Here is a 55,439-nt window from a genome sequence, read left to right as displayed (position 1 = left end):
TAGTACAACAAAAGAAAATTTTGCACTCCAGGTAAAAAAGCACCTTTCTCTGAGTTCACTAAAATCCTGGCAGGTATGTTTAAACATATTATTGCTGTTAAATGGAGCATTACTAAACATATAAATAAATAAGTAAAAGTGAAAGAAAAAGTTAAAGGAAGAACAAAACAGCACCAGGCACCAGGTATTGTTTACAAAATGGATTATTTCCTCAAAATGGATTTTTAAGCTCTAGGTTAACTGTCATATTTTGAGCCATCTTCCAAATATGTCCAAGCCACCCCAAAAAGACAGGTAATAAAATATTTATAAAGCATACCATTACCCAATAAAGGGAAATAAATATAATTCCCTCTTTCTGGAATGCCCGTCTTTTAGGGCCCAGCTTGAGTACGGACGGCAGCCTTCATCAGCCACCACCCTGTCTTCCCAGGGTAAAAACAGTAAGATAGTAAAACACACCACTCTTTGGGCACATATTTATTCATTTATGCATCAACAAATTATTGTTAACACCTACTAAGTACCAGGCCATATACTTTATACTTGGAATTCAAAGATCAGTGGAATACAGTCCAGGATCTCTAGCAGCCTACAATCTAGTAGGGAGAGACTACAGCAAAGCCACAGCAAAGAATATTTCAGGGTCTTCATAGAGAAACAAAACCACGAAGGGTGATTAGGTTTTCTGGAGGGCCAGGACCCTTTTCTGAAGGTGGCCCTTGGGCTGAGTTGAAAGAAGAGTAGTTGTGTATTGTGGGACGTTCAAGAAGCACACTTTGGACAGAGGAAGCAACGAAGCATGACTCCAGAAGGAAGAAATAGCTTGATCTATTCAGGAAACGACAAGCTATGCAGTGTGATTTGATTGGCCTTGAATGCCAAGTCCAGTGTTTGATGTACATTATGGACAGTGATATGTGGAAGCTAGCTTGTACTGGCTCACAAAATCTGATTGATAAATTTTCAGGGATTTTGGGAGAACTGGTTGACATCATATCCACAGCTTTAAAATCTGTTATGGTATTTACACCACAGAAATCATCATTCACTGAAAATGAGCTTCCCTTTTCTCACCTCCTACTGATCCCGGAGAGAGTTGAGAGCTTTTGAAATCTTTTGTTTAGTTTCTATCAGAGTGACATCATGAAAGTGCTACTTACAGCTAATCTGCAAAAAATGCACAAGACAGTTTAGAGAGGGAAAGCTGAGAAATCAGTTGGAAGACGAGAGTTCAGGCAACTGATAAGGGCTTGAAAAAATGGAAAGAAATGTTTTCAAGAGCCCCTGGAAGGGTAGACAAAATTCAACAATAAATGGCTGAGTGAGAACACAGGACACTGAGGGGTGGGTCAAGTTCCCTGGTTGGCAGTACTTTGCTGCATGTGTTGTGCCTGGTCCCTCCTGGACTTGGCCCATTTGCCTTCTTCCCTTTGCTGACTCTAATATGTATTCTTTCATTGTAACAAACTGTAACCATGAGTATAAAACCTGTTTTGAGTCCTACAAATAATTCTAACAACATATTTGGCCTGAGGGAGTCCTGGAGGCTGATTACATAGTAAGGTGGTGATCAAATTTTATCTTTTTTCTATGGATAACCAATCATGTAAGCATCATTTATTTAATAGCCAATACTTTTTGAACTGAGTCGTCTGCAATGTCCATACCCATGCCAATACCACTCTATTAATACACTGTATCACTATAGCTTTATAATAACCCTTGGTAATAAGGTCTGTTCTTCTACCTCCTTATTCTTGGGCCTTTGCTCTTCCATATACCACGTAGGGTCTACTTAACAACTTCCAAGAAAAACCATGAGAGATTTTGTTCTGAATTTATAGAATAATTTGGGGAGAAGTTTTAAGGTAGTCATCCTTCCTATCACGGAGTAACAGGATTACTCTCTATTTACTCAAGATGTACAATTCATCTTTCAGTAATATTTTGTAGTTTCCAATTTATTGCACATTTTTTGATAGATTCCCCATCTGCTCTTTAAGTACCTTGTACATTGTTGTTACATAAGGTTATTTTGATTATATCTTCGAATTGGTTATTACAGTGGTATAGGGATGCTACTCATTTGTATATTGACCTTGTAGTCATAATCTCTTGAATGTTTATTAAATGTAGATTTTAAAAAACGTAGACATACACACCATCTGACAATAAAGTTTTATTTTTATTTTTTTGTTTCCAGTTTTCATTTATATTATTTATTAAAATGGCGAGATCTCCAGTAAAGTGAGGGCACTTGTGTTATTTCTATGAAATGCTTCTAAAATTTCACCATTAAATGTGGTAATTTACATAGTTTTTAATAGGAAAAATTTTTAGACTTACTAACAGAACCTGGTTCTATTTGGGGCAGCAACATGCCCAGCTAAAAACTGCATTTTCAGGTTCCCTGTAACACTGGGAAGCCTTATTAGTTGCCCTATGACAGTGTGAGATATAAAGTGGAAATTATGCGGGACTTCCAGGAAAACTTCTTAAAGTGGGACAAACTTGCTGCCCTTTTATCATTTCCACTTTCCTGTCTTCCCTACCTGGAACTCACATGTAAGGTTGGATGTGAAAAAGTCCATCTTGTGACCACAAATTGACTGTGTGAGTCTAAGAAAGCAGAGACTTGGAGCCCATCTTTAAATCACCAAGTCAATGCTGACCAATGAAATTCATGTTTCAAGTAAAAAGACTGATTTGGGTCTTTGTAACACACAGCTGAAGTGAAATTCTGAACTCATACAGAAAGTAGGGTGCTGCAAATAACAAAACCTAGTATAAAGAACTGACTTGTTATTTGAGGGAGGATTTTGGGGAGTGGGGACACAAATATCACTGGCTGAAAAGCTGATGACTTATTTGGCAGTGACAAAGTACTGGGTCAAATTGTCAACTGCTGCTCTTTGAAGAGCAGACCAAATGCAAACTGAAGCTGTAGCATTAGGAGGAATATTAGGAGAAAAACTCAAAATGTTGGTGTAGGATGGCTCTTTTTTGCTGTGTTCAGCAAAGTCCTAGAAGAGAGAAATGTACTTTTTTCTCTACTGATGCTAGTAGACTGTAAAGATGGAGAAAATATCTTGCTAAGCAAAGCAGTTTCTGCCATTTTTTCTTTTTACTTTTTATTGTGATATAGGTCACATATGAACAAGGGTAAATAAAATATATTTGTAGAGCTTGAGTATACCTGCAATCACTACCCAAGATAAGAAAAAACATTGCCAGCATCCCAGGAGATCCATGTGCCATTCCCTGATCACACTCCCCTACCATTCCTCAGAAGACATTATTATTTTAACTATTGGGACAATTAACACAATTGCTTTTCTTTATAGTTTGATCTCATATGGATACATCTTTAAAAGAAAGGCTAGCTTTATCTGTTTGAATTTTATATAAATGGAGATACGCTGACTGCATCCTCCTATGACTTGCTTCTTTTGCTCATTATCTTTGTGATATTCACCCACATTCTGATTAGCTATATCCTTCATTTTCACCACTGTGTAGAACTGTTGTTTGACTATACAGTGACAGAATTTAACCATTCCACCATTGCTGAATATTTGTTTTATTTCCAATTCTTGGCTCTTACAGTGCTTCCATGAGCATTCTTATACGTGCTACTTAGGAAACATGTTCAATAGTTTCCCCAAGACAATGTATTGCAGTTCTGGCAGAATATTTTGTAATTTGAGATGAGTTTAAGAAAGGGACCATCTACACAGGTGCAGGCAGGATATGGGGAAATCATAAAGGATAGTGCAGCACCCGGGGGGCTAATAAGAGCAAGGCTCTCTTGCCACTCCTAGGAGGAAGAGGTGAGGAAGGAAAGGATTATCAGAACCTGGAGAGCAGATAATGCAGTATGATTGTGGCCACCTACAAGAAGTTGTGACCTTTGGTCAAGGGACTTAACGAAAGGTACATGAAGGAAAAAATACCCAACTTCATCTTTCTTCCTCCCCCACATCTTCTGCAGCGGCTGCCCCGTTGCCATGGCACCTTGCTGGACATAAAGCAGGGTACTGAAGGGCGAAGGGTGATGTGGAGGGCAGTAGAGAATAACCAGCAAGGGTGTATATTTAGGAGTGCAGTCATTGGGTTATCGAGTGTATACATCTTCAAACTTACTAAAGAAGGGCAGAGTGTTTTCCAAAGCGATTATTTTCAAAGTAAGTTCACATTGCTCCACATCATGACCAGAAGTTAATTATCAATGGACCTTTTCATTTTTGTGAATCTGGTAGGAATGTAATAACACCTCTTTGTGTTTTTACTTTTCATTTCCATATTACTAAAATGGCTGAGAATGTTTACATGTTTCTTGGCCATTTAGATTTACTTTTATGTCAAGTACCATTTAAAGTCTTTTATCCAAATTTCTATTATTCTTACTGATTCACTGAAGTTGTTTATATATTCTGGATTATATACTCTGTGCTTTTTTCTTTCTTTTTTTCCCCCCAGTTATTGGGTTACAAATATATTCTCCCAGGTGCTTCCTAATATTCTGACCCTATAAGTAGGTAAGATTCTTTATAGCTTTGCTACATTTCCTTAAAATGCCCCAAAGGAAAATTATAATAAAAAGAAAAAAAAATGTGTTGATATTAGATAAAACAGATAGAAAATAATGTGAAGAGAATTCTGGGCAAAGAAAATAAATAAAAGCACTGAGGTAGGAAAAGAGTGAAAAGGAAGGAAACCATTCCTATTGGCTAAAAATCAACTAAATATTTTACATTTTATTTTGAATTATTATTAAATATATCTAAATGATAACATTCAATTAAATAAGTCATCTAAATGAAAATAATTTAGTACTTAATGTTGAAAACAATAAAAATAAACTTAAGGCAAGACAGAAAACATATATGGTGCTATCTACTTTTCAATACATTAAATCAGCATTTCATGGAACTTAGTTTTTTATAGAATTTACATAAGTAAATCATATAATCAAGAACAACAGCACAACAACTCTGTTTTCACCTTTGTATATAAAAATAATAATAGGCATGAGATTGGCATGCTAATAAACAGTAAGCCTAATTTAAGCTATTCTAACATGATTTCCTTATAAGTTTAAATGAGGTAAATTTAGATAAAAGTAGATATACTTTAAATATTTGTAATATTTAATACAAATATTAAATCAATGTTATAACCTGCAACTAAGGTATGTCAATTAAAAAGAAAGTAGGAAAAAGGTAAACAAAAATCTAAGAGGACAAGATTTGGTTCTTCAAAGCAGTCACAAAATGGCTACTGTGTTCACGTTTTGATTAAATAATTGTTTCTGATAAAAACCCTTACTGATAGCACAAAATCATCTGGAGCAACTACTTAAGCTAACTACTTACTGTTAAGCTCTCTTCTTTCATAAATATTAATAAAAACATGACAAATATAACTAAGGTAGATGAGCTACTGTAATACACATTAATCTTTTGAATTGTACATTTTTCTTTAGAAGGTTTTATAAAAATAAAGTATATAATTTATTCTTTATAGATTTTCAAAGAATACAAACTGCCAAGAAATGAAATACTACCATTTAAAAGTACTAAATAAGAAAATAATTACCTTATATCCTAGACTAAATTTTTTAAAAAGTGGACCAAGTGCTTAAGCATAAAAATAAATTTTAAATTAAAAAATCAAATGAATAATCATATTTAAGCAAAATTCTTTCAACACAGAAAATAATACTGTGATATTAATACCCTGAAAGGAATAGAACCACTTATGCTAGTTCTCCTAAGTTAATATTTTTCATAGAATGTATGATAAATATTAATTATGAATGTTCATGAGGCATCTGAAGATACTAGAAGCTAAAGTACAAGTACACTAAGTTGTAGAAGATACTAAGATCAAATATGGCAGACCAGTGCGAACAAAATGGTTAAGTACTGAAAAGTTTTTATGCTAATAAAGGTTTCTGTGAACATCAGAGCCCTTATAAATACAAGGTTTTACATTCATTATAAAACTCAGTAAAGAAAGAAATCACCTTTTGATCCCATTCATAATTTCTAATTTTAAAAGTATCTCTAACGGAAGTGCAATTAGTATATACTCCAAATTCATGTTCAGGGAAATATCATTGGGGAGGAATTACTGCATTGACCTTTCACTAAGTGAATCTGTAAACTTGAAATGAGGAAGAATAGCTTCAGTGATTATAAAAAACAAGTTTCAATTAAAAATTAATGATAAAATATTGAATGTTCATTTAAAAAATACATCAAGAGTGTGTCTAGGATTATTTGGTTTTGTTTTCTTTGATGCTGAGTACTTTGTCATCGATCCTGATCTGAAATTTAAAAAAAAAAAAGCAATTAAAATGCAAGAAGAGATTTTTAAGAATAATTTAGCAAATAATTGTTTTTTAAAAAATTTTACTTGATATAGAAGGAAATTTTAACTTCTAAAAATTCATCCTCAAAATATGAATTTTTTAGGTAGCTTTACTAAAGCTCAAATTAGCCATACCTTTTTGTTTTTGTTACAGTCTTCCATGCTCTGCCTGAGTTACCTTTAGTGGGAAGAAAAATGAAGAAATTCCATAATGAATAATAAGAAATAATTAAAGGACTGTATCAAAATTTAAAAAGTTAAAGCTGACTGATATGAAGATAACAAAAAGTTTCTTAGCACTACATAGTTCATATTTATACATACCAGAACCTAACTTTACAGCATAATTTATTTGTAACTGTTTTATTAGTATTACACTTAATTTTCTTTCTGAAATTTGGCCAGAACTACCAAAACCCAAGTTTGGCTTTCCGGCTATGTAATTATCATTAATTTACTGCTGTGCCTTGGCAAATGTTCTCTAAAGGAATTTGTTTTTTAATTATATCACTCAGCTCTCTACATCTTTTAGGTCATTCTGTGCTAAATCAAGCCCACACTAAAGTTTTCACAAAAATGTAACATCTGATCGCTTCACTTAATTCTAACTTATGGTAAGGTAGCTAACATTTACCTAAATGGCAGCATACATAAACAGTCCCTTTAATAGTATGTCTTTCATATTTAATAATGATCTCAATTTTAATAAAACATTCCTAGAAAATCAAGTTCTTTAAAAATGACTGCAAACTCACCAATACTTTTGGTGCTTTCTTTGGGTTGGTTTACTGAATTAACTTCATCATTTTTCAGTTCCTGGATAATGCCTTTATTTAAGCAAATATCCACATGCACATTGAACAGGGTGAGATCTGAAGTGTTTTGCTCTCGGTTACAAACAGGACAAATTAGAGCCTGGTCTGTTATCACTTCATATAAATAAGGCTGGAGGGGTTCTTGCCTTCTCGGTGACCTGGCATCTTCATTTTCCAATGCAACAGCACAAGAAGAATTCTGATGACAGTGTTCAATATTAAATGATGTGCTTAGAAGACTAGCACACTCCTCTTTGCTGTGCTTATTACTTAAAGCCACTATACTTTCTGCTTCAGATGGATTACCTATAGTCTCTACCAAGTCAGCACGGTCTTCTGAATTGATTTCTGTATTCTTTTGATCGGTTTCATAATCTTGCTTCTCACAGAGTGAAGGAGAATGATGTACATTTTCTCTCTTGTTAACTTTTGTAGAGGAAGCATGTGAACATGAGAACATTTCACTCATCGAAGGTTCATTAAGACATTCATCTATATGTTCATTAAAGGCTTCCAAACTGATGCTTCCTTGCTCCCTAAAGCAAACAGGACAGGTAAATATCTGATTGTTATCTGAATTTTCTGATGTTTCTAAATTCTCATTCTTCCTCTTCTTTAAAACTTGGAATGATTGTGATGTCTGTACACCTTGTCTAGTCACAGTTTCACACTTAAATGTGTCTTGGTTCCATTTACTTTCTGACCGTTTTTTATCAAAGAAACTCTTCTTATTGGACATTTCTACAGGTTTTAAAAACTGATCTTTGTCAGTTTTCTCTATACACCCAGTGCCTGATAGGGTTTGGTCTCCAGCCTGTAAGAAACGAACAATACTCCTTTGTTGGTGTTTCTTATCTTCTTCATTGAGAAAACTAGATAGCCGCACACCTAAATGAAACCAACCACAATTAATCAACTTCAAATTCAACAAAGCCAAGTCACTCATAATTCATAAAAGCATTTTCCAAATACTGTTGTGACACATGTAAAAAAGGCTGTTTCGAGAAAAATAACTAGCAACACTGTATATTTTCTGAATTAAAGGATGTTTTTCCAAAGCTGGTATTTTGAGTTGAAATTTATACTTTTAAAAATAAAACTGAGTATCACTAATGTGTAAGTACCTATTTGGAGTTAGCATGACTATATAGGTCTTTCGATTAATATCTTAACACGATACCATTTAATAAATACTAAGTAACTAATTGGAGTCAACTACATAGATACTTTAGCTCCCTTTTTACATTTTACTTTTTAGAGCAATTTTAGGTTGACAGCAAAATTGAGCAATAAGAACAGACTTCCCATATATCCCCTGCCCCCACACATATAGAACCTCCTCCATAGTCTCCTCCCCCACCAGAGAGGGACATATATTATAACCAATCAACCTATGCTGACACAACATTATCACTCAAAGTCCATAGTTTATATTAGGATTCACTCTGGGTGTTAGATTCACTTTGGGTGTTACATATCCTATACATTTTGACAAATGAATAATGACATGTATCTACTGTCATAGCATCGTACAGAATAGTTTCACTGCCCTAAAAATCCTCTCTGCTCTGCCTATTCATTCCTCCCTCTTCAAAAGCCCTTGATAACTACTGATATTTTTAGTGTCTCCATAATCTTTTCCAGAATGCTATATGGTTGTAATAATACAGTATGTAGGCTTTTCAGATCGGCTTTTTTCAGTTAATAATACACTTAAGATTCCTCCATGTCTTTTCATGGCTTGACAATTCATTTCTTTTATGGCTAAATATATTCTACTATCTGGATGTACCCCAGTTTCTAATGACCTATTATTGAAGGACAATTTAATTGCTTCCAAGTTTTAGTAATAATAAATAAAGCTGCTATTAACATCTACCCTTTAGTTCTTTTTAGGTAACATATTTTACTCAATTGATCTTGGTGTGTGCTGTGTTTCATATATGAAAGCATGGCTAATGACCAACTCTTAGTATACTAAGTTGGCATTTGGAATGCTTATCCATAAATATTGTCTTACATAGTTCACAGTCGAAATTTTTTTTTTTTTTTTTTTTTTACCACGCAGTGGCTAAAGATGTGGTTTTATTAGTGTCATAGTCCCTCACTGGCAATTCTGAAATCCAAAAAGACCTGAAAATTTCAAGCCACATAAGGTAATTGACAGCTGAATTGATGGAAAGCTCTTAGAGTCTTAACAACTCAGTGTGAATATTTTTACTGTTTTGCTACACAAATATTAATGTATTTGATCATGAAGTGCTTCGTCATATCCCAAAGGAGTATTATAAAATATACTCAGTATGCTTTCTAAAATCTGAAAAAATAAAAATTTTGAAACAAATCTAGTCCCAAAGATTTCAGTAAGTATTGATAGTAAGGAAAAGAGCAACTTTAGTTGGTTCTTACTGGAATTAAACTAATAATCATAGCTTCTCATGCATCAGGTTCTAAGTATGAAGAAAAATGGCAGCAGGCTAAGTACAAATTCCTAAACAGTTTAAAGAAATAAAATGGAGGTGAGAATAACTACCATATATTTCCAAAGTTGATTCCTTTTGAAAGTCTAGCAGATTTAAGGAAAAGTCAGAAAAGAAAAGTCATACCCATAAGTCTTAATCTCAAGGGATGTGGAAAATCAGCATCAATTTCTATTCTTAGCAATTCTTTAGCAATAGCAAATATTTCTTCTGCAGTAGACACAACAGATGAAACTGTAGATGCACGAGTTTTTACTTCAAAATTCACATTCTTCAGCTTAATGGTAACAGTTCTACCCTATAATTAACAGAATACAATATTAAATATGGCTTTCTAACTTCTAGAAAAGTTATTTTACAGGTTAAAAAACTCATAAAGCTCATTTAGGTATATGTAATATGGAAGTATAATCAATTATTTTTAAAACACAGTAATAAAATTGTCATAAAGAATAACTGGAATCCAAAAATATCCCATTTTAGCCAATAATTACTACTCTCCTCCCTAACTTTTTTAAATAAAAGTTTTATTAAAAGACCACTATATAAACGGCAAAGTTAACTAATCATTTTTCTTTTTCAAAAACTTCTTTTAGAGGTCAATTCAGTACCTAAAAAAAGGAAAGAAAAAAAATCTTTCTAAAGGAGCTTCATTTAAAAGGTCTTGGGGATAGCTTATATATATTGTGTGCCAACTATATGACAAATATTATGCTAAACAATTTACATGTAAGAACTCTCTGTATAGTCTGTTTAATGGATACAAAATTTCAGTTTGGGATAATGAAAAAGTTCTCGAGATTGACAGTGTTGATGGTTAGTGTATGAATGTACTTTAATGCCACTGAAATGTACACTTAAAAATGATTAAAACAGTGAGAATGGATTAGACTTACTGACTCACTTCCAAAGGACAGAGTATAAAAAGGAAAAAATAGTAACTTCACAATGGAGAAGGCTAGCAAACACGACCTTAACCAAGTAATGAAGGTTAACACCACCCATGCTATCATGTGGATTTCATATGCAGTAGGTCCCCTTTATCTGCGGGGATATGTTCCAACACCCCCAGTGGATGCCAACAACTGTGGATAGTACCAAACCCTATCTATATATACTGTTTTTTCCTATACATATATACTTATGGTGAAGTTTAATTTATAAATTAAGCACAGTTAGAGATTAACAACACAACTAAAAACAGGACAATTATAACAATATTACAGTAATAAAAGTTATATAAACATGTTCTCTCTCTGATAACCCATCTGATACCCAAGACCACTATTAAGTGACTAATGGGCAGGTAGCATATACAGTGTGAATACACTGGACAAAGGGATGATTCACATCCCGGGCAGACTGGAGCAGGACAGCATGAGATTTCATTACGCTACTAAGCCTGATGTACCATTTAAAACTTCTGATTTATTTAATTTCCAGAATATTCCATTTAATATCTTCAGGCTATGGGTAACTGAAATTATGGAAAGTGAAATCTCAGATAAGGAGAGACTACTGTACCTCACAGGACGTGAGGAGAAGGACACTTCGACTCTGTGGTATTCTTTCTAAAACTCATAACTGTGGTCTAATCTAAAGAAAACCACCAGACAAATCCAAATTGGGAGATATCTGGCCAGTATTCCTCAAGACTATCAAGGTCACAAAAAACAGGAGTACTGAGAACCTGTCACAGACTAGAGGAGGCTAGAGAAGACATGATAGCTAAACACAATGTGCTTGCCTAGACTGACTCCTGGAACAGAAAGAGAACATTAATGGAAAAATAGATAAAATCCAAATAAAGTCTGAAGTCTGGTGAATAGCTATGTGCTAATGTCAGTTTCTTAGTTTGGACAAATATATTCTGGCAGCATAGATGTTAATAATGAGGAAAACCGGGTATACTAGAACTCTCTACAGTATCTTGGCAATTTTTCTGTAAATCTAAAACAATTCTAAAATTAACAGTTTATTTAAACATTTTTTAAAAAGTCTTTTTACAATCAAGGTATGATAGAAAAGGATTATAAGAAAAATATTCATCAATTATCCCATTCATTGCAATACTTTTTTAATACTTTAAAATTTTTTTATTAAATTTATTGGGGTGACATTGGTTAATAAAATTGTATATGTTTCAGGTGTACAATTCTATAATACATCATCTGTATATTGTATCGTGTGTTCACCATCAAAGTCAAGTTTCCTTCCATTGCCATTTATCCCCCCTTTTCCCAGCTCTACCTCCCCCTAACCCTCTTTCTCTCTGGTAATCACCACTACACTTAATAATTACTCTAAATAACTCTGGTTTGAGAGTATTGGAAAAACACTAAAATGGACTGTGGTGAGTGAAAAGTATCAAATACATAGTTGAAAGCCTTCCAGATATTGTTCTCAATGTGTTAAAAAACCTGCATTAGAGCCTTGAAACAAAATGCTTATTCTAGAAAGTCACTATCTACATGAGAAAAACATTAAGGGATGATTGCAAGGTGTTTATAATATGTAAATATAATTCTAGGAAAATCCTTTCCCCTTTGCTTTATTCTCTAATACCAATGTAACTGACTTGAAACTTATTCCAATGTACTCCCAAGGTAGTATAAAGTCCTCTGGAGTTATACTAGAACCACTCTGCCCTGTAACGTGCTTCTTCACAGAATGACCTCATCATAGGCCTCAAATAAAAGAGTCCAAATTAAATTTCTTTGTTGGTGATGAGAATACTCTTTATCTGAAATTTCCCACTTTGTATTCAAATGCAAAATCTAATTCTTGCATTGAAGTGTATTTTATTATTAGAAAAATTTAAAACTAAGAACACTGCATTAAAATAAAGTACCTTAAGTCCTTCTTTCTGCAGATCTTGAGCAAGTTCACTGCAAAGTTCCTGGCACAAGCTGTACTGTTCTTCTGCTTTGCTTATCTCACTGAATGTCCTAGAAAGACAAGAATCATTTTGGTGCACAAAGTAAAAATGTAATTCGGGATAATTTAGGAATGCTATAGTATGTTTAAATGGCTCAGCATTAAGTTATATTTTCTGTAGTACAGAATACAGTTTTCCGATAAATTAAGATATAATTCCTTGTAAGTAAAAAATATTTAAGATCTACTTAATAATTAAAGACCATTTAGATAGTTAAGCTGATTAGCAAAGGTGTACTTTTATATTTTTTGCCCTCTCTAAATATTTTTTAAAGATGATTAAAACCACCAACAGATAATAATAATGCCTCAGAAACTTAAAACACATTAAGCTATATATGTATACAAACTCTGCTACAGAGGATTATCTTAAGAAAGTACATAGGAGAAACTCATTCCAATTATTGCACATGTATTTTCTGAAAGAGAAATATTTTCATGTAGATTTAAGGGGTGGTTTAATGGCCCTAGGTATTGTTATCTAATAAATAAGTGAAAATAGAGGACTGGTAAGATTAAATGTAGAAATTTTGAATTCATCTGCACAAGATGGCTCAGCTCTTCGCACAACCAATCAAAATCACAACTAAAATACAGAACAACCATCACTCAGAACCATCAGAAATCGAGATGAATGGAAGTCTGACAACTACAGAATTAAAGTAACCACATCCATCCAGACTGATAGGAGGGGCGCAGATGCGGAATGTGTAGTAGATAAAAATTTGGGAGGAATATCTCAGGAGAAAGGAGTCCCAGACTCACACCAGCCCACCCCCAGACCAGGGTTCCAGTGCCAGGAAGATAAGTGCCCACAATTTCTGGCTGCAAAAACCAGTGGGGATTGAGTTAGTTGGAAGAAACTGCTGGAGCCCCAAGAGGTTCCTCTTAAAGAACCCACACATGGACTCATCTACTCAGACTCACTCCCTCTGAGCTCCAGCACCAGGATAGCAGCTTGAAAGGCACCAGTATCATACTGGGAGGAACTGAAGTGTCTGACATTAAGGCAAGCAGAGACCAGTGTCCCTTTTCAGGACCACCCCCCAACAGAACCGGTGAGTTGGTGCCATGTCTGAGATTCCATCAACCTGGCTACACTTCTGACCTATCTTGGAGATCACTAGAGACTCTGACCCACCCAACTTATGGGCCCATCCAAGTTGCTTTTCCATATGAATCGCTGGTCTTGGCTCATGCTTCACAACTTCCTAAATCCTCTCAAACAAGCAACAACTGGCCTCAGTGAGCCCCAGGCTGGGCACTAGCGGCAACCAGCCTAGATTCACAGCTTGGCTTTGCCTGGGAATCTCCAAGCTGAGCACAAGTAGCAGCCATTTCAGATTGCTTTATAGATCAGGCATGGTGGCCCCAAGCAAAATAGGCTGACCTTGGCCTGTACCACCCAGAGAACCCCAGGGCCAGCGCACCCAGTGGACAGCTACAGACCATGTCAGAGCACCACCACCCTGCCCCTGCACAGCCGTTCCTCCGTGGAGGGTGGAGGTTGGTGGTAAGTGGTCATAGCCAATCCTTGCAGCTGACTGGCCTGGGAAATCCCTCCCATTCATCTGCCAACAGCAACCAAGGCTCAACACAAGAGGAGGGTGTACTCAGCCCACACAAAGGGCACAATTCGAGTACCCAGTGTGGGTGAGAGGGGAGGTTGTGCCACTGGACCTTGAAGGACACTTACTACATTAGGCCACACTACCAAGACACGGAGTCAAAACAGCTCTACCTAATATACAATAACAAACACAGAGAGGCTGCCAAAATGAGGAGACAAGGAAACATGGCCCAAATGAAAGAATAGATCAAAATTCAAAAAAAAGAGATGAACAAAATGGAGATAAGCAATCTATCAGATGCAGAGTTCAAAACACTCATTATAAGGATGCTCAAGGAACAGCATAAAAAAGATCCAGTAGGAAATGAACAATTTACAATAAAGAACAATTTACTGGGAAACAACAGTAGAGTGGATGAAGCCGAGAATCAAATCAATGATATAATATATAAGGAAGCAAAAAACAACCAATCAGAACAGCAAGAACAACAATTAATCCAAAAAAAAAAAAAAAAAGGGTAGTATAAGCAGCCTTTGGGACAACTTCAAGAGGTAACATTCGCATCACAGAGGTGCCAGCAGGAGAAGAGAAAGATCAAGAATTGGAAATGTATTTGAAAAAACAATGAAAGAAAACTTCCCTAATTTGCTGAAGGAAATAAACATGCATGTCCAGGAAGCACAGAGAGTCCTAAATAAGATGGATGCAAAGAAGCCCACTCCAAGACACATCAGAATTAAAATGTCAAAAGTTAAAGATAAAGAGAGACTCTTAAAAGTAGCAAGAGAAAAGAAGTTAGTTACCTACAGGGGAGTTCCCATAAGACTGTCAGCTAATTTCTCAAAAGAAACTTTGCAGGCTAGAAGGGGTTGGCAAGACTTATTCAAAGTCATGAAAGCAGGGACCTACCACCAAGAATGCTCTACCCAGCAAAGATAACATTTAGAATCAAAGGGAAGATAAAGAGCTTTCCAGACAAGAAAAAAACTAAAGGAGTTCATCATCACCAAACCATTATTATATGAAATATTAAAGAGACTTATTTAAGAAAAAGAAGACAATCAAAACTATGAAGAATTAAATGACAAAAAACACAAATCTATCAACAACTGAATCTATCATAAAAAACAAACTAAGCAAACAAGAACAGAGACAGAATCATGGATACAGAAAGTGTTTTAATGGTTGTCAGATGGGAGGGTGGTATGGGGGAATGGGTGAAAAAGTGAGGGGTTTAAGAAGTACAAATAGGTAGTTACAGAATAGCCATGGGGATGTAAAGTACAGTACTATAGGAAATGGAGTAGCCAAAGAACTTATACACATGACTCATGGGCATGAACAGTGGTTAGGGGATTGCCTGAGGAAGTGGGGGGGGGGGGGGTAGGGTGCATGGAGTGGGGGAAAGGAGGAAAATCAGGACAACTGTGATAGTATCAATAAAATATAATTAAAAAAAAAAAAAGAAGTTGAAAATGTCTATTACCCTAAAAGAGAAGAATACCACAGAGATCAGAGTAATAAGTAATAAATCACACGCAAACAACCATTCAGACTTCCTCTTCTAACTATTCAGCTACCTAGTTCTCCCTCCTAGTGCAGAACCAATGTTGCCAGCTTTCTATTCTTACGAATTCCTCCAGAAATATTTTGTGCACAAGCAAATATTTTCCCCTCATTTTTATATAAACAAAAGAATATTAGACACATTGTTTTTAGCGCTTTGTTTTTCTCAGTTCATCCTGGTGAGAGTTCCCTATGAGTAAATAATTTTCTCATTTTTATATGGCAGCATAATATTCTAATTTTAAGATGTAAGGTCATTTAACCAGTCTCCTGCTCATGGATATTTAAGTTACGATATTTTCAATCTTACTCTAGTAAAAAAAATACAATGAATAACTTTGTATACATGTGAAATAGCATGCAATTACAACTGTAGAATGAGTTCCTGGAAAAAGAGCTGTGGGATCAAAGTACATCCAATCTGAAACTTTGATAGATATTGCCAAATTGCTTGCCCCCTGTCGTAAGTATAATAATGGCACCCAAAGATGTCCCAATCCTAATCATCTGACATGCGTACATCACAAAAGGGACTTTGCATATGAGCTTAAATCAAGTCAGGGAGATTATCCTCAATTATCCAGGTGGGTTAACGTAATCCCAAAGGTCAGAGAAAGAGAAGATCCAATGTTTGAAGACAGAAGATGGATCCATGAGCCAAAGACTACAGGCAGCCTCTAGAAGGTTTTGATAAAGAAATGGAACAAAACCAACGGTGAAGGAAACCGGGATTCAAATCAATGATTTGGAACGTAAGGAAGAAAAAAAAAACAAAAACAAACAGTCAACCAGTACAGAATGAGGAAACAAGAATTGAAAAAAATGAGGAGAGGCTTAGGAACCTCTGGGACAACTTTAAATGTGCCAACATCTGAATAACAGGGGTGCCAGGAGGGGAGGAGGAAGAGCAAGAAATTGAAAGCTTATGTGAAAAAATAATGAAGGAAAACTTCCCTAATTTGGCAAAGGAAATAGACATACAAGTACAGGAAGCACAGAGAGTCCCAAACAAGTTGGACCCAAAGAGGACCACACCAAGACGCATCATAATTAAAACGCCAAAGGTGAAAGATAAAGAATCTTAAAAGCAGCAAGAGAAAAGCAGAGCATTACCTACAAAGGAGTGCCTATAAGACTCTCAGCTGATTTCCCAAAAGAAACTTTGTAGGCAAGAAGGGACTGGCAAGAAGTATTCAATGTGATGAAAAGCAAGGACTTACAACCAAGATTACTCTATCGAGCAAAGCTATCATTTAGAATGGAAGGGCAGATGAAGTGCTTCCCAGACAACGTAAAGCTAAAGAAGTTCATCATCACCAAGCCAATATTATATGAAATGTTAAAGGGAATTACTTAAGAAAAAGAAGATCAAAACTATGAACATGAAAATGACAACAAACTCACAACTATCAACAACTGAATCTAAAAAATAAAAACAAAATTCAACTAAGCAAACCAGAATAGGAACAGAATCATAGGTATAGGGATCATTTGGAGGGTAATCAGCTGCGAGGGGGGAGGGAGAGAAATGGGGAAAAGGTGCAGATTAAGAAGCATAATCGGCTGGTACGAAATAGGGGGAAGTTAAGAATAATATAGGAAAGGGTGAAGCCAAAGACCTTACATGCACGACCCACGGACATGAACTAAGGGGGTGGGATTGTTGGGGAAAGGGGGGTACTGGGCAGAGGGGAGCAAAGGGGGAAAAACTGGGACTACTGTAACAACATAATCAATAAAATATACTTAAAAAAAAAGAAGAAGAAAATGGATTCTCTCCTGGAGCCTCTAGAAGGAATGCAACCCTGTCAGCACCTTAATATTAGGACTTCTGACCTTCAGAACTATAAGATAATAAATCTGTAAATTTGTGATAATTTCTTATAGTACTAATAAGAATCTAGTACACCCCCTCTTAAGAGTTTATAGCTTCACTCCCAGTCTTGCCAACAGGGTGTGTTAGAATCTTTGCCAACTTGATCAGTGAAAAATACTATCTCAGAGAACTGTCAATCTGTACTTCTTAAATTATAAAGGAGATTGGGAATATTTTACATCTTTTAAGAGCCATTTACATTTCCCTCTAACTAATTAGATCTTTGTTAATTTTTTTCTATTGATTTGCTGACCCTCTCTTAACACATATTAATAGCTAATATTTTTATATACTAATAAGTGCTCTCAATAGCATACAAAATGGAAGAAAAACATTCATTAAATAGGACAATACTATCTGACTCTTAGATGCTTTTCCCTCCTTTTCCTTTGATTGCTTTTATGTAAATCACAGCCTCAAAGCAATTTTTATCAGTCATTTATTGAGTATATGATCTTGTCAGAGTCATTCAGTTTTTCTTTTTTTTAAATATTAATTTCTATTTTTATTGTTGTTCTATTACAGTTGTTTCATTTTTCTCCCATTGCTCTGCCCTGCCCTGCCCACCCCCGCTCCTCTCTCACAGTCGGTCCCCTCAGTCAGCTTTTCTGAACACAACCATATACTATGTCAGTGGTTTTAAGTGTCTCTGTGGAACTTTGGTGCTTTGAGGAGAAAAATCGAGGGACTTTATAAACAATGAGATATTTTCCAAAAACAATAAGGTTTCCATCAAGATTTCATTCGACTTCTAAACAAGGTTGTAAACCAATGAAATAGGTCACCTCTAAGCTCTCTTATATCAATACCTTATTATTTCATGACTCTGCTTATTCACCAATGTTTGAAGAGTTTCAGAAAGAATTTCCATGGTCACGTCTTAAATTTCCCCCCAAAATTCTCAGTGTAATTTTTTTATAAAGGTTAGAAATTAAGATTTGGAATCTTAAAATGCTTGGTTTTCATTGAATAGGTACAGAACCAATATTAAAAAAATAACTTCAGTTAATTTTATTTTTCCATTGAGAGCACAGTAAGTAGAGATAATAAAGCACTGTACTGGAATATTTACTTCAGGAAGGTGACATGCTGAGAATTGTGCTGTGGTCTGAAAATAGATATTTTAACTTTAGTGATACTTTCCTAAAAATTAAAAATTAGTTTAAAATAGCATGAATTATAAACAATTAATAATTAATAATCAAAATATTACCTCTCAACACTCATGCTTTTCCTCTCTCCATCCCTTGAAATGAAGAGAAAAAAAAGGTTTTATTTGCTTTCTCAAAGACTGAGTTTCTTTTAGTCAACTAAGAGGATTTAACATATCAATTACCCTTTAGAGATATCAGTGTTTTTGACTCAAATTTATACATCATTAAAGACAGTGAGTTTTTAAAATCTAAAAATAAATCACATAAAGACCATAGCTAGATAAGATGCTAATATGATTACACATGTCATGGATCAAGTCTATATCTAACGAAGAGAATAAATTTGAAAATAGGTTGGTATTGCCCTGGCCAGGCAGTTCAGTTGGTTAGAGCGTCATCTGATATGCCAAAGTTGTAGGTCCAATCCCTGGTCAGGGCACATCCAAGAAGCAACCAATGAATGCATAAATAAGTGGAACAACTAATCGACGTTTCTTGCTCTCTTTCTCCCTGCCCCCTCTCTAAAGATCAATCAATAAATTTTTTTTTAAGAAAATAGGTTATTATAAATTGCTTCTATTAAAAGCCTGAATGTCAAAACCACAGCTTATAAAAACCAATAGCAGGTGGTAATGTAATGACTTGCAGTTATAGAATATAATTAAATTTTAAATAATTTAATATCAATTATCTAGGTTTTGGTTTAGTACATTAACTTCTCTCTCCTATAGCCTATTCATTATTCATTTATACCACTCTACTGAACTTCTGTCAGAACTTGGCACACAGCAACAGGATGAAGGTTAGAAATCTGAAATGTCAAGTTTGGTTGGATTCTACCAGCTCTGAAATGACATTTAGGTTGTTCCTTTCCAAAGATTTAATGAACCTATTATGAATGAAGCACTGTTCTAGGCCTGGGGATACAGTAATAAAGAAAGCAGACCAAGTGCCTGCCCTTAAGAAACTTGTATCTTAGTGGAGAGAGACAAATAAACAAAGAAAAAGTAAATACGGAATATCTTAGAAGGGGAGAAGTACTACACATTTAAAAATAAAGCAGAGTAGGGGACTTAGAGAATGTGGACAGAAGAAAAGGTAAGTTTGTTATTTATATTATTATCATATTCTATTATTATAACCCCAGGTTAATATGTGCTATGTTTTATCAAGAACACTGTGTGTACAAGCACTAGGGAAATAAAGAGGTTAATTTTTGGATTAAAAGAGAAAGTTTTATTTCTCATTAGCTTCAAAATACTAGACTATTTGTAGTACTGTAATTTTTTTTTCTTATTTTTCATTATATTCACTCAAAATCCATTTCAGATAATTGTGGACTCAAGTGATTACGAAGTACGGAGAACTAAGCAAAGCAATACCACAAGCCTTACCATCTCTAACGTTTAGTAGGCTTAATTGGTTAATCAATCTTATTGTACACGCCCCCTCAGTAATCCTTTGTTCTCCTTTAGTTTGAGTATAAGAATATAAAGGAGTTATTTTGAGGGCAGGCTGACAGGATGATGACAAAACTGTTAAAAATAGTGCTGTGTAAGTTCCCATTCTTTTTCCTTTATTCCTTTTTTTCATCCACCCCCAAAAGTATACCCTTTACCTCTAGGAGACTTCTTTTTAAGACATAGAGTAAAAAAGAATGGCAGGAAAAAAAAAAACAGGGCCTCTGTTCTAGTTGTTCATCTGCTGGACCTTTCCATGGCCAGCCCCTTTAGGTCTCTGCCTCTGGACAGCCGCGGTCAACCCCACCTCTTCCCTGGCCCCCAAGTCATTTCTTAGGCCCTCGCTGCCTCACTTTCTTCATTCGTTTATTTGGCTCCTTTCTATCTCCCACACTCGTCCATAAACTCCATGAAGGCGGGACTTGGTCTTGTTTACCGCTATTATCCCCAGGGTCCAGAACAGTGCCTAACACAAAGTAAATACTCAGTATTGAATGACTGAATCATTACAAATCTGGGGGTTAAATATAGTTAGTTCATGAAGGTTTCCAAAGAATCATTAAATCTCCTTGTTTAAAAAGTGAATTCTAGAACACAAGCCATTTTGCTTTTCTCAAAAATCTGACCACCATTGTTCCAGTATTCTTATGTTCTGATCAAAGAATGAGACATGAACAGAAAAAAAAAGTACCTATCATTCCTCTTGTTCATCTATCCAATTACTGTAGTGAGCAACCCAGAAGTGATTCCTTACTCCTCTTTTCTTTTCTCCCACATCCAATCTTTTGACTCTAATTTAAAAATTATATTCCAAACTGAACCAGCCTAAAATAACTTAAAAACACCTATCCTTATAGGCTCCACTTCAATGGTTAAATCTATTATTTCAGCAAATAATAAAGAAAAAGCAATATAAATATACATATGGATACCTTGTCAGGTGTGTTGAACCCAGACCCATGGAAATCTGAAGGAAATAACGCCAAGATGTTTCAGAGAAAAGAAGAGAAAGTAATGCCCTCTGTTGGTAGAGTTCTGTGCAAGTAATAATTCCAAGGGCCTTTAACATTTTCTCTGTAACTTTTCCTATTCCAGAAACCTAGAAAAGAATCAATATTTATTATTAAAACATTTTTAAATTATGGTAAGAACTGATACTCTCATTATACATTTTATGATCAACAAAGGGCATAAATAATGTGACTATATTCATAAGTTATCTTCATAAGAAAACTGCTTTAATTGTTTTTATTTTGGCCACATTTCTTGAACTAGTGTTCCATGGAAAAGTTAAATTTAAAATTCCATGAAATTTTTTAAAGCATTAAAAATAAAAAAAAAGGAGTTCTGTGGTCAGACAAACATGGGAAATACTAAGTTGAACGTTTCACTCTAAGACTTATGAATCTTTAATACATTAGTATCTTTGTGACCCACAAGAGTGGTAGATTCCAAGTTATTTAACCCCAGAACCGTTTTAATGGAACACCTATTCATATCTTAAAAAACATATTGGAAAACACTGTTTTATAGCTATACCTTACATAATAAACCATTCAGTAATCATTGTACATTATATATTTTGAAATAGCCTTTCTTCTGAGCACTGAAAAATGCTTTATTTAAATTCACTCATATACATTATGTTGAATGAGAAAAGCTCTAGAACATCAAATAGTATATAGTGCAATTATTGTTTAAAAAGCATATATATGCAGAAAAACCTAGAAGCTTTAAAAATAATAAAACATACCCCTCTTCCTATAACCTCTAAGGTATCATTTTACCATTTTAAACATGGTAAAGTATTTTGATTTTTTTTTCAAAACAAGTAAAATTCTAAATCTCTTTGAAGTATACCTGTTAATCTAGCAGCAATCTGTACTTTAGAACTAAGATTGTATACTGAGTTACAGCTGAAAGAACTATTATCCGTATTCTTTATTCCTCTTCTCCTTGGCAGGAGTAAACTTAAAAGTCTGTCATCTATTACTTTCTTAAAACTTTTCAGCAAACAAGATTTCTAAACTTCACTTTAAGGGTTTAATAGAAAGATATTTTCTAATTCAATTATCCATTATATAGTTCTTGCTTGTTACCTACTGTTTTAAAACTTTTCAGCTATGAATTACTATAATCCTAAATAGTATCTCTTCAGAACTCAGAGTATATATATAGATAATAAATTTTATATAAAATCTCACCTTTCTAATGGGTAAGTCCTTGATGAAGTCCATCACAGCTTGTCTGTTGGGGAGAATTTGGTATTGTCCATTCGGTTTATTCTTATCACTGCATACTTTTGCTAACATTGTATTTGGGGCAATGCCTTAAAAGAAGAACATTCTGATGACTCAAAGAAGTTGATATGTATGACTTTAAAATATGTGATGACAATACAGGAAAATAATAATGTTAAGTGCAAAAGATCTGAAATGACATAAAATGCTATTTTAAAAATAACAGCGGGTAAAAAAAGGTGTTAAAAAAAAGTGGGATTAAGCAAAAACACGAAACAAAAAACTTCATAGTCACAGAACAATATGGTGATTACCAGAGGGGAACAGGGTGGGGGGAAGTATAAGAAGGTAAAAGGGGGGATAAATGGTAATGGAAAGCGGCTTGACTTTGCATAGCGAACACACAATACAGATAATGTATTATTAAATGGTATACTCAAAACCTATATAATTTTATTAACTAATGTCAGCCCAATAAATTCAATAAGTAAAAAAATACATCTATGTTTGAAAGAGAATATCCAAATAGTAGTAATAAATTGTAATTATATGCCTTGTTTAAAAAATAAATAAAAATAACTGGAATATTATCTATCTATCCTGGGCTTCCTATGGTTTTAGGAAAAAGAACTGTTAGTTATTTTCGCAACAGAAATGAGGACTATTTAAATCTCTATCGTATTTTGAAGTCTAAGAGTAATTTCTGAGTTTATTTAAGTGATACAAGAAGGGACCCAAAAAAACAAGAAATTTTTTTATAAAAAATTGTGTATTTACTTTTACATGTTTAAACTTCAGTCAACTTCAAATATTCTTCCTCTGATGAAATACATCTATTGAGACATTTTTTCCACTGCTCAAAAGTTTTTAAACTCTGGATTTTGGTGCCTTTTAGCACTTCTGTCATTTTTTGTTTCACCTCTTTCACATCAGCAACAAGTTTCCCTTTGAGGACTTTTTTCATCCAGGAAAAAAAATGTCTCTTGGGGTGAGATTGGGTAAACAGGAAGAATGGGACACAGGGGTCATGCCGTTTTTGGTCAGAAACTGCTGAACAGTCAAGTACCACAGTTTGGGCAGGTGTGCTCGTAAGTCACCCATCATGAAATGGTTAAAAGTGTTGAAAGAGTATTAAAAAAAATTTACTAAAGCATAACACAGCCTCTTGCAACAATCCCAGCTGATACACTGATACAGAGGGATTCCTAGAACACTCACCTAGAGGCAGATGCCTGTACTACAAGGGGCCCACCTTCCAGAAGATAATTCAGGTTTTTTGGAGACCTCCCTTGTATTATTAATTTACATACTATCTGTAGTAGAAACATAGGGCTATTTTATAGAAAAGATCCAGAATATAAATTAGAATGTATGTTTACTATTTGAAAAGGTCTTTTGTATAGATTACCCACATAGAAGAAAACAAAGATTCTCGGTTGTATATTTAAAACAATGATAATAAAATGTGTGCATCATTTTCATATTACTCACTGGGTAAAGAACTACTTTTAATGATTACGATAAACTGAAATAAGAATATTCTAATATAATCACTAAATAGTTCATTTAAATGTTTATACACATCTTCCAAAATTTTTATTACTATTCTCATGCTTTGGTATAGAAAGAAAAGAGTAACCTCATCTTAATATGGCTCTTATGAGATAATTTAGGATCCTTAAGATGAATATCAGTCTCTACACTAAGCAGTGTCACCCTTATGGGTTACTGACATATGTAAAGCTCTTCTTCCCTTCACTGGATGGTCCTAGATTGTTACATTGCTAGTTGGTGATTTTTCTGTCTACTACCCTGTGGCCATCTGGGATCTCTCCTGCAGTCTTCCGAGGGAAAAGAAATAAAGTACTATGTCCAAAATAATTAAAATATACTTTGTGCTTAAAAAAAGAAAAGCTACATGAGATTTATAATAGTTTGTTTTGGGGGGCTCAAAGGCTTTTTGGCTTAATTCCAACTTATCTGTAGGTTCTAGGCATTCTATATAGGCTGTTAAAAATTGAATTTTTAAAAAATGGTAAGTAAAATGTTACTCTATACTTTATAATGACAAACTACTAATATTACACATGAATTAGCCGGTCTGGAAATTATAACTATTGTAGCCAACAATATGCTATTTAAGTACCTGCACTGGCTGTCAGTGTTGTTTTTTGCTCGATTCTGAAACGAATTTCCTTTACCACTTCCTCGGCTGATGTTCCAAAAACAACTGAGTTTTGAAGTGTTTGAAAATTATTTTGTTCTTCGCTGTCCACTTGGAAAGTATTTCCTGGGGGCTGCAAATCAGGAGGACTATCTTCAAAAAGTAATGGAGAGATGGATCGTTCATGCTCACTCAGTTTATTAACTTCCTTTTCTGGCTTACCTAAATTATAAACAGGAACAATAATTTACCTTCATTTTAAGAAGCACATACTTCATAAATCAGGTTTCACTACATTCTTTCTGAAGACAAAATAAATCTAGTTTCGTTTCGTCTCTAAGAACCAAGATCAAAAGTGTCATCATTTATATTTTATAACTATTTTGAAAAGAAAACAATGATTCTAGTGTTTTCTTTAAAAATATATATATATATATATATATATATTTGGGACTACTGTAACAATATAATCAATAAAATACACTTAAAAAAAAGAATATATTACCCATTTCAATAGTACACATTTTAAAAGGAAATATCCTAAGTAAAACTAGTTATTGTACCTAAATCACATTACCTTTTTCTTAGAAAATGAAAGCTTTTTGTTTGTTTCTTTACTTATCTCTAGGGGGAGAAAAGATCCTTCTTAAATTAGAATTTAATAATGAGAAGGTATTAAGCAATCTAGTATAAATTTCTGAAAAATAAGTTTTGTTTTTAGAGCGAATAAAGTTAAATTTTCTTCAATCATGAAAGAAACTTTTCAGATGTTAACATAATCTGAATTTTCTTCTTTCAAATGCTTATTTTAATTTGTACTTGTCTGATAATAAAGAATCACTTTTAATAAAGTCATATTTAAAATAAGTAGAAATTACTTCTGGGTGTTATAACTTTTTAAAATATACAAATTCTTTATTTTTAAATTTATAGTCTATATATTTGCATAAGTATACCATTAAAATATACAAACTCTTAGGGTCTGATCAGATTCACCATTTTCCCAGGTTCAGGGAAAGAAGCCTTTATTATTATCAATAAGCTGTAAACTAATATTACAATTAAAAAGTAGAGTTAAAAAAAAAAGAAACAAAAAAAACTACAGGCCAATATCACTGATGAACATAGATGCTAAAATACTCAACAAAATATTGGCAAACCGGATCCAGTAACACATTAGAAAGATCATACACCACGATCAAGTGGATTCATCCCAGGGAGGCAAGGATGGTTTAATATTCACAAATCAATAAACTAAAACACCACATAAACAAAATGAAAGACAAAAACCACATGATCATATCAATAGATGCAGAAAAAGCATTTGATAAAGTATAACACCCATTTATGATGAAAACTCTCAGCAAAATGGGAATAGAGGGAGCATACCTCAACAAAATAAAGACCATATACGAGAAACCTGAAGCCAACATCAAACTCAATGGGCAAAACCTGAAAGCATTCCCCCTGAGGTCAGGAACAAGACAAGGATGGCCACTCTCTCCACTCCTATTCAACATAGTGTTGGAAGTTCTAGCCACAGCAATCAGACAAGAAAGAGAAATAAGTCATTCAAATTGGAAAAGAGAAAATAAAACTGTCATTATTTGCAGATGACATGATAAGTGTACATAGAAAACCCTATAGAGTCCATCAAAAAACTACTTGACCTAATAAGTGAATTTGGCAAAATAGCAGGGTACAAAGTCAATATTCAGAAACTGAAAGCATTTCTGTACACCAATAACAAAATATCAGAGATAGAAACTAGAAAAAATAATCCCATTTACTAAAGCAACAAGAAAAATAAAGTACTTAGAAATAAACTTAACCAAGGAGGTAAAAGACCTGTACTCTGAAAACTACATAACACTGAAGAAAGAAATTAAGGAAGATACAAATAAATGGAAGCATATACCATGTTCATGGAAGGGAAAAATCAACATCACTAAAATGTCCATACTACCCAAAACAATTTATAGATTCAATGCAATCCCTATTAAAATACCAACAACATACTTCACAGACCTAGAACAAATACTTCCAAAATTTATATGAAATTAAAAAAGACCCCAAATAGCCACAGCAATCTTGAGGAAGAAGAACACAGTAGGAGGAATCACAGTACCTGATACCAAACTATACTACAAGGCCACGGTAATCAAAACAGCCTGGTACTGGCATAAGAACAGACATACAGATCAATGGAACAGAATAGAGAGTCCAGAAATAAACCCAGATCTATATGGTCAACTAATATTTGACAAAGGAGGAAGAAACATAAAATGGAGTGAAAAGAGCCTCTTCAACAAATGGTGCTGGGAGAACTGGACAGGGACATGCAAAAAAATGAAACTAGACCACCAACTTACACCATACACCAGAATAAACTCGAGATGGATCAACGACTTAAATGTAAGCTATGGCACCATAAAAGTCCTAGAGGAAAACATAGGCAAGGAAAATTTCAGATATCCCACATAGCAACATTTTCACTGATATATCTCGAAGGCAAGGAAAATAAAGGAAAGAATAAACAAATGGGACTACCTCAAACTAAAGAATTTCTGCTCAGCAAAAGAAAACATCAACAAGATGAAAAGGGAACCAACCATATGGGAAAATATATTTGCAAATGATACCTCAGACAAGGAATTGATCTCCAAAATATATAAAGAACTTACATGACTCAACACGAAGGAGACAGACAACCCAATTAAAAATATGGGCAAAGGATCTGAACAAACAATTCCCCAAAGAGGACATACAGAGGGTCCATAGACACATGAAAGAATGCTCAACATCACTAGCCATCAGGGAGATGCAAATAAAAACCACAATGAGATACCACCTCACACCAGTCAGAATGGCCATCATCAACAAATCAACAAACAACAAGTGCTGGCGAGGACGCAGAGAAACGGGAACCCTGGTGCATTGCTGGTGGGAATGCAGACTGGTGCAGCCACTATGGAAAACAGTATAGAATTTCCTCAAAAAACTAAAAATGGAACTGCCTTTTGAACCAGCAATTCCATTGCTAGGATTATATCCGAAGAATCCTGAAACACCAATTTAAAGGAACCTATGTACCCTTATGTTCATAGCAGCACTGTTTACAATAGCCAAGTGCTGGAAACAGCGTAAGTGTCCACCTGTAGATGAGTGGATCAAAAAACTGTGGTACATTTACACAATGGAGTACTATGTAGCAGAAAGAAAAATGGAACTTCTACCATTTGCAACAACATGGATGGAACTAGAGAGAATTATGCTTAGCGAAATAAGCCAGGTAATAAAGGAAAAATATCTTATGATATCACCTATTACAGGAGACTAATGAACAGCACAAAGAAACAAGCAAAATTGAACCAGAGGTATGTAAACAAGGAATAGACTAACAGTGACAAGGGGGTAGGGGGAAGAGGAGAGAAGGAGTTAAGAGGGGAAAGGGTCTAGTCAAGGGACATGTATAAATGACCTACAGACATGGACAACTGGGTGGGGACTGACTGTGGGAGAAGGGGTGCGCAGGGCGCGGGGAAGCAGTGGGGAATAAATGTGGGACAACTGTAATAGAAAAACAAACAAACAAAAATTTTTAGTGGGAGAAAAAAATGAAAGCAAAATAAATTAATAAATGAGCCAGAAACCACCGCCCCCCAAAAAAAACTCACATGTAAGACAGTGAACAAAACAAAATGTAAAGTATGGAAATGCAATTTTAGTGACTATTAGAAGGACAAGGATTTCCCTTCACAATGTATATTTTCCCCCCTACCTGATCCCTCCAGATTTGGCATTCTGAAGAAGTAAGCAATGACATAAGGTTCTTTGCATAAAACTAGTAAGACCAGTTGTTAATAGAGGTTTTGTTGACCATCACTTTGACTGGAATGTCATGCCTAAAGGAGACATGCTTGGGCTCTGGTTGTTACCAAAAAGCCCTGAGAAACTGGGATTGACTTTCAAAGGTAACAAAAGCCCACGAGAAAAAAGGCCTGGTACCGTGGTTGGTTGTGTGGTCCATGGCAATCTTGCCAGGGAAGGAACGAGGGTTGCTTTCCTGAAAGATGGCCGGAAGGGACCTTAAAGCACAATTGAAAACCCAAAGGACTTGGAAAAGACAGGTGTTTACAGGCAAAGCTGAATGGCAGGTATGTGGCTCAGCTTCTGTGCCCTGAAAGGCAGACTGAAAGTCACCCTAAAGGTTCCTTGTGTAAGTTCCAGTAAAGCAGATGTAAAGATCATATGTGATCATTTGCTGCTCTTGTTGTGTTTATGCAAATGACCAGGATAAATTAAAAATGGACTTAATGCAATCCCTTTAATGACAAGGAGGGTAATCTTAAGGAGAAAAACCACAATTCAAGGAAAACCACAATGCTCAGTGGTAGACTATAAAGTAGTGCAGCTAGCTGTCTTTGAAGTTTATTTTCATTTAAAGTTTGCTTTCATTTGAAAGTTAAGCTAGGTCTGTGACATCATCAAAGATGCTTAATTGACAGGCAAGAAGAATGTCAAATGCCTTGCAACTGGATGTCTTTCCAATAAGAGAGTCTTGCAGATATAGAGTCTGGTTTGTGGGTTATGTTGTGTAAATTAATATGTGTGTTGTTTTCATAGGGCATAAGCCTATGATCTCATTACCTGAGTGATTGTCTGTACATATAGGCCTCACTTAATCCTGTCTGCATTGCTGCCTCCTGAGACTCAATGGTTTGGCTTAACTAAGTAGCTGGGTTGGTGAAGCATGGGATAGTCTGTGGGCTTCACTTTAAAACTGGTTTCTCTTTTCTATCCTAAAGGCTTGGACAGAAAGGGCCCAGAGGTCTGAGAGGGGGAAACCTAAAATATTCCCCTCAGCCCCAACTAAGTATAGTGGGCAAAAGGGCTTTGGACAGGTGAGATGTACCTGGCACACCTTCCTCCAAATAAGCCCTTTTTTCCCCTAATGTGGGACATTGAAAATTACCTGCCTTTTGTCATCTAGTGGTTATGGATTGAATGATGCCTTTTAACCCTGTTGGCAAATCTGTTGCCCCCAGAATACAACAAGGATGCCAGCCTGTTAAACCAAGCATGCTGTGGTCTAGGGACAGCCAACTGACCTGGAGTCTGCAAGATCCTTCCCCATGTGGGAAGGCCACCCTCCCCTCCACACCCCAACTCTTATTAGGGATTTCTGGACCAAAGGGTAGGTAGGACAATGACCATGCCCAGCTTGAAGCAGCTAAAGGAGCATGAGACCATCACCCATTGTCCTCTATAAGATTATAAAGGGTCTTAAGTCTGAGGGGGGGATTGTTATTTTTATTGTTATAAAAAATTAATTAATAAAAAAAAAGAAGAAGAATATAGGAAAGGATGAAGCCAAAGAACTTGTATGTATGACCCATGGATATGAACTAAGGGGGGTTGGGATTGCTGGGGGAGGGGGGGTACTGGGTGGAGGGGAGCAAAGGGGGAAAAATTGGAACTATTGTAACAACATAATCAACAAAATATACCTAGATATTACCTCATTTCATTTGCATTTTTTATAAATGGACTATAAAATGCACTTAAATATATACTGGTACTAAAAATGTCCTCATGAACAAATCCATTAAAGACTTTACTTTGTGGGCTTTATGAAGGAGAAAAGTTTAAATGCATTATAACTAAGATTAACAAAGAGCTTTCTGATCCTATTTCATAATTTTATTAAATATAAATGTTTTCCAAATTAAGGTAAGTGCAGAAGCAAAAATTACATTTCTAGTTTTAAGACACATCTGAATGGATATTACTTGGAAGATTTTCTAAAGATAACATAAGTAATATGACAAACACCTGATTCATTTCTAATATTAAAGTATATAATACGAATGTTTTCCAAATCTGAATCCCCAGGCCATTTACAAAATAAGCTTTATTTTCAAACTTACCTTAGCTGTTATTTGTGTGTTTCAGTTCCTTTCATTTAATGTTCTGGTTTAAGTTGCAAAAAAATCAGAGGGGATTAAGACTGTGGCAGTTGAAATACTATTTGCTTATACCCCCTTTCCCATCTGGATGGGTAGAAGTCAAAGTAAAGAAAGCAGAAAAACTGCAGCTCAAGTGAGGTATGTGTCCCATTCATAAACCCCTTCTGCAGAGTCCTTCTGTCATGTCTATGCTCCTCATGGCTCTATCACCCTGCCCTTAGGTGAGTTACTATGAGAATAGTAGAATACTCTTATATGGTAGGAAGCAAAGCATGCTGCCTTCAGTTTCATTGTTAGAACTGCTGAATGGCGTAGTTACCTTTCAAGTCTGTCTACTTCTCTGTGAGGCCTGGATGAGCAACTGAATGCTGAAGCAGTTTCTTATATGCTTTCTGAAAGAAATAGTTTTACAATCCCCATAACCAAGGTGATCAGAGTCCAAAACTAAGGTTTCTTATAATCTGAAACGCCAATTTGGATGGCAAGTGCTAAAAATGTACAGTAGTTTAATTTCATATGTTCTTCGACACTCATGATTCAGATTTACATGGCAGAATAAACATAAAATAATTATTATTTTATTTGTATATACACAGAGTAGTTAGCAATAGTCTTCCAAAGACCACAACTTTTAGAAAAGGGGCAAACAGCAGAAAACTGTCTTGGACTTTAGAGGAAGCTGTATAGTCACCTGCACGGCTCGAACTCACTGCTGACAGCTTCCCATGGCATAATGAGAAATCATATATGCCTGAAAGCCTGCAGATATTTATATGTGACCAAAAAAAGGTTAAACTATTTTAATTGCTTAAGAGTATGAAACACATGAATAGGAAAGTACATAAATATGTTAATAGCAATCAATATTAAAAATTCACACCCTCATAGTCTGGACATATTATAATAAATAAAAAGAACATTAGTAGAGAATGAAAACATTTACTTTAGTCCCAACGTAACTTTTAAAACACATAAGTGAAGGTAATTGCTATGGAAGGTCCCCAGGGGATGCTTTTTTTTTTTTTTTTTTTTAATTTTTTTAAAAATTATATTTTATTTCCAGGAGTGAAGAACCTACCTGGGCCCAGTCTATTTTGAAGTCTTTGGGGACACGTGGGTTGTGGGGAACAGATCCTCAGTGTTTTTGAAGGGGATGGAGATGACTGTCAGGCTGTTTTTGCTCTGAGAAATCACCCAGAGAACAGTCTAGGATTTTATAGCAGATTTATTAAGAGAAAGGACAAAAAAGGGGATTAGAAGTAAGTGAAAAACTCCTGGCCCACCTCAAAGGACCTGTTGGGGAAAGGGGGAAAAGGGGGGAAGAGGGTAAAGGAATAAGGGCAGAAAGGGGGAAAGAGGCGGAGGCTCCTGGTAGTTTAGATGAACCATGAAAACTACTTTCTCCAGGGGATGCTTTGATGTAATCATTTAATGCCCCCCACCCTCTTCTCTTGTGAAAAGTAAGGAAATAACAAAGTGAGATTTTAAGCAAAGTGACAGGAGGCTTTTTGTGCCACTTCCCCAAATAATAAAGTTAAACTAAGGAAAGAAAACGTTTTGTTCCAAGCCTCTGTGTCCAGAAATTATCCTTGTTTATTTTTAATGTTTCTATTAAACAGACTTAGCTCTTAAGAGCTGAAAAGAAGGTAAAGAAGTTGCTCCAAAGATCTGAGAGACCCAAACAATGTCAGTTACAATGTCTGCCACTGAGAACCCACCACTTTTGCTTCAGGGGCAAACAGTGGCGCCCCCTGGAGCTGTCAGTGGAATGTGGCTATGGATTGTGAGCAAAAACCCTGTTTCTACCATTTAATCCAGGTGAATTTAGCTCAGGAGTCCAAGACAGCTCAGACATTTGAAATAATCATAAGTTTGACAGACGGTTGAAAGCAGTATTCATAATATCTTCATGTTTCTCAGTGTTATTTTGGATAGGTAATAAAGGGACCATTTGAAAAGAACCCTTTGAGTCATGAAACTTCTGTTTCATCATATATAGAAGAATAAAAGTAAAGTCTAAGGCAAAGAAGGGAGTTGGGAGTTGTTAATTTGGGAAATGAAAAAAAAAAAAGCCCACCCAATGTTGTGATATGTTTAAAGCAAACTTTTAAAAACTATTTGTAACTACCACAAAGACCACCTTAAATAGGTAAGTCCCTCAGATTCAATGCATTCCAATCCTTTGTAACTTAGATTTTAGGAAAAGAACTGCTATAAATGACTTTATTCAGTGACTCTGCAGAGTCTTCAAGTCTAGAGATTTAACATTCTCATTTGGTTTAAAAGTGACATTTCACGTATTTAACTCAGAAAACCTACCAATATATTTTACGTTTCTGATTTTTCATTTTTAATAATTTTTCATAGTAGAGGTATAGCTAGCTAGTCCTACCACATATGCATGCTAATAAGTTAACTAGATTAATTAAAAATCAAAGGATTATTTATTTTTTTAGTTAGATTTTTCTAATAAATTGCTTACCATTTTCTAGAGAGTTCCCTGTTTTGATGAAACATTTTCTTTTGTCCTCGGGCCAATTTTGCCTTTCCTGTAAGTGCATTGTTATATTCAAGTAGGCTTCATCAAGACTCATGGCCATAAAATTGGGATCATAATCAGCAAGTATTTCTTTAACCTTCAAAAGGAACAAAATGGTTTCAAGTTTGCTGCCATAGCAAAATCTGTCACATACAGCTGATAAGAAAAATTATATTCTTACTTTGCAACTATAATAACAATCCTGCAATCAATAGCTCATGGATTTAGGGAATAAATAATTTATCACCAGGGCAAATCTATCCAAATTCTCCTTCGTATTAAAATAGATTGTGAAGGCAGAAGATCAGCTTTATTTGATACAGTCTCTATTTAGCCACCTATACCTACGTATAGTAAGTGATTTAAATAAGCCTCAGACATCATTCTGGTAGGCACAGAAAAAATGATTAAGCAATGCAATTTTAAGTAGTCGATCAAAAGTAAAAGTGGGAAGAAATAATAGGATCTTGCTCCCCTTCACCTTTTATGATGGTTTTTGTACACTTTTAAAAGGAAGAATCTTACATAAAGGTACTATGTTGCCTTAGAAAGTAGTTCTATTTCAATTAATTATACTGTGCACATAAAACTTCACTCAATACACACATGCATGTATCCATTCAATAAAACAAAGCTCAATTATCACGATTTAGAGTGGAAAAGATGACAAACACCTGTAGTGTCTGTGTTATTATAAAATGATGGAGAATACTCTGGATTTGCATCTTGGAATAACAGAAATACATAAAGAGACCAGAATCTTTGTATGATTCCAGAAATGCCTTTGACATAAGATAGTTTTTTTACATGAAATCAATTTTTTTAACTCATTTATTTTTTTATTTTTTAACCTCTATAGTATTGGCTGAAGTTAGAGGAAACGATTGCTAAAATAATATGTATGTTAGAAAAAATACATGCTAAATTATGCTATGGTTTCATCTAGTATTTAAAAGCTGTCTGCTGCACCAGGAGAAAGCCTTTCTTTATGATTTATAAAAAGAAAGCTTTTTAGCTTAATGTAAGCATGAGGAGCTGAGTGAAAGGTAATTTTAGAAAATGGTGACATAAAACTCGGCCACGCTTTGCTCAGAGAGTACCTTAATTAGCTCTGTTCTTGTAGGAGAAACCGTTTTTATGATATACTCAAAATGAATCTTTCTAGTGAAAATGAAACTCTGCAAAGTCTGTAGTTGGCAGCCAACTAAGATTATTCTGAATGAAAGTACTCCTTAGAGGCATTGAGTACTTACTGACTTCCTTTACAAATGATACTGCTTTAAGAATGAGAATTGACATGTTCCAGTAAAAACCAAGTACTTGGGCTTTGAGACAATTCAAGCTATCCCAGTCTTTTGGATAAAACAAAATGGCTTTCCTTAAACTTGTAAACAAAGCCATAAATATTAATGTATTTACAGTCAAGGAATTTATGCTGTAGCTCTTTTACACATAAAAACCCATTTGTTATCTGCAAATAAACTAGCTAGATCCTACTTAAATTTGAAGAGAGATTTATCTAATTTATGCAAATAACTAAAGACAACTAAAAACAATTTAGTTCTCATTATCATACTGTCCAAAGTTTTACTGAATTAACACAGGACTTAAAAAAAAACTCTTACAAAATCTTTGAAGGATTTTCAAACTTATTAAAGGCCTACATTTATGATCAGCATCTCATCTCTTTCTAGTTAGGAATACAGTAAAACAGATGAGCAATAACCAAACGTGAATGTGTTAACCCCCACCCCTCACAGGTAGGCACAAAAGTATTTGCTGCCACAGACTGTTTATAAATTTTTTAAAACAATTTGTGTGGGGTATCATTTTAATCTTGGAGGGGGGGGAGTTCATTTTTAGGGGAAATGATGTGGAATACAAATAAGAGGACTTAATCTAAAGATCATTTATATGACTAAAAGAGTAAGTACCAGGCCATCATTTTTTAAATGTTTCAATTCAGGCAGTAGTCTTTAACACATTGCATTTCATCTCAGCTGTCTAAAGTGTTTGATGTAGCATTCTAAAATTTTGATTCATGACTTAAGTTCCAGCACTGATATGACAGCCGAGTTGTTATCAAAAATAGAGAAAATGGCAGTTTTTCATATATGATAGTTTAGGCAATTTTACTGCATAATCAAATCTTTATACTTAAGAGATCCTTTTCAAAGCAATAGATTAGTCCCTTTTTTCTTTATCAGTCTCTTAGACATTAAATGCTCATAAGCATCTTCACTAGGTTGTGGGCCAAGCAAAGCAGCTAAAATAAGTGAAGTCTGTTTCTATTTAAAAACATTGAGAAAAAAGTTATTCAAAAAAGAGGTTGAAATTAATGACTTGAGTAGATTCTGATAATTATAAATATCAAGTAGATTCCATAAGAAAATGTATAGTGCACATTAAGAAAAAAAGTTAATTTAGGTTATAGTTAAGGCAAATTGAAGTTTTCTGGGAAGATAGAATTTTCTAAGCAGATAAAAAAACATGTGGAAAAGCAAAGCATTGGAAATAGAAGGATGAATTCTACATACGATATGCAGCTCAGTATTCAGTATATAGGCTGAAGAAGTGGTAGGAGGTGAAACTAAAGGGATAAACTAAGGCCAAATTCTGATGTGTGAAGGCATGTGGACTTGACTTTGCAGGAGACAGGATATCAGTGAAAGGCTGTATATAAGTAGGGGTGAGACATTAGACTTACCTCTCTACTCACAGCTCTGTATTTGTCGAAGTTTGGAGGCACTATAATAAGCTGTGGGCAGAGTTTTTTAGCAATAAATCCTGGCATGGCTGCACGAACTCCAAACCTTCTTGCATGGTAATTTGAAGTAGTCTGCGAGAAAATGGACCACATGGGAAAAAATATACAAACCTAAATGAACATATTGATCGATGCATTCAAAAGAAACACATTACTTGATGTGCATTTTTCAATTCAAGGGCATTTCTTTTATAGGTCAGTATCTCAAGTCAGCTTATTTTTATCCTATCATGGTATGTATTACAACACAATGACTCTCTCACTGCTGTTCCGTATTTACAAAGTGACACCAGGTAATAAGCAAGACTGTGCTAATAAAGAGGTTCCCTTACATTTCTATTAAGTAAATTTCATTGGTTTTAAGGAATACCCATAATATAATACTATATATCAAAGTTTGGATAATAGTGGGTGATGTTACATAAAAGTAAGAGTATAGCCCTGGCTGAGTGGCTCAGTTGGTTGGAGCGTCATCCTGTACACCAAAATGTTGGGAATTTGACCCCTGGTCAGGGCACATACCTAGGTCAAAGGTTCGATACCCAGTCAGGGCATATATGGGAGGGAACTGATGATGTTTCTCTCACACTGATGTTCTCGCTCTCTTCTCCCTCTCTTTCTTCCCCACCCCCGCCACCATCTTCTCTCTAAAATCAATAAACTTAACTTTGGGTGAGGATTAAAAAAATTTTTTAAATACGGTATTTAAAAATAGTAAGAGTATAGTAATAATAGTAAAGTATAATTATAAGGTAACATTATAGTACAAATAGTGAATATGGTACACAAAATTAATAGTATAGAAAGTAACAGTATGGTATAATAGTACAGATTTGAAATTTGATCTATTTGGGATTTTTGAAATTTGTCATCTAGAACAAAAATCAAAGGTCTAATATATGGTCAGTCAAATTAAGTCTCCAAAATGAAGTAATAAAAGCTTAAAAGAACTTTAATAATTAAGTTCTATTTCTTAAGGCTTCAATATCATTTTCGGTCAAAATATTTTGACTAGGAGATAGAAGGAAGAAACTGAGAGTAAAAAAAAGAACATTACTGATTAGATCCTATAAATGATACCTGACAACACTCTCTGTCAATGTGGTACTCCATAGTACCACGTAATTTTTTATTACCAATGAAATCTTTGAAATTTTAAGTGAAAAGTCAAAGAAATGCAAAATAGAAATTATCAAATGGAGTAATTATTTCAGAATAATAACATTAAATTGCTATTAATAGTTTTTTAAGTGTTATTTTAAAAATCTTGATAGTACTCTGAACCATGAAATCCATGGTCAGTATTGTGGAACAAAAAATGCAGATAGCACGTGAAAGGCAAACCAATGCTTTAAATATAAATAAATCTAATGAAACTGATATAAAAGCTAGATCTTATAGTGGAGTAGAAACAAAATTTTAGATATGACTTCCTCTAACTTTTAGATATGTGGTAGCCTATAAATCCTAGCCACAATATTTTACAGTTCCTCCTATCAAAAGGTTCTAGTTCCTTATGCCAAGTGACTTGCATTATGACATGCTTTGACCAAAAGAATGGGAGGGAGTGACATTACGTGAGTCATGAAGCCTAGGCATTACAAAGTCAGCAGTCTCTGCCTTTGTATTTTTGGGATCCTGAAACCATATAAAGATCTTGGGTTAGATTGCTAAATAATAATGCACCACGAGAGGGGAAAGCTAAATGGCTGGAAGCCATCCTCGCCCTCTCAGTCAGCAGAAGTGCCAGGGATGTGAGTGAAGCCTTTTTGGACCCTCCAGCTTCAGCTAAATAGCTCTAGTCAACCCCAGGTAGAGTAGAAATGAGCCATCCCTTTTGTACTCTGCTCAAATTATAGAATAATGAGAAAATAAATGACTGTCCACTAAGTACTGAAGGAGTTCATTATGCAGCAATGAATAACAGCTACAGGGTCTAAGCTCAGGGTTAGCACCATGAGTGCTAACTTAAATATTTCAAGCATCCATCAAATTCATTAAAAAAGAATTCTAACTGTAACAGACTGTATGAATCAAATGTATCATCATGACCACTATTATATAGATACATTTTTATGAGTTTAACAGGACAAAAACAATTATGCTTCAAATCTCATTAGAAGAAAAATCTATTAAGTCACAATACATACATACAAGGGGAATAATCTTTGTTTAAATATAACAGATAATCATTTTGAATTTGAAAACAATAACCAATTGTTAGGAGGATAAAAATTATAGGAAAGAAAATATTTTGTGGATTTAACAGGGAGGTTAGCTTTAACATGACTATGCCATGTTTAGCAAACATCTATATATACTATACATTTGCACATACATATATGCATACACACATAATTTAGTATGTATTATATATAAATATCATATAGCATTATATATTCTTAAAAATTTTTTATTTGTTGATTTTAAAGAAGGAGAGGAAGGGGGTGAGGGAGAGGGAGAAAGAGAGAGGGAGAAAGGGTGAGAAACATTGATTTGTTGTTCCACTTATTTATGCATTCATTGGTTGATTCTTGTATGTGCCCTGCCAGAGATCGAACCTGCAACCTGGGGATGACACTCTACCAACTGAACTACCCAGCCAGGGCCTAGTATTACATATTGTTAATGAAATTAAATATATTTTTCCAAATATTAGTTGATGATTTGTAGGAAATGGGAGTGTCCTTTCAATAAACACTGTTTTGGGAACAGGACTGTTAGTTGCCTACATACTCATAGGAGCAAAGATAATGAACAGATTATAGTTTTGTAATAGAATAACTCAGTAGGAATTAGGTTTATAGCTGAGGCATTTGAAGGTAGGGAACTCTCCTTGTTTTTCTTGTATGGTATTTTAATACCAAAACCCATCTATTCCAGTAGCTACTTTTAATTTCTAACATATTTTTAGCTATATATGACAATCTTGGTCATCTTTACCTTCTATGGTTAGGGTGGAAATAAAGAAGAGCAACATAGTATTCAGAAAAGCAAAGGTTCCAAGTCATGGGAGAAACTACTAATTACAGTACTACGTCAGTGAGGTATGTTACTCTAGAACTGGTTGGCAAACTTTTTCTGTAAAGGTCCAGATAGCAATTACTTAGGCTTTACAGTTCATATGGTCTCTGTTGTAAGTACTCAGCTAAGCTCATTTAGTGCAACAACAATAATAAATTAAAACAGGGTGTGACTCTGTTTCAGTAAAATTTTATTTACAGGAAAGTGACTGCAGGCTGGATTTGGCATGCAGGCCATTGTTTGCAAATTTCTGCTTTAGAACAACATTTTTCTTTTTTCTTCAATTTTCTTTAACTAGAACAGTTACGAGGCAGGGCCTAAAAGACCCAGAATTTATAAAAAGTTGTCTATTCTTACATGTTTAAACTTCCGTCACCTTCCAAGTACTCCCCATTTGATGCAATACACCTATTGAGACATTTTTCCCACTGCTCAAAACAGTTTTTGAACATGTCTATTCTGATGTCTTTTAGTGCTTTTGCAATTTTTTTGCACCACATCAGCAAAACGTTTTCCTTTAAGGACTTTTTTCATCCGGGGAAACAAACAGGAAAAAAGTCACTTGGGGTTATATCTGGTGAATAGGGAGGGAGAGGCACAGAGGTCATGACATTTTTGGTCAAAAACTGCTAAACACTTGCTTGGTGTGGGCAGGTGAATTCGTAAAATCACCCATCATGCAAAGGTTAAAAGTGTTGAAAGAGTCTTCAAAAAAAAAATTCACTGAAGCTGGACACAGCCCCTAACAACAACGCCAGCTGGTGCACTGACACTAGTGGGTTCTTAGAGGGGGAAGCCTGTACTACAAGTGGCCCACCCTCCAGAAGATAATTTTGGTTTTGGGGGGGTCCTCCCTCATACTTAAGAAAAAAATCATTTGCAACAGAAAGATACAATGATACTCTACCGTTTACTAGGTTTATAACTTCAGGGAAGTTATTATAACACCTCTCTGAGTTTGTTTTCTTATCTGTCAAATGGAAACAAAAATCTGTACCTCAAGGGATGTTGAAAGGATCCAGCAATTGAACACATAAAGCAACCAGAAAAAAAAAACTCAGTAAAATGGTAGAATTCAATAAAGTCATTCCCCTTCATAAACCAGTAAGGCTTACATGAATATATTTTGAAATCTCCTTTTTGTCTTTAGCTACTTACCAACATACTAGATGAGCCTACAGCCATGGGTTTATCCTTCAGTTCTGGATTGTCCCTCATTTCTACAGCTGCATAGAAAGCATCCATGTCAATGTGCACTATGGTATTGTTCAGATCCCGGCTCTGTTCTAATTCCATTGCACATCTGTCAACCTTAATTTTTAAAAAGTTAATACACTTCTGACAATATAATATTGTAACACTACTAATCATAACATTAATTTTTTACTAGGTATCTGTTTATCTGTCTGTCCATCAATCCATCCATCATCCATCCATCTGCCCACCCATCCATCCACCCATGTATGTACACTTGCTTGTTTATTAAGACTAATAATTGCTTTAATTTTCACAAATATAGGCAGTCTATTCTCAAATATCATTCCATACCAATTCTCATATTTCTCAATACCCACAAGTATAAGAGGTACTTAATATTTATTGAATGAATGAATTATTCCAACTGCTTATATCAAATGATTCTACTGCTTTATAAAGTTGGAGAACAATATACTGTAACTAAAAGCTTCAGTTTAGGTAAAATAAACAACTGCTTCCATCTGACTCATAATACTCATGCCATAAAAAAGCAACAAAGGAAATGAATAACAAAAGATCATCCCAAAGCATATATAAACATTGCCTCCATAGCATTGCTTTTCTAAGGCTAAAATCTGATAACTGTTAGTCTATACAAATCAAATTGAAAATTTAAAGTGTAATTTATTCTTTCATAAAATTTCAATATACATGTCTAATATAATAGTAAAGAGTCTTACATTTTTTGTTTCTTTAGAGAGAAAGAGTTGGATCGATAAGAAAGAAATGAAAAGGGGTAGAGATAAGCAGAGTAGAGCAGTAAGTTGTGAACATCAGGGGGACACACCCATTCCCAAGTGTTCCTTTTCACTAGCCTCTACTAAAGGCTTAAAAAGCTAAACATGCACTTCCTCAGTTTCCCTCTAGCTGGCAGTGGTTGGGTGACCTTTTAAATCTACAAAACACATGAAGTCAATTAAATCCATAAAATTATGAGAAAAGATTAGAAAGTTATCAAGGGCAATAGAATATGTAAAGAACACAGAAGAGGGGCTGGCACATGGTACAAGTTCAATAAATGCAATCTGTTACTATCAATCCTTTTATTACTAAAAGGATTAGTGGCTAGCTATACAGCAGTCCCTCTCTATATCGCGGTTCACCTATGGGGCCTCACTGTATCGCGGGATTTGTAAAAATATATTTAATTATTTATCATGGATTTTTTTGCTATATCGCGGGATTTTGCGGTACTGTATACACATGTTATTAAAGTTACGTAGGTTTAAAAGTGTATAATATGTTTAAGAATATAAGTAGTGTTTATAAAAGTGTAGAAAAGGTTAATAAGGGAGTGGGAAAGTTTAATAAGGGACTGGGAACGGCTTATAAGTGTGTGGGAAGGGTTTATAAAGCCTTAAAATATATATAAATACTAAAATAAATGTAAGGTTCCTACTTCGTGGATTTTAACCTGTCACGGGGGGCGGGGAGGGGGATGTCTAGAACGTAATGCCCGCGATTAAGTGAGGGAATACTGTATAACAAAACAATTTTAAAAATAGGGGAAAACAGCCAGAAATATGTAAGTAGGGTGATTGGAATAAAAGCAATTTCCATCATGTGGAAAGCCCCATAGCAGGTTTCCTCAAAAGTGGAGAGTTACAGCGGTATAATCTAGATTCTCCCCTCATTGAACTTTAAACTTGCTTCTAGCATTGCTTCTTAGCATTGCAGTGACACTGGCTGCCCACTAGCCGCAGGTTAAGTCTCTTTTAGAAATAATCCCACTGAAACACATTTGTCTCTAGCAGCCACAGGAAGACTCTGTAGACGTCTGCTCCTATGTAGGCTGCAGCTCACTGAGCATCCGGGCTGCTCTGTGCCTTCTTCAGGCTGTTTCTCTGTCTAGAATGCCCTTCCTAGTTCTGTCACGAAGCCTTCAAATATCAGTTCTCATGTCTCTGGAACTTAACTGAATCTCTGTCCCCTACACCACAGAATTTAATGTTCCTTTATTTGTTTTTCTATTCTAACAATGACACTTATTGTATAAGAGACTAAATTGTGAGTTGAGTACCCAAAAAGAGACCTTATCTCAGATAAGGAGGAGAAAGAACTTATCTGCCTTTAAATTTTTTTGTCATAAGAGAGAAAGGGAGAGGAGAAAAGGAACAAATATATATATATTTCTGGTTAAAAAAGAGAAAATAGTATTCATTGTATTCATAGAAAATTTTTGGAGAAGGCTGAGCTCATGCAGTAAGACACCACACCTAATAAATAACCCTTTCAACATTAATCCAATTTATCATCTAGATTTAAAACAACCCTTCTTCCAATTCAATTTTAAACTAGAGAATAGCAACCTAACATTTAAAAATATATATAAGCAAATCATGGATACTAATAAAAACAAGGGTTTGAAAACTACTTTATATTAATCCAGGAAATATACCGAAGATATAAGTCGATTGAGAATAAGAGCATATCTGAAATATCTTAACCAAGAATCATCAGAAAGGAAAAAGATAATAAATACAAAGCCCACTAAATGGGAAACATTCTCCTTAGACTCATATATTAAAGCTATGGCAGTTTCTTCAGCAATCTATTGACTTTTCTGTGCTTCCAGCGTGTACCATTGCCAGAATGGAACCTCCCCACTGATGACTCATACATTCCATTTTCCTTTACTATCTCTCATTAGTCATCCTTCCCTGAATTCTTCTCTTTCACTTCTAGCAAATGCCCACCACTGCTATTGAAATCCTCATTCATGTTTTCCTTTCTTCCACTTTTTCCTTCCAAATGATTCCAATCCTTACTTTCCTTTATTTGTAAAGTGAGACTAAACCAACAACAAAAGGTTGAAGTAATTAAGATACCCATATAGTGAAGTTATCCAGGGGTAATGGAAAGGGCTTAATGATAATACCTATAATTCTGAAAGTAGAAGTGACATTCACTGAGTATATTATATGACATGTGTATACTATAAGTGCTTCTTATGTTAATGCAGTTCATGGCCAAAATAATTCTAAGATAATGATTATTATTCACATTTCATAGAAAAGGAAACTAAAATTCAGCAAAATTAAGTAATTTGCCCTAAGTCATACAGCTGGTAAATTTTAGAACTAGACTTGGAAATCAGTTTATTCCAAAGTCTGTGCTCTTTCCATTATTTTATGCTTCCCTAAAAGAGATTTATAAAAGTTTTTATCACTGAAATAAGCTGAACCAAACTCTGATGGTATATTTTATAGCCATATTATATCTTCCTTTTTAAATATTTTCTTTTTCTATTACATCTAGAAGACTTTTCAAGAAAGTTTTTTATTTTCTTAATTAGTAGTACCCTAAAGATTGTTGAATAAATCTGAGTTCATAAAATCAATTCTTAAAATGGTCAAAATGCACTGATTTGCTGTGTAGTTGCCATTTACTATAATATGGATATTTGTCTATTCAATTTATGAACCCATGTTATCATAAGATGTTTTGGCAGCTACAAAAACATGCCTATAAGAAATCTAATGAGGATGGAATGGGGTGGGGAATACTTAGAGAGATTCTGAATAAATATCATGGGAGTTCATGCCTACAGAGATTACTTACATCAGCTTGACTGGCAATGGTTCATACTATCTTATCACACATAATAAAGTCTACTATTTGGAAATTTTATGACTCTAAAATAGAAACACATTTCCTATGAAAACTTCTCTGTTCCCTCAGAACTTCGAGACTCCTTAGGGCTTCCTCAATCCCTTCCCATTTATACAAGTTTTTTTACAGGAAGCTCAACAAACAATTTAACAATCAACATAAAACACATTTCCTGCCATTTCCCTTGCAAAAGATGACAGAGAGCCTCCCATGAAACAGTCAACTAAAATAGTAACAAAATCTGAAGTTCTATTACACAATGTAAAGGTATTTTCTATTCCTCAATATTAATGAACTCTAAAAATAATGACTAGCAAAATGTCGTTATATTACACCACTCATATGTATATCCATAAAAATTAATTAAAGATATTTGTACACTATAGATCAATAAAACTTACCAAAAAGAGGTCTAGAAAGTAAATTTCCTAAGGAGTAATGTCAATTTAAAAACACAATTGTCATGAACAGAATAGAATATTTTTAAAACCTTGATGAAATGATGCTTAAATTTATTTAAAAGGATGCATGAGAAAAACAAAATAATTTTTTTAAATAGTGAAGGAAGGTATTAAACTATATTATTATCATTTACTAATTAAAATTCATGGTACTGATACAGGAAAAGATCGAACTGATTAGAAGAGAGAGTCCAGAAATAAATCTAACTATAATGAGAGATTAGTATATGAACATGCCTGTTTGGTTCAGTGGAGAAAGGACTCATGATTCAATAAATGATGTTGGGATGAGAGAATCATTATTTAGAAATAGTACCAGGAGGGAAAATATAATACTCACTATTTAAGAAAAAAATTTCACACCTTATATCAAAACAAATTCCAAAGAGACTAAAGATATGATTGTAACAAAATCTGTAAAAATACTAAAAAATCATATAGGCTTGTTTGTGAGGAATAACCTCTATGAATAATATCAAAGCCAAGAAAATTTTTACTGTTGGATGTTCACATAAATATTGAAAACTGTATAGGAAAAAAAATCTCTGCAGAATTCAGAGACAACAAATGAAAAAAATATTTACAACAAATGGCCGAAAAAAAGCATTTAATAGATAAGACCTATAAATCAAAGAGAAAAAAAAGATACAAACTCCTCTAGAAATGTAGACAAGAGTATATTGCTTTGGGATGCTAGTTGAACCCCCAAATCCATTCTCTCTTCCTTCTATAGTAATAAATTTTTAGCTGGGCATGTGGCCACCCAGCTATATTTTACAGCTTCTCTTGCAGTTAGGTGTGACATAAAATTTAAATTCTTGCCAAAAGAATGTGAGCTGAAGTAATGTGTGCAACTTCTTTTTCACTGTGCAATAGCAAATAATTCGCTTTTAATTTTTCCCTTGTTCTTTCTTCACTAGAAGCCGGAATATAGATTGGGGCTAACCCAGTTTTGTCAGTCCCGGTAAGGACTTTGGAATGATGGAACAACACAATGTGGAACTTGGGTCTCAAAATTACTATGGTGATCAGAACTACCCAACATATTATGTGAGAGAGAAATAAATTCTTATCTTATTTGGACTGTTATATCCTTGGGTCTCTTGTGCCAGTTACTTAGCCTACATCATAACAAACAGAATAAAAGAGGAAATTCCCATTTAAAGGAAATATTAATGGTTAACAAATGTGTAAAAACACAATCATCTTTTGTGACAGCATGGATGGACCTGGAGATTATTATGCTGAGTGAAATAAGCCAGTCAGAGAAAGACAAATACCATATGATCTCACTTAAATGTGGAATCTAATGAAAATAAACTAATGAAGAAAACAGACAGAGGCATGGCTACATGGAAGAGACTGTCAGCTGTCAGAGGGGAGGTGGGGGGTGGAGGGCTAGACGAAAGAAGGTGAAGAGAGTAAGCAAAGAAATATATGTGTCTGTGTGTGGGTGTGGGGGTGTGTGATAAGAGACACAGATAATAGTGTGGTGATTTCCAGAGGTAAAGGGGGGAGTCTGGTAGGTGAAAAATGGGAAAGGGGGGATAAATGAGGACAGAAAGAGACTTTGCTTTGGGCAATGGGGGCACAATTCAGTGTGCAGATGATGTTTTGTTGAGCTGTACACCACCCCAATAAATTCAATTAAAAAATCTTTCTTTTTTATAATTAAAGGAGAGCAAATTAAAACAACCATGGAATAAGATTTTAGATACTGTATCAGCAGAAACTAAAATAATGATAAAATTGATAAAATCCAGCTTTAAACATGTGAAGAAACTAGCACTCTCATGAAATTGTAAGATGATTCAGTCTGCGGTGAAAATAACAGGATAAAAGCACAGACATATAAATAAGAATCACTGTCACAGGTTGTATATAAAACAAAAAACTGGAATCAAGGTGGGCTAAGTGGTATGCTACAAAGCACTAAAATGATGATTTGACAGACAAGTCAGCTATTGTCATGGTAGCAGACCACTTAACACAGAAGATAAAAATTAGCTTGTGCTCTGGGAAAGCATATATTTTTTTAAAATGACACATTATAGTTTGGTAAAGAAAACATAAAATTTATGATCTCAGCTCTATCACAAGAAGAATTTTTTTGTAAAACAGATTAATATTATCGTCATCGTCATCGTCATCGGCAGCCGTCCGTCTCGAGAGACGATGGTGTAGCTTCTTAAGAGTCTATCTGCACCGCCGAGAATGGCTGTGCAGTCCGACTCGGGAGTGACATCGTATCTGTCTCCTCCCGTATTCAATCGACATCTTGCGATGACGCTGAAGCTACAGAGCCTGGGCAGGGTGATATGGAGGGTCTGCTGTTGCCCATGCAGCAGACCCCCCCTCTCTTTGCAGCTGAAGGGTCCAAGGGAAAGACGGAGTCAATACAGCTTGGCTTCAGGTGCGCCGCAGGAGTTGCCGGTGTTGACTACAACGTCAAACCGCCTTAGGGACTCCGGCTCCGGATTTTCTGTCGGGGTTTACTCCCTTAGCCTTTCCCCTGAAGAGGTATGCCGCAAGGCAGCGGAGGTTTTTTGGAGTCAGAGTTTTCCTTCTCTGAGATTAATATTATAATTTTATCATTATGTTATAAAGTGCTTTGTTAAATTGAATCTGATTTGATAAACTTATTGTTTAAACTATCTTTAAAATTCTTCTGTTTTATCTTAAAAATTCATGCATATCAGGCATTCTACCCTTTAGGTGAACTTTTGTTTTACTATAACACAATTATGTTTTAAATTACCTTTTAATTTAATTAGTTAACATGTTGCTTCAAATCTTTTCTTCAAAATCAGCATTGCAGAAAACATGTCACATTAATCCTGTAACCCTTCTAGCTGCTAAGTATGTATATAATAAAAAGAACGTAAGCGCTGGCCTTGTCAACTGATTGTCATATGAAGTTAGGCACGTTAACCTAATTAAGGTTCCTTTTACTCTATTATAATGAAGGTGACAATGTCTACATGTGGGGTCGTTGTGTAAAGTAGAGCAATTTTAACAAAATATACATTTTTGTTTTACAGTATAAAAAACACTTAATTTACATTTTACCTGTTTTCACTTATAACATGACCACACTGTATTTAAACTTCAATTACTATTCTACCAGCTTCCACTTTATTTAGCAAGTAAATTAATACCTGTAATTGTGCTTTCCTGAGCTGCAGGCTGGTAATTTGAGCTTTCTGTTGCATCATAGTTTCAATTCGTTGGTTGACTTGCTTTTCTTTCTTAAGCTCATTTTCATAAAATCTGGAGCCCTATGTAGGAAAACAAAACAAAACACAAGAAAAATGTCTGAAGGAAAGCAGCATTGTGGTATAACCTGAAGGCTAAGAGTACACACTGCAAAATCGGAATGACTGATTCTTAGCTCCACTATTTCTAGTTAAGCAACTCTAAAATTAATCTTTCTATGTCTCAAGTTTCCTTATCTGTAAAATAAATTCAATTACCTAAATGATAGAATTGTTGTGAGTCAGTACTAATCACAGTGTAAACTGAGATGAGTACAGATCTGCACTCGGGAAATAACAATGTGTCCTGGTCAGGAGCCTCATGGCCCATCCAGGCCTTAGTCAGATGGCTCATCAATCATTTCCTTCTCTTTTATTTTGAAAGTATTTTTAAAAGTTCAATGTTAGTCATTAAAGAAAATAACTTATAGAAAATTGCCAGTCATCTCATCACTGAACATAATATCTATCCTCTCATCAGGCTGACAGACACTTGGATTACTTTAACTTTTTGGTTATTATGCAAAATGCTGCAATGAATATCTGTGTACACGTTTTTGTATAGACATGTTTTCATTTCCCTTGGATATGCACCTAGGAGTGAAATCTCTGTATCACATGCTAATTCCATGCTAAACCTTTTGAGGAACTGCCAGATTATTTTCCAAAGTAGCTGAATCATTTTACAATCTCATCAGCAATGTGTGAGAGTTCCAATTCCAAGTCCTCCACATCCTTGTCAACATTTGTTATTGTCTGTCTTAATTATTATAGTCATTCTAGACTATAATAGTCATTCTAGAATATAATAGTGTGAATGGTATCTTATTGTGATTTTAATTTGCATTTCCCCAATGACTAATGATGTTGAACATCGTTTCATGTGCTTATGAGAGATGTCTGCATCTTTTGCCCATTTTTAAAATGGAGTATTTGTCTTATTAATGAGCTGTAAGAATTCTTCATATAATCTAGATGTAAGCCCTTTAACATATGCAAATATTTTACCCTGGTATGTTGCTTATCTTTTTATTTTTTAACAGTGTCTTGTGAAGTGCAAACTTGTTAATATTTGAAGAGGTCCAATTTGTCCACTTTTTCTTTTATTGATTCTGCTTTTGGTATTGTATCTAAGAAATGTTTGCCTAACCAAAGGTCTCAGATTTTCTCAGATTTTCTCTTTTCTTCTAAAAGGTTTATTGCTTTAGTTCTAACATTTAAGTCTATCTTGAGTTAAGTTTTTTTGTTTGTTTTTTTTAGAATAATGCAAGGTAAGGGTCTAAACTCATCCTTTTTTGCATGTGGCTATCCAGTTGCCCCAGCATCATTTTCTGAACAGACTATCCTTTTGTCTTGGTACTTTTGCCAAAAATCAATAAATGATAAAGATTTATTTCTGGATTAAATTCTGCTCCATTGTTCTATATGTCTAGCCTTATGGAAGTACCACATTGATAACTGTAGCTTTATAAAAAGTTCTGAAATAGGAAAGTCAAACACCTCCATGTTTGTTCCTTTTCAAAATCATTTTGGCTATTTTAGGTGTTTTGTATTTCCATATAAAGTTTAGGATCTGCTTGTCAATTTCTGCAGAAAAAAAAAAGCCCCTGAAATTTTGATGGGGGATAATAATGAATGTATAGATCAGTTTGGGGCGAACTGCCTTAACAATATTATTCTCCTCATACTTCACCATTTTTTAAATCTTTGATTTCCCTCAGCATTTTTTTTTTTTTTTGTACTTTTCAGGGTACGTGTTGAAATTCGTTAGAGTTTCCTATATATAAGATCATGTCATCTGCAAAGAGATAGCTTTAATTCTTCTCTCACAATCTAGATGCCTTTTATTTCTTTTAATTGCCTGACCACACTGGCTAGAACTTTCAAGGCTGTTGAGTAGAAGAGGTAAGACTGGACATCCTTGCCTTGTTCCTGGTTTTAGGGGGAAAGTGTTTAGTCTCCCACTACAAAGTATGATGACAACTATAGGTTTTTATAGATATCCTTTATTACACTGTGGAAATTGCCTTCTATTTCAAGAGCTTTTAGCATGAATTAGTTCAGGATTTTTCAGATATGATTTTTCTGCATCTATTGAGATGACAAGGTGTTTTTTGTCCTTTATTCTATTAATATGGAGTATTACATTAATTGGTTTTTGGATGCTAAACCAAACTTGCATTCCTAGGATAAATCCCACTTGGTCAAGGTACATAATCACTTTTTATATGTTGTTGGATTCAGTCTGTAACAATTTTGTTGAGGACTTTTAACATTTACAATAACCTATAATCGTTTGCTTCTCTGGTTTTGGTATCAAACAAATACTGGCTTCATAGGATGAGTTGCTAAGTGTTCCACCTGTCTTTATTTTCTGGAAGAGCTTGTGGATTAATAGTATTATTTCTTCTTTAAATGTCAGGTAAAATTCACCAGTGAAGCCATCTCGATCTGGTCTTTTTTCCTTTTCACTTTTTGGGGCAGATGGTGGGGGTGGAGGGTGAGTAGATTTTTAATTACTAAACTAATTAATTTATTATAGCTCTAATTAGATTTTCTATATCTTCTTGAGTCCGTTTTGAAATTTCTTAAATTTCTATGAATTTGTCCAATTTATTGGGATTTATTTTAAATGTCTCCAAAATTTAGTAGGGAAGAGAGAGGTAAGTGGGATAGAGAAAACAGCATTTGTAAAAATGTTGGTGCTGGGTGATATTTACCAAGGGATTCAGTTTACTACTTTTTCTAATTTAGTGTATGTTCAAAATTTCCTGAGAAAAGTTTGTAAAAAGTCAACTACATTACTATAGAGCAGCAATAACTAGAAATTTCAATTTAAAAAGATATTTATGGTAAACTCTCTCCCACACACATACACCACAGGAATACATACTATGGTATTTTATATGATTGTAATATATATCAATCACATGATATATATCATTATATGATGTGTATATTTTTTTCTATAATGATTATGTATATATAAGATCATATAGAAGAGCAAAGATCAAGAATACCCAAGATACTCTTAAGAAAAAAACAACAAAGAGCAATAGAACAACTTGTTCTAACAAATATCAAGACTTACTGTAAATATAAAGTATTTTAATTAAAATCATGTTGTGTAGGTACTAGAACAGACAAGTAATCCCGTGGATAAGGAGAAAGCACTTGAGATGAGTAGGAAAAGCACGGATTATTTTATTTAATAGGTGGGACCAGAACGTAGAGAAGAGAGACAGAAGATCTGATAGAGACATGTAGTATAGCTGCAATATTCTCTCTCTTAACCTGAAAACCAGGCTTCTAGGTTTTATTCTCTTCTTCTTCTTTAAAAAAAAAAAATTCATGACGAAAATTTCAAAGAAGTCTCCAACAGAAAAATAAAGAGATTAGTACTATAAACACACATATAAAATTATCACTGACACTTAACAATTGTTAACACTTTGCCATAGTGCCTTCATTGGTCTTTTTAAAGTGAACTGTTTTAAAGTGAATTATAGATACAATGATATTTAGCTATTCCATAGAGTATTTTTAGTATGCATTTTTTAAAATAAGGCTATTTCCCCATGTAATCATAACATATTTATAACTAATAAAATTAAGAATAATTCATCAATATATTGTAGTACCTTCTCCATATTCAGATGCACTGTTTAAGACAGGATCCAATCAGGGTTCATATTATATTTGCTAATTTCATCTTGTAATCCTTATACTTTTAAAATTGTGTCTACATTTTATATACTTAAATTATTTTTCCCTCAACTTTTTATTTTGGAATTTATAAATTTTTAAAAGTTGAAAAAAATAGTAAAATGAACACTTACATGTCCTCTTTTTGATACAGCAAGTGTTAACATCCTGCTACATTGGTTGTTTTGCTAAATCTTAAGTCTTTTCGCCCCATTTTTGACTAAACCATTTGAAGTAAGCTGCTGTGAATATCAGTATGCACTTCCTAAGAATGAGGAAATTCTCTTACATTTTATACCTTTCTGCATGTATATTTCATAATATATGAATGACACCAAAAAAGTGGTAGGAAAACTATTAAAGGATCCTTGCATGATATTGGAGAAAGCCATATGTAGTTGACAAATTCAAGTACATAAAAAGAAGCAAACAAAAAACTTCTGCCCTGGAGAAACTACCATAAGCAAAAATAAATAAATAGACAATAATCCAATGGAAAACTATACAAAGGCTAAAAAGAGGCAGTTCATAAGAAAAGAAATACAAATAGCTTTTAAACATATGAAAAGATGCACAATATTACTTTTCAAAAAAGAAATACAAATTAATGCTATGTTACCATTGATTGGCAAGTCCGAAAGTTCTGTAACACACAGTGTTGGCATGTTTGTGGCATGGTAATACATACTCTAATATATTAACAGTGGGAATGTAAATTGATACAACCACAATGAAGGGCAGCTGGGCAATTCATAAAAATTGCACGTGCATATATCTATTATTGCTATCTGCATTTGGTGGAACAATTCCACTTCTGGGAATGTCTCCTACAGCTTTACTTGCACATATGTGAAGCTACAAAATACAAAGTTATTCTTTGTAATATTGTTTGTAAAAACAAAAGACTAGAAATGACATATGTCCATCAATCAAGATTCTGACTGGTTCAAAAAACTATATCCATGCATGTAGCATAAAAAAATAATAAAGATCTTCAATTAGTTGTACAGAAAGGTCTCCAAGTTATATTAACTCAAACAAAAATAAAAAACACCACAATTATAGTATTCTCCTACTGGGATTTTTAAAAAGGGTATAAAAATGCATGTTATTTTGCTTTCACATATATATTATGTATATGTTAAGTAGAAAACTGGATGGCAAGAGCAACAGACTAGAAAGGAGATTATTCCATACCCATTTGTAGCTTATCGATATTATATTCTAAAATATTTTAAATTATAATAAAAAGGATGTTTGAAACTTACTGATTTTTATTTAAGCGCGAAGTATAAAAGTTACTAAATTAAAGATACTGAAAGAAACAAGAAACTTACCTTTGTGGCTTCCATTATAATTTTGTTTATTTTCTCTTTATCTAATCCCTCCATTCCGGCTTTATTATCGTTAAGTCCCATCCTAAGCAGAAGGTCATCTTTGTAACTCTCATTCTTCTCCTTTGTGCTGTCCATCATATAGACTTAACATTAAATGGCTTTTTTTATTACCTGAAAAAGGATACAAAATAAAAAACTTTTCAAAGCTTTGGGGATGAGAGGGAGGTGGATACTTGAAAGTTAAAATAATATAGAAATCAGCAAAACAAATAAAAATTGATGGTTAAGAATTTTTAGCTACTGAGAAATTATTCAGCTTTTTAAATTACTATTCCAGGATTATTGTACTCTTGCAGAGAAAAAAGGAATTAACATATTCTGCAAGCTCTGTGCCAGCCACTATGCTTGGTGCTTTACATTTGAACCTCACACAGCAGCCCTCAAAGGTAAATATTATCCCAATATCCAGAGAAAAGAAACCTGAGACTTACAACACATCTACTGACACAAATTTGCTGATAAGTGACAACTTCTGTGTTGAAACCCAGGCCTGAGTTTCCCTGTATGTTTTCCCCATATTAATACACTGTATAAGAAGTATCTATAAATAGAAAAGAACACTTCCTCCACTAAGTGTGTTAACAGCATTTATTACTAACTATATGCAGAGCTCCATTCTCATGGCAGTGAAAAAAATATGGAAAAAATAATAATCTACTCAGTTTCAGGAAATGATTACATTTTACAATGTTATATCACTGTAAGATTAAGAAAAATCCTTTCAAATAATAATTTTTAATATCCTTATATAGTTCTTTATAATTTACCTTCATATGTGTTAGCTTAAAAATTATTTATAATAACCATGCAAAATAGATTTGCATGTAAGGAAGAAAGAAACTGGAATTACAGGAAGGTTAAATGAATTGCCCATTATAATTCTGCTAATAAGCAAAAGAACTGTGACTGGAATCCAAGTCTTCTTACTCAAAGTCTAATGAAGCTGCCACAGCGTCCCAGCTGCCTCCAATTTGAGTTTCACTTATGCTATAAATAAATGACCAGTGAACAGCTGCCATGAATCGACAACAAATTATGACAGTGATTTCTTATTTACATAATTTAGAGCTCATTTACTTTTACTTTTATCTAGTTAACAGCCATCACCATACATAGTTTAATTTTTTTCTAGTGATGAGAACATTTAAGATCTATTCCCTTAGCAACTTTTAAATATGTAATACAGTATTATTACCTATAGTCACCATGCTGTACATTATATCCCCTGTGACTTACAGTAATTCATTCTAAAACTGGAAGTTTTTACCTTTTGATCACCTTCCCCCATTTCACTCCTCCTCCACTCTCAACGACCAATCTGTTCTCTGTATCTATGAATTGCTTTTTTTATTTTTTAAGATACCACATATAAGGCAAATCATATAGTAATTTGTCTGTCTTTGACTTATTTCACTTGGCATAATGCCAGCACGAGGACCTTTTCTCAATGTTGCTTCCATTTTGGGCACCAGCAAAGAATGAAAAAATTATAAAAGAATTTGAATACTATGATTATTAGTAATAATTCCACTACGAAAAAAACATGCACATCGAAGTAGTTCTCAAACTTTGGTGTACTTCAGACCCACCTGGAGAGTCTAAAACTCTTGATGCCCACATTGTATCTCATATCAAATAAATCAGAAGGTCTGGGAGTCGGAGTCAAAGACCAGTATTTTTAAAAGATGCCCAGTGGGGAGGTCAGTGTGGAGGAGGAAGGGGGAAAAGGGAGGGAGATGATGCAGGAATTAAGAAGCATAGTAGGAGAGAATGGAGTAGGCAGGAAGATGCTGAGAAGAACTATATGCATAACCAATGGGCATGGACTAAGTGGAGGGAGGGGGGTCACTGGGTGGAGGGGAACAAAGGGAAAAGAAATTGGGACAACTGTAACAGCATAATCAATAAAACATATTTAAAAATATGTAAGGAGGTCAAGTGTATGAGCTTAAACAACCTCCAGTTCTATAACTCTTATTTTCCTAAGATTTTAATGGTTAAATTGGTTTATTAAAGCTTTTGGTATTAGAAGATAAGAGTATTTTGAATTTACATAATAGAATGCTTGCTAGGCTCAATTAATATTCAAAAGATTCTAGCTTAGAGTTATTCTTTGGGAAAAAATGTTGCTTTGTTAAATTTAATTTATTTAATTAAATACTCCCCAATTACATCTAAATCTAAGAAAAATTTTTATTCTGTAATAAACAAGGTAATAAACAAGATACTAAGTTTTAGTATACTTGGGTCCCTATCAGTTCCTTTTGGTAATCTCATTTATGTCACTGTGGTGAGCCTGTTTTTTGTTTTTATTATTTAGTATTTGTTATTTTCAAATTTCTAAAATCCCCCATTAGTCCTGGTTATGTCTGTTCTTCCCATTATTTCTGAGTTTCTTTATCTAGAAACCCATAAATTGAAAGGGGGAGCTTCTAGCAGAGATGATCACATAATAACACAAAGTATGAAGAGTTTCCATATTTTTCTGGTATGTGAGATTTGATACTACAAATGGCTTGAGGAAGGCAGCATATAAAACCGGTGTTTAGTATGGTTATTTGCTACATGATAAACTTACTCAATAGTTAGTATTATTTAAGTTAAGCAAATTTTCAGAGCTGTGAAAAATCACTTGTCTTACTTTCTTTTTAAGATGAAGAGAATATATAAGGTAAAAGGGTACACTGTTAAGTAAGCATCCTTGAAAAAAAGTCAAAGTTCACAGATAACATAAATGAATTTGGTTTTGCTTTCAAAAAAGTAATTGTCCTATGATTACTATGCACTACCATATATAAAGTCCCAAAATCTAT

The 55,439-nt window shown here is 34.3% G+C and overlaps 1 protein-coding gene across 1 annotated transcript; it reads right to left on the bottom strand.

Annotated features, from left to right (window-relative positions):
• Window positions 1-6,227: 6,227 nt before the first annotated feature.
• POLK (DNA polymerase kappa) lies at window positions 6,228-52,732 on the bottom strand. The gene is made up of 14 exons (XM_090278962.1): window positions 52,567-52,732; window positions 47,429-47,548; window positions 40,099-40,251; window positions 35,857-35,988; window positions 33,093-33,246; window positions 24,624-24,863; window positions 22,442-22,566; window positions 21,170-21,336; window positions 18,837-18,869; window positions 12,525-12,621; window positions 9,800-9,971; window positions 7,134-8,081; window positions 6,514-6,556; window positions 6,228-6,334 (listed from the first exon to the last, which is right to left on the bottom strand). Exons 1-14 carry the CDS (start codon window positions 52,702-52,704, stop codon window positions 6,250-6,252), a joined length of 2,607 nt encoding a protein of 868 aa, XP_090135088.1. The 5' UTR covers window positions 52,705-52,732; the 3' UTR covers window positions 6,228-6,249.
• Between the last annotated feature and the right edge of the window lie 2,707 nt (window positions 52,733-55,439).

This window comes from Furipterus horrens, unplaced genomic scaffold, assembly GCF_987537825.1.
Source record: "Furipterus horrens unplaced genomic scaffold, mFurHor1.1.pri manual_scaffold_5, whole genome shotgun sequence".
In the NCBI taxonomy this organism is placed as follows: domain Eukaryota; kingdom Metazoa; phylum Chordata; class Mammalia; order Chiroptera; family Furipteridae; genus Furipterus; species Furipterus horrens.
The sequence above is the reverse complement of the archived record's forward strand: the minus strand, read 5'-3'. Positions and strand labels throughout refer to the sequence as shown.

Coding starts and splice junctions, on each gene's coding strand:
- POLK (XM_090278962.1), bottom strand. CDS start 52,704: ATGATGGACAGCACAAAGGAGAAGAATGAGAGTTACAAAGATGACCTT. Junction 21,337..22,441: donor AGGACTTACCCATTAGAAAG/GTGAGATTTTAT, acceptor ATTCTTTTCTAG/GTTTCTGGAATAGGAAAAGT. Junction 12,622..18,836: donor AAAAGCATGAGTGTTGAGAG/GTAATATTTTGA, acceptor TTGTCTTTCTAG/GACATTCAGTGAGATAAGCA.